General features: G+C 57.3%; 4 protein-coding genes across 7 annotated transcripts; 3 read left to right on the forward strand and 1 right to left on the reverse strand.

Annotated features, from left to right (window-relative positions):
- The first annotated feature begins 8,294 nt into the window (after positions 1–8,294).
- JPH4 (junctophilin 4) lies at positions 8,295–16,013 on the forward strand. Its single transcript, XM_075531437.1, has 5 exons — positions 8,295–8,673; positions 9,327–10,098; positions 12,887–13,005; positions 13,353–13,885; positions 14,798–16,013. The coding sequence occupies exons 1-5, from the start codon at positions 8,295–8,297 to the stop codon at positions 14,879–14,881; spliced, it is 1,887 nt and encodes a 628-aa protein (XP_075387552.1). The 3' UTR covers positions 14,882–16,013.
- A 660-nt stretch (positions 16,014–16,673) lies between these two features.
- Positions 16,674–27,628, forward strand: AP1G2 (adaptor related protein complex 1 subunit gamma 2). 3 transcript variants are annotated; one of them, XM_075531092.1, is made up of 22 exons: positions 16,674–16,731; positions 17,138–17,342; positions 17,744–17,868; positions 17,977–18,118; positions 18,224–18,320; positions 18,473–18,549; positions 18,658–18,753; positions 19,195–19,275; positions 19,546–19,644; positions 19,811–19,866; positions 19,959–20,072; positions 20,192–20,332; positions 20,415–20,469; positions 20,560–20,682; positions 21,206–21,295; positions 21,375–21,502; positions 21,754–21,858; positions 22,418–22,526; positions 22,621–22,756; positions 23,295–23,458; positions 23,639–23,737; positions 25,183–27,628. In XM_075531092.1, the coding sequence occupies exons 2-22, from the start codon at positions 17,139–17,141 to the stop codon at positions 25,222–25,224; spliced, it is 2,283 nt and encodes a 760-aa protein (XP_075387207.1). In that variant the 5' UTR covers positions 16,674–16,731; position 17,138; the 3' UTR covers positions 25,225–27,628. The 3 variants fall into 3 exon arrangements, with proteins under 3 accessions (XP_075387207.1, XP_075387205.1, XP_075387208.1); XM_075531090.1 differs by lacking the exon at positions 25,183–27,628 and adding an exon at positions 23,857–25,168; XM_075531093.1 differs by lacking the exons at positions 17,744–17,868; positions 17,977–18,118; positions 25,183–27,628 and adding an exon at positions 23,857–25,169.
- On the reverse strand, positions 24,732–27,249 carry THTPA (thiamine triphosphatase). Of its 2 annotated transcripts, XM_075531094.1 has the most exons (3): positions 27,167–27,249; positions 26,223–26,848; positions 24,732–24,965 (listed from the first exon to the last, which is right to left on the reverse strand). In XM_075531094.1, the coding sequence occupies exons 2-3, from the start codon at positions 26,764–26,766 to the stop codon at positions 24,832–24,834; spliced, it is 678 nt and encodes a 225-aa protein (XP_075387209.1). In that variant the 5' UTR covers positions 26,767–26,848; positions 27,167–27,249; the 3' UTR covers positions 24,732–24,831. The 2 variants fall into 2 exon arrangements, with proteins under 2 accessions (XP_075387209.1, XP_075387210.1); XM_075531095.1 differs by lacking the exon at positions 27,167–27,249 and having other exon boundaries at positions 26,223–27,092.
- A 17,005-nt stretch (positions 27,629–44,633) lies between the features above and the next one.
- Positions 44,634–56,737, forward strand: ZFHX2 (zinc finger homeobox 2). The gene is made up of 10 exons (XM_075531340.1): positions 44,634–46,647; positions 46,801–47,318; positions 47,471–47,714; positions 48,778–48,855; positions 49,106–49,155; positions 50,625–50,825; positions 51,347–51,476; positions 51,652–53,640; positions 53,719–55,173; positions 55,369–56,737. The coding sequence occupies exons 1-10, from the start codon at positions 44,634–44,636 to the stop codon at positions 56,346–56,348; spliced, it is 7,659 nt and encodes a 2,552-aa protein (XP_075387455.1). The 3' UTR covers positions 56,349–56,737.
- The last annotated feature ends 10,936 nt before the right edge of the window (positions 56,738–67,673 follow it).

Raw genomic sequence — 67,673 nt, forward strand, 5'->3', positions numbered from 1 at the left:
CACCACTGAAAGAGGGGGCCCGGCCTTGCTCAGCCTTCTTTCCCTGATCCTCTGTTTCCCGGGCCATCATTTCAAGCTTATATATAACACGTGCACGTCGGTGGGAAGTGGGATACCGCAGTGTACCCAAATCCAGTGTAGCTCTGTTGGTTGCCCGGGTACTTAGAGTACTGCGCATCTACCTCCCCTTCTTTGTGGATGATCCAGAAGGTCCCAACCCCTTGACCAAATGCCTAAGACCACTCCTATTTCCCACACCAAGCTGCTCCCATCACAGCCAAACAGGAAGCAAATGGGCTGATAAGGGGAAGCAGGAGGGGTCCCAGAAGATTCTAGGGAGCATGGATTCCCCTTTCAAGTTCACACACACACACACACACACACACACACGCCACTATTGCTCCACTCTTTAGGTAGAAGAGGGAAAACAATTCATCTAGTTGTTCCATTTGAACAATTTCATGGAGCTCACGGACCCTATGGCTCCCTCTTGGATCCCTTCATCCATGGGTCTAAGGTTACAACTCCCTGCTCCACAGCGACCCCAGTCCCACAGACACGTCGAAAAGGAACTGCAGCCCTGCTCCAGCCATGTCTGCCAAGCCCTTCTCCTGAGACGCAGGACAAATTGGGGGTGGTCAGGCAGGAAAGGACAGCCACTCCAAGCCTTCTGGCATTACGCTGTGAAGAGCAGAGGGAGGCTGTAAGTCCAGCCAGCAGTGGCCAGGCAGAGGACACGCAGGCTGGCTGCTGGCCCTGCTTTGCCGCTCAACCCTGGGGATCTGTAGCCCCATCCTGACCCCTGGTGGCTGCCCATGGGATGAGGCGGGCGCTCGTCCATGCTCCTGGCTGCCCTGGTGGACAGGGGAAACCAGGGGCACGGCTGGAAAGATGTCCCTCAGCCCTCAGGCCCTGCCTGCTGCCCCAGGATATGCCAGGGTATTTCCTGGGATTCTTGCAGGAGGGTTTGCCCTAATGAGGACATTCGTGCTGCAGACTATAAGGCCGGCAATCAATCAGACAAACATATGTAACGATAACATTTCTCACCTGTCCAACTGGCAAAAGGTCTGTATCTGTGGGCACGAGATGGCTATAGTTCAATCCTGAATGCAGTGAGACTGGCCTCTCTCTCAGGCCCAGTTGGTAGGAGTGTAAATTCGTACAGCCTTTCTGGGGGTGATTCTGACAAAGATAACAAACCCAAAATCTTTTTTTAAAAATGAAAAGAAAAGAAAGCTCCTATCCAACCCAGCAATTCTACTTGTAGAATCCCATTTCAAGAAGAGCTTTGTCTCTAGTAACATGACACCTGAAATCTGAACAAATGGGGGCAGGGAAAGACCAGCCAAGAGTGACCGTTGCTGAATCTGGGTGACGGGGACTTATGGGTTCTCTGTTCTATTTCATCTCCTTTGGTATATGTTGGAAATGTTCCATGATAAACATTTTTAAAGACACCATCTGAGATGCAAAGCTGTTAATTTTTAATATTAAAAAAATGTAAGCAACATAAAAATGCTATGGTTCAACAAATTATGGTGCATCCGAACAATGGAATATTATGCAGTCATTAAAAATTCACGGATGTTTTAATGACACAAAAAGTGCTTACAATGTAACACTAAGTGAATAATGAATGAGTCGGATACAACAATGCAGATGCAGCACTTACCACATCATGATAAATAAAAGGACAAATAAAACTATATGAAAATATACTATGCTATCCTCCCACCCCCCACCCCAGAAGAATTCACTTCAGAGGACAGCACTGAAGCTACAGCTCAAGGAGAGGGACTTGTCTGATCAGAGCCAATGAGGGGGGAAGGGGGAAAAAAAGAGTGAAGCACATCCTGGCTCACCAAACCCTGAGGACAATGTTCCTGCTCAGACAACAATACACAGAGACAACCACAGGGCTGGACTCCCCATGGGACACAGCATTCCTCGCTGACCCACAGCACCAGGGGGCACAACACTAGAGACACAGGGCCGGAACTATGCCCTCCCTGAGCCCACTACACTGAAGACAGCCACTGGGAGAGTGCAGCAGAGCAGGGGGAGGGGGGCGTGGAGGAGGGGGTAGCATAGCAATGAAGTCCCCAGTAATAGATGTGGGGCCAAGGCATGGCACCCCATCAGACTCGTAAAGGAAAACACTCGTAAAGGACAACAAATAAACCTTGAACTATTTATAGGGGGTTTTTTTTGTTGTTATTGTTGTAGTTGTAGCTATTGCTTTATTTTCTATTGTTGCTTCATTATAGTCGGTCTTATGATGGTGCATATTGTCACTGCATGTCTACCTGGAAGGGATAGGTGGGATAAACAAGCCAGAAGAGAGATCAATGGGATGACAGTTCCGGGGAGACATAGGAGAGGGGGAGTCAGGAGAAAGGAAGTGGGTGTTAACAAACCCAGGGACAAGGGAACAACAAGTGATCCAAAATCAGTGGCAAGGATGTCTGGCAGGACTGGATCAAGGACAATGTAACCGAGAGGAATTTCTGAAACCCAAATGAAGGCTGAACATGATAGTGGGATGAGAGGAAAGTACAAAGAAATAGAGGAAAGCACTAGGAGGCAAAGGGCATTTATAGAGGTCTAAATACAGACATATATAGATGTAAATATATTTATATATGATGAGAGGGAAATAGATCTATGTACATATATGTATAGGTTTAGTATTAAGGAAAAGGACAGTGGGCCCCTGTCAGGGGAAGCCAGCCCCTAACACACCATTATGGGTCCGGTAGGCACAATTGTACAGCGATAAGTAAAGATCATAGTAAAGCTATAGAGAGCGTGAGAGATAGAAGTAATGAAATAAATGGAATCAGTCACGATTCATGGTAGCATGCTCACCTCAGCCCCGCTAGATGGTCCACGTGGAGGGAGAGAGAGGAAGCTCTAATCTAGCCCAGGCCTTTTATATTATCTGGGGACGTGCAAGCCCCCTAATTACAGGTGAGGACATACGTCACTGGAAGGGGCTGTCCTATGGGTGATACAGTAAATGAGAGGGGGTGGTCTAGGGACATACACGCAATAAGAAGGGGAGGGATTGGGGACATACATGCAACAGGGAGAGGAGGGATTGGGGTTATACATGTGACGAGATGGGCAGATCCTAGGTTTAGGATGGCGGCTTAACTTTGACCTATTCCCTAGATCTCCATAGGAACCATTATCAATAGGGTGTAAACCCCACCTACTGGAACCAAACAGATGTCTGCAGGCATCCATTGTCTTTTACAGCAGGGAGTGGGGCCCACTGCAGTCTGACAACTGGGAGGATGGCTGTGAGCCTCCCCTCCCCCCTCCCCCCCCCCCCCCCCGTAGGCCCCTACTCATGTACTCCCTCAACACAAGAACACTTTGTTCTAACAATTCGGCAGTCTGAGATGCTCACCTTCCTGGTATGATCGCTGAAGACAAACGGGTGCACAAGCAAATGTGGTGAAGAAAGTTGATGATGCCTGGCTATCAAAAGATATAGCATCTGGGATACTATAGACTTGAAGATGAACAGGCGGCCATCTAGCTAGGAAACAACAAAGCCCACATGGAAGAAGCACACCAGGCTGTGAAATCATGAGGTGTCGAAGAGATCAGGTATCAGGCATCAAAGACCAAAAATATCATAGCAATGTGAATGAGGAGGACTGTGGAGTGGGGACCCAGGGCCCATCTGTGGGCAATTGGACATCCTCTTGCAGAAGGGCCTTGGGGAGGAGACAAGTCAGTCAGGGTGCAGTGTAGCAATGATGAAACATACAATTCCTCTAGTTCTTGAATGCTTCCCCCCGACCCCAATCATGATCCCAATTCTACCTTACAAATCCGGCTGGACCGGATGATGTACACTGGTACAGGTGGGAACTGGAAGCACAGGGAATCCAGGACAGATGAACCCCGCAGGACCAGTGGTGAGAGTGTTGATACCGGGAGGGTGGAAGGAAGGTAAGGGAGAAAGGGGGAACAGGCTACAAGGATCTACATATAACCTCCTACCTGGGGGATGGACAGCGGAGAAGTGAATGAAGGGAGACATCAGACAGTGTAAGATATAACATGATAATGATCTATAAATTATCAAGGGTTCATGGGGGAGGGGGAGCGGAGAGGGAGGGGGGAAATGAGGAGCTGATACCAGGGGCTCAAGTAGAAAGAAAATGTTTTGAGAATGATGAAAGAAACAATTGCACAAAAGTGCTTGACACAATGAATGTATGTGTGGATTTTGATAAGAGTTGTATAAGCCCCCGATAAAATGGTTTAATTATTAATATATATATATATATACTTGGATGTTTGTGGTCCATTGAGACTGTGGACGTTGGTATTCTTATTCTTGATATTGGGCTCTATGTTCTGAATCATCGTGTTATATATTTCTAAGCAAACCAAAAAATAAATCCCATGGCACTTGTGAAAGTATTCTAATTCAATTATGTTCAAATCCAGGGGCTCCCTCATACTAGCTATGCAACACTAAGCGACTTAGCTAACTTCTGGGTCTCTGCGTCCTCACCTAGAAAGCTGGTAATGCTAACCTAGTTTCCAAATCACCACGTTCGGGATATTTATTATGAATATAGGCACTGTGCCAAGTGAGGTTTTCTTCCCCCTCCTATATGTCATCATACGTCTTACCCACACATGATCGTCTTCATCTGGATGGGTTCTGTGGCTCAGAAGCGTTTGTAAGGTGCTCAGGTGTGCCAGCCAGCATGTGGTAGGATCAGAATGCGACCGTACCTAAGTCTGTCCATCTTTGAAAGCCCAGCTGGCCGCTCCTCCCGGGGCCACGCAGGGGAGCGTTTTGCCATGAGGGTTGAATGAGGTAATGTGGACAAGGTGCCAAGCACAGGGCCTGGCACGGAACTGTCCTGAGGCACTGTAGTCAAACAATGAGCTAGTGCACACTCTGGAAAAGTGTCCTACCATGATGGAGCTCTTGACTCCTGTACCGTGTTACAGTCTCTGAAACCCACAGGAGCAATTCTACTACATCCTGTAGGGCCCCTAGCTGGAATAAACTTGATAGCAGTGATTTTGGTTTTTGAGTCCTGATAGGGGCAGATTAGGAAAGAGATGGACCACTGGCAGTACCTACCTACATGTTCCAGGGAAGTTCCTCCTTTGGACGCCACACCTTCATATGCAGCTCAGAGCTCAGAGCAACCTCACCTCCAGGAAGCCCTCGTCCCTCACTGGACACTTTCCTTATCAGTCGATCTCTCTGAAGAACGAGACACAGGTCTCTCCAGAACCATCGACTGATGTTTTTTATCTTGCTTTCCTTCCTTCGCCAACAAAAGGGGGTCCATGGGGCTGAGAGGATGAGGCAGGGTCGATGCCACTGTGACTGCCCCGGGACTGCCTTCTGGATTCTTCCGTAGAAACCAGCCTGAGGCAAGCTCCAGCTCTATCCTCCAGTTCTACACCCAAAGGTGGGGGCACTAGCCATGCATAATTGTGTGTCCAGTTGTCCAGCTACTAGACAGTAAGCTCCATGAGGGTAGGAATTGTGGACCCGGTAATTAATGGACCTGGTACTTTCTAAACCATTAAAATGTTTGATGAATGGGAAAGTGGGTAGAAGGATAGGTGGATGGATAAATGAACTCTCCACCAACAGCCATGTCCTGGTGGGCCCACGAGTGTCTCCTGTAGCTTCCCTGTCCTGTTCGGGGCCCTGAGAAGATGCTGTCTGGGCTTTGGAGGTTTCCAGTTTACTCGTTTCTCCAACTCTGTTTCTACCTTTCCGAAAACAGAATGGGAGGGAGAGGCCTGTTGATTCCAAACGCTGCACTCTACTTTACCCAAGTGCTCGGAATGGAATCCCCGGTTTAAGGGAGGTTCCCCCAGGACATGAAATCCTGGGGAAAGCGGCCAGCTTCAAAATATCTGAAATCTTGTCTTCGACACCACCCATCTTTGACACTTCTGCAAGGTGTGACTGCTGGTGAATGACTTTCCCTCTGGGTGTCAGTTGTCTCCCCTGTTAAGTCAGGGACACACTGGCCCCATCCCCAAACTCTCCTGCCAAAGCATGGAACTAGAGCCACAGTCCCAGCAACCTGCCGGGAGAGACCTGCCCAGGCCAAGGATATGCTGTCCCTCCTGTGGGTGGCTAGAGAAGAGCGGTGGACTGTAGGGCATCCACCCAAACATATCTGTGTATCTTTTCCTCTGTGTTTTCAAAAGAGAAGGGAAGGTCTCCCCAAGCCTTCTGGGACCTTCAAGGCACTCCCAAGCATGGTCCTCTGTTCCCCACTCCAAAACATCCCAACCATAGAAACAATCAGGGAGACACGCTGGGGGTGGGTCAGGAGGACGAGGGGGGGGGGGGAGTATTGGTGGGCCCGGCTTCCTCAGACAGTCAAGTAGGTGAGCCTCTTGGTCTAACTCCAGCAGCTTTCTTAGCTAGGGCAGCACACTCAATAGGCACGGCACAAGGCTTTCTGGCCACGGTCCAAGCTGCCGGCAGGGCTAGCTTCTCTCCTTTCTTCCCAAGGACCCACAAACACCACTGTCGGTGCTCCAGCCTCTATCTGGGCTCTACCTGCCTGATTTCTATACCCGCCCCTGCCCTTCCTAGGGCAGGGCTTTCCCCTACCTCTCTGCCTCCACCTCTCTTCTTCCCCCCTCCTTCTTGTCCTCCTCCCTCCTCCTAGCCCTCCTTCCCCAGGCCCAGAATGGGTCTCCCTCCCTCCCTCCTTCCCTCCCTCTCCCGCGGCATCTCCCTGCTCCTTAGCTCTCACCCCTGCACCTCTTTCTTTATATTCCTCTCGCCCTCTCCCGGCCCGCATCTCTCCTCCCCCTCCTGGTTTTGGCCCACCTGCCTCCCCATCTTCAGCTCAGTCTCCTCCCCCTGGCTCCTCTCCCCTCCACTGGCTTCACCCTACTCCCTGCCCCCACCCCAGGGTTCCTTGCCACGGCGGGGGGGGGGGGTCTCCATGCATCCCTGTCTCTCCTATCAGCTTCCCTCTCCCCCGAAAGGTTAGCGCGCACCCATCCTTTGCAGTCTGGGCATCCCCCGCCACCACCCCCGCCACTGTCTCTTCTTCATGTATCTCCTCCTCACCCCGCCCTCTCCTCTCCTCTCTCTGCCCCTTTAAATCTGCCTAGCCCGGCCTCCCCCGTGATGCTGGGATGGAGCAAACATTGATTTGTGCTGGGATGGCATCGGAATCTTGATTTTTCTTCTTCTCCCAACCATAAGAAGAAAAAAATATATAATAAAACACCCCCTCTTGATAGCCCCCTCCCCCTTCCCACCCAGCTTCCAGCTCGTCCTTCCCCACCTCCAGCCCAGGCAGATTTTCCCCCTACACTATTCTCATCTCCCCCAGCCCTGCCACTACCTCGCTCCCCACCCCCAGCGAGCTCTTGGAGCTGGAAAGAGAGGGGACTCTCCCGCGGCTCGCCCACCTTCGCTCTCGGGTTGGAGCAGTCTCTCCGGAAGGGGAGGGGGCTTGGCTTGTCCAGGGCGAAGTGGGAGTGGAGGTAGCCATGGACGCTACGCCTGGGAGGCAGCTGGAACCCCAGCCCACATGGTGAGTGGCCTGCCCCCTCCCTTCCTCCAGTCTGCCCGTCCCGGCCTCGCCTTTTCCCTGCAGAGCCTCCCCCATCCTCATCTTTTCCCCCACCAAACCCCCTGCCCACCTTGCTCCAATCTCCCCCTCTACATTCTCAGCGCCCCCCCCTCTGCCCCCGCCCCTCCCCACCCTGTTCTCCCAGAGAAGTCAAGCACCTGGGCAGAGAGGTTCTGGCAGCCTGGGAATAGAGAGGCCTCCCACCCTGCTCACCCGCCTCTCAGGACCACCCCTCACCCCCCAAACTGCCATTCACGCGCGGCGCTCGATACTCTGGGGTTCTGGGTTGGAGAAATGGGACTCCCGCTTAGGGTTGGGCCCCAGTGCTGGGAGGGGCCCTCTACAAGGTGGAAGGGTGGGGGAGCCCCTAGTACCCCATTTGTCTGCTAGATGCTGCCAGAGGTGGGGTGGGGGGTGGGGAGGGCCCTGCTGCCCCAGCCACCAGGCCGGGAGCGGCGGCAAAGAGGAGGGGCCTAGCTCGACATTTCCCCCACCCCCTTTCTCCGCAGCCACTCAGGATGAGGGTCCGGCCCTGCCTGCCCGCGCTGGGGCTCCCCCGCCCGGCCCCGGTCTAACTGCCCCCGCCCCCAGGCCTCGCCCGGCTCCCAGGCCCCTAGCCGGCACCCAGGCCCCAGGATGCGCTGAGCCGCCGCTGGGGGGGCTGAGGCCGCGCCAACTACATGCATGTCCCCCGGGGGCAAGTTCGACTTTGACGACGGGGGCTGCTACGTGGGGGGCTGGGAGGCGGGGCGGGCCCATGGCTACGGCGTGTGCACAGGGCCCGGCGCCCAGGGCGAGTACAGTGGCTGCTGGGCGCACGGCTTCGAATCCCTGGGCGTCTTCACGGGGCCCGGCGGACACAGCTACCAGGGCCACTGGCAGCAGGGCAAGCGCGAAGGGCTGGGCGTGGAGCGCAAGAGCCGCTGGACGTACCGCGGCGAGTGGCTGGGCGGGCTGAAGGGGCGCAGCGGCGTGTGGGAGAGCGCGTCGGGCCTGCGCTACGCCGGGCTCTGGAAGGACGGCTTCCAGGACGGCTATGGCACCGAGACCTACTCCGACGGAGGTTCGAGCCCGGCCCGCGGTCTGGCTGCACGCCCGCGGGTGCCTGCGGGCTGGCCTGGCGCGCGGGTACCTTCGCATCCAGGCACCCCGCGCCCATGTCCGGCCCCCACCCCACGCACGCTTTTATTTGTCTGTCCCCAGGCTGCCTGCCCCACCCCTTTGCTGCCTGCCTGCTCCCCTACCCCGCACCTCCACTCTACCTGTCACCCTCATGCATAGTCCTGCTTGTCTGTCGCCTATCCCAAACACCTCTGGTTGATGTCCCTCTCCTGTCCCCTCACTCTTTCAGTAAGCCAGTCTCTCTCTCTCTCTCTCTCTCTCTCTCTCTCTCTCTCTCTCTCTCTCTCTCTCTCTCTCTCTCTCTCTCTCTCTCTCTCTTACTGTTGGCTCATCCATCTACCTATTCCAAGACTCTCCTGCCCACCTGCCCTGCCCTGCTCCCTGCCTACCTATCCACCTTGCCAAAAGCCAGGACCTCCTGTTGCCTGCCTGCCTCCCTGCCTGGCCACCCAGCTCAGCCTACAACAAGCTTCTAGCCGCCTCCCTGACCTCCCTTGCCAACGGGCCTACCTCTGGTTGTCAGGGGTGCTTGGGGCCTGGGGCGCAAGTAAGGGTGGGTGCTGACCCTTTCTCCCGCCTCCATCCTGCCCGCAGGCACCTACCAAGGCCAATGGCAGTCCGGGAAGCGCCACGGCTACGGGGTGCGCCAGAGCGTGCCCTACCACCAGGCAGCACTGCTGCGCTCGCCCCGCCGCACCTCCCTGGACTCGGGCCACAGCGACCCCCCGACGCCGCCCCCGCCCCTGCCCCTGCCGGGCGACGAGGGAGGCAGCCCGGCCTCGGGCTCCCGGGGCGGCTTCGTGCTGGCTGGGCCCGGGGACGCCGACGGCACGGCCTCCCGAAAGCGCACCCCGGCGGCCGGTGGCTTCTTCCGTCGCTCTTTGCTGCTCAGCGGGCTCCGGGCTGGCGGGCGCCGTAGCTCCCTGGGCAGCAAGCGGGGCTCCCTGCGCAGCGAGGTGAGCAGCGAGGTGGGCAGCACGGGACCCCCGGGCTCCGAGGCCAGCGGGCCCCCGGCCCCCGCGCCGCCCGCCCTCATCGAGGGCTCGGCCACTGAAGTCTATGCCGGCGAGTGGCGCGCCGACCGGCGCAGTGGCTACGGCGTGAGCCAGCGCTCCAACGGGCTGCGGTACGAGGGCGAGTGGCTGGGCAACCGACGGCACGGCTATGGGCGCACCACCCGGCCCGACGGCTCCCGCGAGGAGGGCAAGTACAAGCGCAACCGACTGGTGCACGGGGGGCGTGTCCGCAGCCTCCTGCCCCTGGCCCTCCGGCGGGGCAAAGTCAAGGAGAAGGTGGACAGGGCTGTCGAGGGGGCCCGTCGAGCCGTGAGTGCTGCCCGCCAGCGCCAGGAAATCGCCGCTGCCAGGTGGGTGTGTCAAGGGCTGAAGCTGGGCTGAGGGGGGGGGGTGGGGTGGGGGTGTCTGGGGATGGAAAAGGCCCGGGGTCTGAGGCCTGGGCCTGCTGGAGAAGAGCCGCTGCCCCCGCCCAGAAAGCTGTGGCCTTGGGGATATGGAGTGTTTCCATCTGAGGCTACAGGTGGTTGTGACTGCCGGCAGCTTTGCAGGGAGCACTGTGAGAGGGTTTCATTTCCAAGGAATCCTTTGGTGTGCATGGGAGTGGCAGTAGGCCCATAAGCCTCTGCGGGCACTGCTGGTGTGTCCCATGATTCCTCCTCTTCTTGCCAGGCTGGGAGCAGCATCCACCCAGGGTGGAGACAGGCACTGGCCCTTTCTAGTCGCTTCCCAGCCTGCCCACTGGTCTGATACCCTTTCAGCTGTGGGGGTCTGGCAGAGCTGACCTACCCACCTGAGATGATAGGGCCTCCCAGCTTTGTCTCACCCCCTTCCCTGTCCCCAGTGGGTAAAATTTCTGGAAATTTGTAAATGATATTCTCTTCCTGGGAATCTGATTACATTCCCCTGTACCAGGAGCCTGGCTGTGAGGAACAGAGCTGCCTCATAGAAGTACAGTCCCATGCCATGTCAAATCTTCCAGTCGCTGCGTCTGAGAACAACTTAGAAATAAGTGGGAGGTTCATAGTTTACTTAAGCCAACCAAGCCAAAATGTCATTTCAACAGAGAGTCAATAGAAGATTATGAAGGAGCTATCTTATCATCTCCCTTCCCACCCCCACCGCCCCACCCCCTTTTTCTAAATCAGTCTGAAACCTGGTGTGTTTTACACTCACAGCCTTCAGTCTCCAGTCAGACAAGCCACATTCCAGGATCTCCCTGTGTGGCTCATGCCTATTGAGTTAGCGCAGATCTAATGGAAGCTAAAATGTCATTTGTAAATGAGATTCACAGACGCCTGGCTTATGCGATCACACATTTGAATTTTTGCAAATTGGAGTTTTTAAAAGGGAGCACCTTTCTTTTGAGGGATTTTTGTCTTTACATTTGGAACTGATGTCTAAACACAGTTCGGTTGTTTGTGTAGCGGGTGGTTTCAGTTAGATCGACTAGCAGGTGATGGTGTGTGTGTATTTGTAGTGTGTATCTGTAGTGTGTGTGTATCTGTAGTGTGTATCTGTAGTTCTACCGGAAGTATGGGTGGTTAGCATTCAGTTTCTTAAGCCAGGGAAGGAGGAGGGCAGAGCACGAGGGAACACTTTAGGTTCCATAGGGAGGGGGAATGGGAGGGGGATGTTCCAGAAAAACTGATCTCAGTAGCTAGAGGATCAGGCAGTGGGAGGAGGCTGGTTGGTTTCCCCAGCAACAAGCCTAACAATCCTGATTGGCTGCTGGCTGCCATGGAAACAGCAGAGCATCAGCAGCAGCAGGTGCCTCTACCAGGTAGCCTGCGCCTGCCTGGCCTGATGCCTGATCATAGACGGAATCGCACCTTGTTCACCGGTACCCTCTTTGCCCAAGAACACAGCCTCTTGTCAGCAAGAGAGTTTCATGGCTGCCAACAGAAGGCAGCACAACCCAAGACTCTATCCTCATGCCCAGCCCCAGTCTCTCCTAGGCTTCGAGCTTCTTGATCCACCAGCTTTGAAGGGAATTGGCTAAGGATGTCTCCCCAAGAGGGGGCCCCTAAGGCTTCCTTGGACTTCGCCCCTCTCCTGCTTCCCCAGTACCCAGACCTGCATTCCCAGGCCAGACCAGACAGGCTGGGACCACAGGGAGCTAAGAACCTTAGTCCACCTAAGCCCATGGCAAGTAGACTGAGAGCCTCTGTCAGTGCTGCTTTGTGAGCCACCTTCAGTCAGCGTGACCATGAGTGTGATGATAACAAGGCATCTGCAATGAGGAACCAGAGGGTCAAAGGGGAGATCTGGCAGCAGTGGAAGGAGCATTAACAGTGCTTCCATCTTACCCATGTCCCAGTAGCAGGGCAGGATGGGATGGGAACTGGGGAGGGCTGACTGAGGTAAGCTCCAGGGCTGAGAAGGCAAGCATCTTGGCTGGAGGGCCTGTGGGGGGGGGGGGATATGGTAATAGCAACAAGTAGGGACCTGTCCTTTCTCCAGTTCAGAAAGAAGTGAGGTTGAGGCCCAGGGCAGTGACCTGGTGGGCCTGGGGAGAAAAAAGTGTAATAACCGAAGAGATCAGAGAAAGCAAGGTGTACAATTCTCCTGTCCGGAGATCAGCCCTGGAAGAGATAGGGCTGAATGGTAAGAGTGGACGGCAATGACAGCAGAAAGGCGCTGCAGGGAAGGTGGCCCAGAACAAGAGGTGCAAAGGAGGGGTGCCACAGCCAGGAGGACAGGACCACAAGATCCAGAAAACACCCTGGCCCACCGCGAAGTGTACAGTCCAAAGAGGAGCGAGTGGACAAGGGGGGCGCAACAGCGAGGAAGACAGCAGGCCTACCTCGGACGCAGCAGGCAGCTGTAGCTGCAGAGAGATATGCCCAATGTCGCGGGACCAGGGGTGGAAGAATAGAGCTGAGGGCAGTTGTTTGGGGAAAAGGGGAGGTGTTACTAGAGACCTGGATGGCAGAGGGGTGTGAGGAGCAGGAGGGTGTGATGGTATGAGGCTCAGCCCAGAGCCTGGCAGGGAAACTGAAGAGAGGCTGGGCTCTGTGGGCTGTGGGACAGGGCCAGGACTTCTGAGGGAGGCTGAGACCAGAGGAGGGGTGCCTTGGCACAGGGGGCTAGAGCACCCAAGCTCAGGAAGGCCTGCATCCCCATCCCTCGGACCCACAGGGCAGCAGACGCCCTCCTAAAGGCAGTGGCTGCCAGCAGCATCGCCGAGAAGGCCGTGGAGGCAGCTCGAATGGCCAAACTGATCGCCCAGGACCTGCAGCCCGTGTTGGAAGTCCCAGGTGAGGTGTGGGCCGCCTGGAGGTGGGAACCCATGAGCCCACACACACATGCGGAGGAGGAGGGCAGGCTCAGGCCCTGGAGGGGAGGTTGGGGCTTGGGGGAGGCGCAAAATCTGAGGAACCCTGACCATGGAGACAAGGGCTAGGCCCAGGAGCATGGGAAGATTGGGAAGTGGGACCGAGCATCTGTGAGAAAAGGTTGGTCTTAAGGATGAGGGTGGGACCCTGGGGCTGGCAGTGAGGATTCCAAAGGCCCTGGGAGGGACCCGGGTCAGGGGAATAAAACTGTAACCTTGCCCGTCCAAGGCCCATCAGGGCCCTCTGATTCTGAGCCATCCCTGCCCCAGGCCGCAGACCCAGGCAGGATTCAGAAGGCTCCGACACAGAACGCTTGGATGAGGACAGCCCTGGGGTATATGAGAATGGACTGACTCCTTCAGAGGGCTCCCCTGAACTGCCCAGCAGTCCTGCCTCAGTCCGCCAGCCCTGGCGGCCCCCTGCCTGCCGGAACCCACTGCCTCCTGGAGGGGATAGGGGCCCCTTCTCCAGCCCCAAAGCTTGGCCTGAGGAGTGGGGGGGGCCTGGTGAGCAGGCCGAAGAACTAGCCGGCTATGAGGCTGAGGATGAGGCTGGGATGCAGGGACCGGGGCGGAGAGACGGTGCCCCGCTCCTCAGAGGCGGCAGCGACAGCTCAGGAAGTCTTCAAGAGGAAGAGGGGGAAGATGAAGAGCCCTTGGCCCAGCCCAGGGCCCCAGGAGGCCCTGGGCCTGGACCCATGGCCACTGCAACCCTGAGGGCCATGTCCTCCAGGGGTCCCGAGGCCGGGCACCCCACAGAAGAGCTCGAGGATCCCGCTGCAACCGAGAGGCCCGCCCAGCCGGTGAGACACCCTCTGCCCTCCCTCTGTGCCCTATGGGTCTCGGGCCCTGTGCCACTCACAGCCTTTCCAGACCGGTCTGACTCACACCCCGACCCCACGGGCTCTGAGACTTGGACCCTCTATCATGGACCCTCTATCACCTCAGGCACAGAGAGCTAAACAGAGCTCCTTCGAAGCTGGCTGAACCCCTAGATCCCTCAAGGTTCACCCGCTCAGTTGACAGCTGGGGGGACTGAGGCCGCAGCACAGACAGCAGCTTGCCCAGGATGACAGACAACTAACCAGGGTGGAGCCAGAACACCTTGCCACCTTGCCACCGCTCCTTCCCTGCCATTTCCAGTCCCATTCCCTCCTCCACTCCCACCACTCCTCCGCATTCTCTCTCTTTAGTGTCCAGAAATTTAAGGGAAAAAAAAAAAGGGATTGTTCCCTCCCTCCCTCCTTCCCTCCAGGGAAGAAGAGAAACTAGGAAAGAAGGCAGAAACCCAGGAGGGGCGGGGTTTCCCCAGAACCCTCCACTCTGATTGGACTCTGGGTCATCTGTGGTTTCCTAGCAACCACATCCTCACCCCTTCATCCCTCTCTCCCTCACTGCAGTAACAGCTGCTGCTGCCAAAGTCTGCTACTAGGGCCAGGCAGCTCCTGCTTGAGCCATTGTGAGGAGATGGCTGGCGGGATGGGGAGAGGAGAAAGAAAGGAGAGCGGTCCCTACCTTGTGGGTGCCAGAGGGATGGTGGGCCCCAGCTGGGAGAAGAGGGGTGTTCTGCGATCCAAAACAAAGGGTTGAAGGGCCTCCTCCTGCTGGGGGGGGACAAGGAGCAGAGAGGGGCTGTGGTTCTCTCCAGGCAGGAAGGGGGACTTCTGGCCAGGCCTGGTCCTCAAACACTGAGCCTGTCTTCTTCATCTCTCTAGGGAACTGCCAACCTCCTGGTGGTGGGGGCGGTGGCCCTCCTGGACCTCAGCCTGGCATTCCTGTTCTCCCAGCTCCTTACCTGAGGCCACGGCCTGGCCCACTGCTGGCCTTGGTTGCTGCCTCTTCGCCCTGGACCTGCCTTTTCCTCTTTTCCTCTTCCTGGTTTGTTGTTGTTTTGTTTTTTTCTCCCCGCTCCTGTACGATGCCCTTTGTTTCTGTCTCTCTCGCGGCTTTCCCTCTGTCCTCCTCTCAGATGCCTCCTTTATCCGGGATCTGTCCACTGTCCTGTCTGCTCTCCCTGCTCCCTCCCCCACCGCACCCCTCCTCTTTCTCTAGATTGTTTACATATGAAGGGCTTTCTCTCTCAGAGGTGCTCTCCTCTCTGAGACACACAAACCAAGTCAGACCATTGCCCCATGCCCTCCCCCATACACACCTTTTCTTTAGACCTCAATGTCACTGAGGAGGGTGGTGGTGATTGGAGCAGCCCCCCCTTCCGGGACTGACTGGAAAGGAAGCAGAAAGTAGAGGGTGCTAGGCAAGGCACTGGCTGGGGCTGCTGTCATGCCCTGACCTGAGAGGCCAGGCGTCCCTCTGAGGCCGAGTGAACACGGGAGAAGGTCGGCCTCCTCCACCTGCCTCTTGCCATGGAGGAGAGGATCCCCCTCCGAGCACTAACCTGGGGGGTGGCCTAACTGTCATCCCTGAGGGAGACAGGGGAGGTGAAAGGTAGAAGACTCCCTAATGCGCCCCCTCGTTTCCCCTCAACAGCCCCCTCCGGCGTCATGCCGAGAGCAAGTGTAACGGAACAGAAACTACCCAGTGCAGCCCTCTGTAACTTTGCCACTGACACCCCCCGCCTCCCCATTCTGTCTCCCCTCTAAAAGTTTGGTTGGTCTGGACTCACTTGTGGCCTTTGATTAAATTCCTAAGGGACCCGAAGAAGGCATTTCTACTGCAAAGGGTTAGGGGCATTGATACAAGAGCCACCCGCCCCAGCTCTGTCCCTGGCAGGTGGTGGTGGTGGTGGTGGCGGGGAGGCACTTCTGGGAGATGCGACCCGACAACAGGAACACACATAGCAGCAAACACTGTGACAAGTGTAGTCATCTCGAAATGGGTGCTGTCCCTTCCCCCAACACATCGGAATCTTGCGGGATGGTAAGACAACAGAAGGTGGGGACTCAGAAGAAGCTGACTCCTTGCACACCTTCCAGGCAGGAGTCCAACCGAGGTTGAGAGGTGGGTGGGGAACCCGGTGTGAGGTTCAGTCTGATCTCTGGTACCAGCTTTCCCCCTGGGCACAGGAAGCCCTAGAAAGAGGGGCAGTAGGGCACCCCCCGGGCCTCTTTCCTTCCTCCCCTGCATGAGGCAGAGGCAAGCTGCCTGCCAACCCCTCCCTCCAGGAATGGCCTTGCCTGGGAATGCCCACCACATACACCATCTTCTTTTGTTCTAGTCAAACTGTTCCTTCCTTGGCCTGCCTTCCTCCCTCCTCCCCTCTCAACCTTTACTTCTGATTTCTATTTCATGGAATTTGGGATTGAAGTTAAATTACAACAGTGCCGCCAACACCAAGTCTTGCAGGAAAAAAAAAATCAAAGAAATTTAACAAAAAAAATATATTAATAAAAAAGTTCAAAAAAGAGGGGGACTGTCATCTCCTTTGGGGTGCAATGGCGTCAAACCCAAGCTTAAGCTCTGGGTAGGTGCCCTCTTGAAAAACCCCAACTTCTCAACTGTGGATGAAGCTACTCCCTGGAAACTCCTAAGCCGGAGTTTCAGGTCCCGGGACTCTTGGAAAGAGCCACAGGGCGGGGCCGCGCGCTGCGGGGCGGGGAAAGGGGCGTGTCCCCAGAAAGCCACGCCCCTCGCTCGGCGGAGTACCAGGAAGCACAGGGGGCCCCGCGAGCGGAGTGCAGACGGGAGCCAGGTGAGGCTGGAGTCGGGGGCAGGCCCCTGGGGTGGGAACGGGAGGAGGAATGCCGCGGAGGAAAAAGCGCAGGGCGCGGAAAGGGAAGACGGGCCAGAGATCGCCATGGGAAACCAGGTGTGCGTTTCCAGAAAGGAGCCAAGGGAGCAGGGCTCTGGTGCTTGCTCCGGAGGAATGGGGCCGGGAGCGGGGCGGGGTGATGTTTACGACTGGCGCATGCGTAGGGACGAGTGACCCCCGGCGGCGAGGGCGGAATCTTAGACCCAGACTGGGAAAGGTAAAGGAGCCCTTGGCTGTAGGCTTGCCGTCAGGGCGACACAGGCCCTCTTGGTCTTGGCACGGGGCAAAAAGACTGGCACACCTGGCTAGACAATGCCCAAGCCTTCTCCGGGCCCTGCCCCCCCAGGATGGTGATGCCTTCGCTGAAGCTTCAGGACCTCATCGAGGAGATCCGCGGGGCCAAGACGCAGGCCCAGGAGCGGGAGGTCATCCAGAAGGAGTGCGCCCACATCCGCGCCTCCTTTCGGGATGGGGACCCCCTGCTCCGGCAGCGCCAACTGGCCAAGCTGCTCTACGTCCACATGCTGGGCTACCCCGCCCACTTTGGACAGGTACTGAGCCCGGACACCTCTTTCCGAATTGGACCAGGAAGGCTAGTGGGGCGGGATCTCAGACCGCCTCACGACCTGAACCTCGACGTCACTCTACAACACCTCACACCTCTCCTGACGCAGCCCCCACTGGTGGCCTGCTGGCTTGGAACCTTCATGCCCGGGGCCAGCCTCATCCAGGGCATCTTGCCCTCGCGTCGCCCATCCCAGGACTCCTGGCTTCCTGAAGCCTCCCACTAACGCCTCGCCTGTCTGCTAAGCCCCTCCTCTTAATGAAAGGCACGGGGCTGTGGGCGGGGGGGGGGGGGGTTGGGGGGGACGGTGATAGTTACTGCGAACCACAATTTAATCTGGTAGAAGGAGGAGCGTGCAAGAGTGTCTGGTGTCCCCCTTCCCTGTAGATGGAGTGCCTGAAACTGATCGCCTCCCCCAGATTCTCAGACAAGAGGGTGGGCTACCTGGGGGCCATGCTTCTGCTGGATGAGAGGCAGGATGCCCACCTGCTCATTACCAACAGCATCAAGAAGTGAGAGGGCCATGGGAGGGCAGGGCTGGGGGTTCTGGGAAGCACTTGCTTGGGAAAGTAGAGATAGGGGCCGCCCCTCGGTTGTGAGAAAGACTCCCCTCCCCACAGTGACTTGAGCCAGGGGGTTCAGCCAGTTCAGGCTCTGGCCCTGTGCACACTGAGCACTGTGGGCTCAGCCGAGATGTGCCGGGACCTGGCCTCAGAGGTGGAGAAACTACTCCTGGAGCCCAGCTCCTACGTACGCAAGAAGGTGAGGTGGCAGGGCTGTGTGGAAACCAGCCGGTTTGCCAAGTGGCAGGGGTTTGCCTTGGAGTCTGGTGGGCCTGCCCTGCCTTGAGCTCCACGACCTCTGCAGGCTGTGCTGACTGCGGTGCATATGATTCGGAAGGTCCCTGAGCTCTCCAACATCTTCCTCCCACCCTGTGCCCAACTACTTCGTGAGCGCCACCATGGTAAGGCAACCAATGTCCCCATCCCCTGCCTCAGGCCCGAAGGAGTGGAAACAAGAGACAGGAATATCAGCTCGCGGGAGGGTAGTGGACACACACATGCAGTAGGCTGTCCCTTGCCCTTGGCCCATCTTTGGCTTCCCACCCTGACCCAGGCATTCTCCTGGGCACCATCACGCTGATCACAGAGCTCTGCGAAAGAAGCCCTGCTTCCCTCAAGCACTTCCGAAAGGTGGGCTGGTGGAGGAGCAGGCCCTGGGCCAGGGAAGAGGGGCAGTGGGGGAAGGACGGGGCTGGAGGCTGAGAAAACTGGCCAGACAAGGCCATGCCTTCTGTCCAGGTGGTACCCCAGCTGGTGCAGATCCTCCGCACTCTGGTGACATCAGGGTGCTCCACCGAACACAGCATCTCTGGAGTCAGCGACCCCTTCCTGCAGGTGGGCTGACCTTAGGTGCTATGTGCCCAGAACAGAGCGGGCAGTGAGGCCAGGGCTGGTGGCTCCTGCCCAGTGGACACTTTGGTTTGGTCAGCGGCTTGGGTAGGAAGGGGGCAAGATGTGATTGCCCATACCATCTTGGGACCCATGTGTGAGGTCAGGGGAATGATAGGGTCTAGCCTGCCCCCCAAACCTAGTATGGCTCCAAAGCCATAAAAAAAAGCCTGTCTGTAAACCCCGGGGCCTCCTATACATCGGAACCTTCCCAGGACCCCTGGGGCATGTGGTGGTGAGAGGGAGGGGTGGGCGGGGAGGCGCCGGGGCACCAGCCAGCCAGCCTCTCAACCAACATGCCCTCCTCTATGTTGGATTTTTCTCCTCAGCCCCCCGACTTCTTACCCCCTGAGCCTCTCCACCTCTCAACCTTTAACTCAACTTCAGGTCCAGATACTTCGTCTGCTTCGGATTCTGGGCCAGAACCACGAGGAAAGCAGTGAGGCCATGAATGACTTGCTGGCCCAGGTGGGTTGCTCTGTGGTCGCATCCACCCTGGGGTGTCCAGGGTGTCCACCCCGAGGGGCTGTCTTATCATTTCTCTGGTCCTCTTGAGCCAACTCCAGAAGGGACACAACTTGCCCTGCTCAGCACTCTAGCCCCAGGCCCATCCTGGCCTTAGTCCAGAGTGGGGGCATGGGAGGCTTGGTTGGATGGCTGAGGGATGGGCAGACAGCATCACGGTGGAGAACACGGCAGGGCCCCTTGCAGATGCATCTCCTCCTCTGACCCACCCAGGTGGCCACCAACACAGACACCAGCCGGAACGCAGGCAGTGCAGTCCTGTTTGAGACCGTGCTCACCATCATGGACATCCGCTCTGCGCCTGGCCTGCGGGTAGCCTGGGCCTCTCCACTACTGCCACCGCTGCCCCTAGGCAGCCAGGCCCCGTCCACTGTCCACTGCCTCCTCCCTCTTCCCACCCTCGCATGCCAGGTGACCCCTGCTCCTGAACGAGCCAGCTTGCACCTTCCCTGACGGCCCCAACTTCTGCCTCCTGTAGGTCCTCGCTGTCAACATTCTTGGCCGATTCCTACTCAACAGCGACAAGAACATTAGGTAATTCCTCCTCCCCGTGCCCCCCTAGGTGCCAAGGGTAGGGAGTGTGGATTGGTGGCCAGGGATGTGAGAGGGTCTTCCCCACGTGCCAGGTATGTGGCCCTGACGTCGCTGCTGCGGCTGGTGCAGTCTGACCATAGCGCTGTGCAGCGGCACCGGCCCACTGTGGTGGAGTGTCTGCAGGAACCTGATTACTCCCTTAGCAGGTGAGCGGGGCCCCTGGCACATATCCGCCAACACCTGCCCCACCACCACCATCCCGGCGGGCCACCCCCATTAAGTCGCTGGGCAACAGTGGGTCGAGCCCTCTCGTTTCTTCTGCCAGGCGGGCGCTAGAATTGAGCCTGGCCCTGGTGAACAGCTCCAACGTGCGAGCCATGACCCAGGAGCTGCAGAGCTTTCTGGAAGCCTGTCCCCCTGACCTGCGGGCCGACTGTGCATCGGGCATCCTGTTGGCTGCTGAGAGGTGAGGTGCCAGGGGCCCAGGAGGCAGAGGGATGGAACCGGGAGAGGGTCCAGGCCAGGACTGACAACCTGCCCGTGCCCAGGTTTGCCCCCACCAAGCGGTGGCACATAGACACGATCCTGCGCGTGCTGACAACGGTGAGGCAGGGGTTGGCCTGGGGGAGCTGGGTGGCAGTGGGTGGCTTATCCTCACAGCACTGGCTTGGCTGGGCTTGCTCCCCAACTCAGGCAGGCACCCACGTGCGGGATGACGCCGTAGCCAACTTGACCCAACTGATTGGTGGAGCCCAGGAGCTGCACGCCTATTCTGTGCGCCGCCTCTACAGTGCCCTGGCAGAAGACATCTCCCAGGTGGGGAGCCCAGGCCCGTCCAGTCGCTCGTCAGCTCCCTACTCCTGGTGATACTTTGACCCCGCAGTCACAGCTCCCTCCTCAGTGGAAGAGGGCCATCTTCAGTTGGCAGGCCGCTTCGGGCGGCCTGGGGATCAGCTGCATGCATGTTGTAAGCGCTGGCGTCTAGTACCTTAAATGCTGAGATGGGCAGCTGCCAGCCACTATCTGCAGTCCATTTGCCCTTCTGAAGTGAGTTATTGCGGAAGCCGGCCACTCCTTCAAGGGAGGAACCCCAGAAACCCTTTCGCTGCAGCGGAAGGCCTCACAAGGCGTGTGCCAAACTCGGCCGCCAGAGGGCAGTGGGCACCCACTTGCCAGGACAGACCCTGGTTACAGAACTGGACCAACAGCTGTGTGCCCGGCCCTTCCTTTCCCCGCCCCTTCCCACCTCTGCACTGCCCACGAGGGGAAGGGGGAGATGGTCTGCAGGTAGTGGGGGGGCCTCAAACACCGGTCTGACTCTGTTTCTCATCCCGGGCAGCAACCGCTGGTCCAGGTGGCTTCCTGGTGCATTGGGGAGTACGGGGACCTCCTGCTGGAGGGGAGCTGCGAGGAGACGGAGCCTCTCCAGGTGAGGCCCCCTGCATGGGGGTGCGCTGAGGAGGGCAGGGCTGGCCCTTGGGGTCACTGCCAGTGTCCACTTGTGAAAGGTGGAAGAGGAGGAGGTGTTGGCACTGCTGGAGAGGGTGCTGCAGTCCCACCTGTCCCTGCCAGCCACCCGGGGCTATGCCCTCACCGCCCTCATGAAGCTCAGCACCCGGTTTCATGGGGACAACAAGTAAGTTAGGGCCCAGACTCTCCCACAGGGCCCCCAGGAAGTCCTCCCGAAAGATGGCCTACTCTCCACGCCCCCACCCCACCCTGAGACTCTCAGCTACCTCCTTGCCCCGCAGGTGGCTCTCTCCCTTCCGTCCCGGGGTGGAAGGGCAGGGCAGAGCTGATGCTCACGGGGCGCGTGCGTGCGTGCGTGCGCACACACACACATACACACACACACACACACACACACACGGTGCACGTCCTGCCCAGCCGCATCCGCCAGGTGGTGTCCATCTACGGGAGCTGCCTGGACCTGGAACTGCAGCAGCGTGCTGTGGAGTACAACGCTCTCTTCCGGAAGTACGACCACATGAGGTTCGCTTGACCCTGAACTCTGAACCGTAACTGAAACCCTAAACCGATCCTAAACCCCAAACCTTAAATCCTAAACCCTAATCTGAATCATGAAACCAAACTCTGAACCCATGACCCCAAACCCCATAACCCTATCCGGTATCCTATAACCTAAACCCTAAACAGAATCCTGAACCCTAAACCCATAACCCTACCCTGTACCCCAAACTCTGAACCCATACCTAAACCCTAACCCTGAACCCTAAATTATAATCCTACCTGAATCCTATAACCTAAATCCTAATCTGAACCATGAAACCAAACCCTGACTCCTGAACCCCAAACACTGAACCCTTATCCATACCGTGAACCCCAAACCCAAACCTCTGCCCCACCACACAAACCTCTGAATGTCAGTGACCCTGTGCCGTCAGGGGAAATCCAGGGAGTATCTGTCCCCTGCTATGTGCTCAGGGCTTGCCATTTTCTTATATCCCTCCTCCCAGAAGCCTCTTGTGGAAGGCCGGGCATCTACCGGGAGGGGATTCTGTGGGGACACCCTTGCATTCCATCCCCTCAGGGCTGCCATCCTGGAGAAGATGCCCCTGGCAGAGCGGAGTGGCCCTCAAGCTGAAGAGCAGGCCGAGGAGGAAGGCCGAGGAGCCTCCCCTGCCCCCACAGAGCCCAAGGTGAGGCTCTGGACACCGCGGTGCTCTTGAGCAGTGTGCTCAGTCCCATATCCAGCCTTCACCCTGTGCCCCACTCCGCCCCCACCTCCCCCAGACCTCAGAGCTCTTGAATCTGCTCGATCTGCTGGATGACAGTTCTGGGGGTGCCCAGCATCCTGCCCCGCTATGTCCCTCCCTGGGAGATGCTGTAGGATGCCTCCCTGCCATGCCCGGGGCTCCTCCACCACTGGGTAAGTGCACAGAGGGGAAAGGGGACGTCTCAGAAGGTTGGACCTGAGAGAAGGTGGGGTGGGAACGTGCCAGAGCCTGACACGCATGTGCCTCCTTCGCCTTTCCCCTTCCCAGAAGGCAGAGGGGTGATTCGGTCACACCCACCCCCTCCTGGACGCCCTTCTGTGCCTGCCCTTGACCTGCAGGGCCCTGCTCCCTCATGCCACACACCCGCTATGCATTTGTGGCAATTCATGTCCCTTTTGCATGGGATGGTCCTCTCCGGTACATCACGTGACCGGCTTAGTCACATCTCCAGGTCTCGGCTGAAATGTCTGATACCCTCTCCAACCACCGTTCCCCTCACCCCCCAACTGCCACCGTTTTGTTTCCTGCCCAGGAGCCATGGCCGTGGGTGCCCATCTGGCTGGCTGTCTTGTGCCAGCTCTCCTGCTGGGCTGTAAGCTCTCCTAGGCCAGGGCCCTCGTGCTCCCGCCCGCTGCCACTCCACAGGTGCTCCGCTGAGAGTTGCTCAGTGGCTGCCTCTCCCTCCTCTAGCCCCCATCCTAGACCTCAGAGTGTTCGAGCGCCAGGGGCTGCAGCTGACTCTGTCTTTCGAGCGACCCTCTGGCGTCCCTGCCCTGCTTTTAATCACAGCCACTGCCACCAACTCCTCGGGGAGTGACGTCACCCACTTCGTCTGCCAGGCTGCTGTGCCCAAGGTTGGTATTAGGGGGCAGAGGTGGCCCAGGCATTGGCGGGGAGAGAGGTCATGAAACGGGGAGAGGTGTGAGATGGAGGAGAGGAAGGGGAGGGATCTGAACTGTGCTCAGAGGACTGGGTTGGACTGGCAGTCCAGAGGTGGTCGGAACTCAGCAAGCTGCCCAAACCTCCCTCTCCAGAGTTTCCAGCTGCAGCTACAGGCCCCTAGTGGGGACACACTTCCAGCTCAGGGCGGCCTTCCCATCACCCAGCTCCTCAGAGTCCTCAATCCTAACAAGGTGAGCTCCCCGAGGGCTGCAACACCCACCCACCCCCACCCCGCAACCACCATTGGACTAAGACCCAGGGCAGGAAGGCACCCTGGGGCTAACCCTGGCCTCTGCTCACCTATTCCTAGGCTCCCTTGCGGCTAAAACTTCGCCTCACCTACAACCACTTTGGGCAGTCGGTACAGGAGGTCTTTGAGGTGAACAACTTGCCCGTGGAGACCTGGCAGTAACAAGCCCAGCCTCTGGGCCTCCACGCGGGGCGCCAAGGTCCCCAGGGTGCTCCAGCTGCTTGGAGCCTGTGCCTGAGGGCTACCAGCAGATGGCGCTGTGGCCCGTGCTTCCCACCGCAAGCCCGCAGGGTCTGCCCCTCCCCCACCCATCATAAAAGCCCAATTAAGGGGGGGGGGACACAGAGAGCCATACTGGGGTCTATTTGAGATTTAAAACGCCTACGCCTACCATAAAGGGAAGAAGTGTTCGCACACAGGAACTTCTGTATCTTCCTGCGCCTTCAAAACCTGATCAACCAAGGAAGGTTGATCTTTCCACCCCTCTGCGGCCTGGGCGGTGGGTTGCCCCAGACTGCCAGGGGAAGCCTCCACAGGGCACCATTGCAAAACCAAACCAGAATTTCTCGCTTTGCAGCAGCAGCTCCCACCTTGTTCCCCTGGAGCTACTGCTATTCCCCACCCCCCACCCCCGGTGGGGAAGCCCCAGCTGCCGCCCTCCTCTCTAACTCAGCTGTAAGCCCGGTTAGGAGCCTCTGGCAGAATCAATGGCATCGACCAAGGGAGGGGGGTAGCAAGGGATTTTCCTGTGCTTAACTACTGATCACGGCTAAGTGGAAATCCTATAAACACGAGCGGAAATCAATGGAGGCTGCTTAGCGGCCAGGGGAGAGGGGCGGTCGACAGATTGCATCTGACGGATGAGGGAGAAGAGGCAGCCAGGGAGGATTCAGGGCAGGGGAACTCAAGGTAAGCAAAGGAGTCAGCAGGGCCAATGAGAGTCAGAAGTCCCTTGTTGGAAGAGAAGCCAGGCTAAGCGGCCCCATGAGCCCAGGCAAGAACCCCCGAACTCTTGTTCTCTGGCCAGTGACACTCCTAGTCTGGCTGTTGACTTCCCGGGGACCTCTCTCTGGCACTTTTCTCTTTCAGGAGGAGTTGGTAGTGCTGGGGCCGGAAACGCTGCAGGTAGACGATCAGCTTGGCGGGTGGTTTCTCCAGGGCCTGCACACCTACAGATGGGAGCACAATGAGGACAGAGCCAGAGAGAGCCAAAGGCTCAGCCTGCTCTCTGCCCACCCAGCCAGGCCCAGGGGTTTCAGAGGCACCCACCGACTGCTTGTCTGACCAAAGCCATTAGGGGCCAGTTGAGAGGTCTGGCTGGCTAGCCAAGCCTGAGTACAAACACAACACACACAGGCTGTGAGTGTTGGTGGTTTCTGTCCCCAGGTCAAGATTACAGCCCATCTAAGGCAGGCCAACACTCGTTAGCTGAGTAATGAAGCGCGTGCAGAGATGCCCAGAGAGAGAGCACAGGAGGAGAAAGAAGACCAGAAGCTTTAGCCTCGGGGCCGGGTCCACATAGTCTACCCTCCATCTGCTGTGAGGGGGCCTGCTGCCCAAAGTCAGTGGTCAGCAGCAGCTGGCAACATGCCTGACATACATCAGCAGGACCGGTGTCTGCTGAGAAGGCGACAGCTGTTGAAGGCCCTACCCTGGAAAGGGTACTACCCTGCACTTGGGAGGATGAGCGATCTACAAAGGAGCAGAGCCTAGGAAACAGAAACAAAAACGCCACCAGCCTACCAACACACTTGCGTCTCCTGCAGAGCCAGCAGGACAAACTAAGTGACAATCTAGATGGTTGTGAGAATGAGAGGAGGGGGAGGAAGGGATAAAAACCCCCCAACTCCTAACTGGCTGCCGTTGAGTCGATTCTGGCCTCCCTCCGCCCCACACCCAACCCGGTGGGTTTTCAAGACTATAAATCTTTAGGAAGCAGAAAGCCTCATCTTTCTCCTGAGGATTGGCTGGTGGTGTTGAACTGCTGACCTTGCTGTGTTGGCAGCCCAAAGCGTAACCCATCACTCCAGCAGGGTTCCCAGAAATTGATAACAACTTTTAAAAAAAAACAGTGATATCCAGTCTATCCTGACTCCTAGCGACCTTATGGGGCAGGGTAGAACTGCCCCTCTGAGTTTCTGAGACCATCACTCCGACAGAGGCTGGAAATGGACTGGCATCTGACGTATGGAATGGAAACAGATGTACAGTGGTTGCATCAGAAGATGAGAACTAGGTGCAGGGCAATACCTGGAGCAAGAGTACAGGAGCTGTGGAAGGATTAAGTCCAGCTGGAGAGCTACTATAAAAGCAGAGGAAGCCAGGTTTGGCAGATTGACTGGGTCCACCACAGCTCCTCCCCTATGGCATAGTCCAGTGAGGGATCTGGGGGGCAGAGGAAGGGCAGAGGAGCCTGTTTCCCTCACCAAGCAGGCTGCTCAGGCTGTGGATCTTTTCCAGGGCCTGTGGTACTTCGGCTTCCTCGTGCACCAGGGCCTCCACTTCACCCACGGCATAGCCAAAGTCCGCTGTGTCCAGGTCCACCCTGAGTGGGGACTCCTGCTCAGCCCCCAAAAGCACCAGCTTCCAGGAGCTCCGTGTAGTCACAAAACTAGCTACTTGCTGCAGTCCCAGGGGGCCTAGCATGGCAGCCACACCTCCAGTCCCCAGACCCTTGGTCCCCAGCACCTCACAGAGCTGGGCCACGATTGCAGGCCCCTCTGTGAGTTCCCTGTACTCAGTGTGGGCCCCCGAGACACCTGCTGTCCCAAGAAACTTGAGTTCCCACCCACTACCCTCTCGGTGGCGCAGCCAGTGGTCAGCCCTCATGAGGCCCAGCTCGGGGGTGTCATAGTAGCTGTCTCGGAAGGTGATCTGGTGCTCCAGGATGCCCCCCAACTCCTGCAGCCGTTCCTCGGTGCCAGGTCCTGGGGCGAACTTGCGCTCCACCTCAATCGAGCCAGGGGCCATGTTAACTGCAAGCTATCAGTGAGCAAACTGCAGGGGCGCAACGTCGGTGCGGATCTCAACCGGGAGACAGCTCATCACGGTCCTGGGAAACGTGCCAGTCAAGAAACAACAAAGTCACATTGTTCACGGGTAGAAGTCGCTCCTGGGGCTGTTGCCCGTCTCCCCTGCCGCCCGTGAAGGGTGGCCCAGCCTAATATAGGTAAGGCTGCCCAATATGTGACAGAACGCCGGCTCAATCCTCCCACTGATAATGTGTCCGGCCCCAAACTCTCCCAGGAAAGGCCGGCCCTGTGGCAGGCGGCTTCCTTCCCACACGCCCCCCGTACCTGGGTGCCCCGGTGCCCCCCAGGAGGACCACGCCCTTGCCCGCGCTGCCCCGCGCGCCGAGCCTGGCTCTCACCTGAAAGCCCGGTCTCCTTCTCGCGGGACCCGGGGCGAGGGGAGGGCGCGCGCGCCGCGCCGCGCCGCGAAGGATGCCGGGAGCGGGTCCCGGCGCCGGCCCTGCGGCCCTGCCCAAGCGGCCATGTTAGGCCCGAGATGCGAGGGCAGAACGCTGCCCGAGAGGCCGGCTCGGGGTGGGGAGGTGTGCCCCCGCCGGCAGTGGGCCAGGGAGCGAGGCCGGCACCTCGGGGCTCGGCTGCCCATTCCAGACCCTTCCCGGTTCCCGAGGGTCGGCCCGGGTCGTAGGCCTCAGGCTGAGCCTGGGCGGCCTGCGGCCTCGGTGCATGATGGGAGATGTAGTTCGAAAGAGAAACTGCCCTCGCTCTCGCCCCACCCCGTCGCTATGGTGACAAGAAGCTGCAGTTGGTCCCCGCAGGGCTCTGCCTTAAATTGAGCTGACGCTGTAGGTGGGCCGTTGGGAAGGGGATGGGTATGAACCGGGCAGGGGGTGGAGGTGGGTGGGACTAGGTCACAGAGGCCAAAGTACCAACATTCACTGGAGATGTTTGACCACGGTGGGCCTCCATGTTCTTCAGGCCATGGGTAATGGCCTGGAAAGGGGATTACTAAAGCCAGGTAGGTGCACTGCACAGGGCTACTAACTACAAGGTCCGCAGTTCCAACTCACAAGCCACTCCTCAGGAGAAAGACAAGTATTTCTACTCCCTGAAAGAGTTACTCTCTGAAACCCACAGGGGCAGTTCTACTTGGCCTATACTGCAGAGTCACTATGAGGCAGGGATTGATTTGATGGCAGGGAGCGGGTTTGTTTACTTATTTTTAACCTAACGTTTCTTCTTTGTCAGTTTTGTTGCCCCAAGAAGACCTGATATATTTTGTGAGTTAAAAGCCATTGGGGCGTGGGGGAGGAAGAGCTGATCCCAAGGGCTCAATGGAAAGTAAATGTCTAGAAAAGAACGAGGGAATGAAAATGTGTACGTATATGTCGGATACAACTGATGTATGGTTTGTAACAAGAGTTGTAAAAGCCTCCAATAAAATGATTTTTAAATTTTTTTTTAATAAAAGAAAACCAGAGCATTGATGACCATCAAAAACAAAAATCAATGGCGCAGACATAACAGCTCGTAGACCGGGGATGAAACAAGACTCCAGACCAGGTGCCCCATTAGTTCAGTCCCAGCTCCTCTACGGGGATGTTAGGTTTGGCCGAGCTGCTCCACCTCCCTACACCTGCGTTTCATGAAGGAAACGGGCTGCCTCACGGTTCAGAGTGAAAATCGAATGGCAAACGAAAGCACAGTAGATTCAAGTGTTAGTGTCCTCCTTGTCCCCCGCCCACCCCTGCGAGCTTTGGGGTTTTCCGTTCCTTCTTAACTAAGAGAAGATGGCACCGGCAGCTGATGTGCCAGCTCCAGGTGACAGTCTGGAGCAGATCACATAGGTTTAAATCCTGGAGCTGTTACTGAACCTGTGACCTTGGACCAGTTAACTTGTTTGCGCCTTGGTTTCCTCAACTTTAACACGGGGTTCACAAACATAGTCTCTCTTAGGATTGTGAGCGTCGGGGAAAGTTCGTGTGTGCAAAATGGCCTGGAATCGTGGCTGTGCACGCAATCAATCTTAGCAGGTTCGTTATTTAGCACATGGTCCAGCTGGCGAACGGAAGACGGAGAAGAAGGAACCAGCCCCGGTGACTGCGATGGCGGGGAGGGGACAGACGGTCCAGGAATCCATCGCTGCAGAGGAGAAGGTTCTAGTTCCCAATCCGGAGGGAGGGGGGAATAATGAGGAGGAAAGAAGAAAAGCAGTGCGGGGAAGCTAGCGGAAGGCAGGGCTTACTCTGGAGAGGACTGAAACCAAGCGAATGTACAGTTAGAGGAAGAGGCAGGAGTTTAAAGGCGCCTGCCGGCTGGCAGGCCCGGACTCCGGCGTGGTGCCAGAGCAGGCGCGGGGGACCGCCCACGGATGCTGCCCCACCGAGCCCCGGGCCCGGCCCCGCCCCCTCCGCCCCCTGCCGGCCGGCGGGGCGGGCGAACTACATGTCCCGGCATGCACCGCGGCGGGCGGGCCGCTGCACCTGCTCAGTGGGGCCGCCCCGGGCGCCTGGGTATTGATTATTCCATTGTGTGGGACGCCTCGGCTCCAGCCAGTGAATGAGGCGGAGGAGTGAGGGCGAGGAGGAGGAGGGCGCGGAGGAGGAGGAGGAGGAGGGCGAGGAGGAGGAGGAGGAGGAGGCAGGGAGCGAGTGCCCAGGGTGAATCAATGGAAACCCCCTCACGAAGCCGGGAAAACACTTCAGCCGCAGCCAAATAGCATTGATTATTTTCCTTCACTTCCCTCACCGCCGCGAAATTATTTATTTATTTTCCCCATCGCCGTCCCCGACGCCCCGGAGCGAGCGCTGGAGGGAGGGAGGAGGAGGGGAAAAATAAGGAATCAACACATCGGCGAAGTCCCTTCCAAGAGCCGCCCCCTCCCCTCCCCGCCTCGCGCTGCTCGGCGGCCGCGGTTCGACTCCCGTCCCTGCTTCCAGCTGAGGTGTAAGTGCATCGATTTCCGATGCTGCTGGGTTGTGTGTGTGGTTTTTTTCTCTCCTCTCCCGCTCTCTCTCCTCTCCTCTCCTTGCTCTTCGGAAGCCCGAGACCGAGGGGAGAGGAGGCGCTCGGAGACTGCCGCTGGCGGAGACGGAGCGGGGCTGGGGGAGGGGGCCCGGACGGACGGACCGACTGACCGAACGCCCGAGGAGGAGGAGGAGGAGGAGGAGGGGCAGGGCTGCGGGCGGGCGGGCGGAGATGGAGGGCAGAGAGGGGTGGAGGGAGAGACTGGGAAGGGACCGGCTTCCAAGCTGGCCCAGGAGCCAGCCGGCCGGCAGAGGGGACGAAAGCCTGGACGGGCGGCGCGGAGCTGTGCGGGGAACTGGGGTCCCAGAGGGAAGGGGAGGCCGGGTGAGTGCGGGGGTGCTTGGAGCTGTCAGCCGGAAGGGAGCTGGGTCTCGGTGGTCCCCGCCAGCCGAGGGAGGAAGCTTGGAGCCGCCGCGGGTGGGCTGATGGATGGGCGCTCGTGCTGGGGCGGGGGTGCATTGGGACGGGGTGGGCGTGGGCAGGGGGGTGTGCAGAGACCCTCAGTTTTAGCCTTCAGTTGAGTTGTGTTAGGAGGGGGACGGTTTGAGTAGGTGAGGAGATGCCACAGCCCCTTTCAAGGTGAAGCACGTCTGTCGGTGGAGACCCCCAACTAGATCCATTCTTCCCCTTCTTGGTGGGGGGGGTACCCACTGGCCTTTCGGAGCACTCCCCACGCCTGTAGTCCCGCCGAGCTCTGCCCATGTGGCTGGCCCTGCCGCTGAGTTTTCCAGGCTTCACCCATCCATCCCCGCCCGGGTCTGTCTCCGCATGACCCTTCCCATCCAAGCGAACCTCTCCCTGTGTGTCCCAGTCACTGTGTGTCCTGCCTTAGCCATTCAGGACTGGCCCTTTCCTTCGGCGTCTTGTGTGGGTTTCTCCGACCTCTTCGGGCTACTTTGGAGTGTGCTTGTCAGTCCTGAAGGTGGTCCCCTGGCCAGGGAGCAAGGAAGAGTAGGGTGACCGAGCAGATGTGTCTCCCCAAGGACTCCAGTATCGTGCTCTCAGCACCCACCTTCACCCCGGAACTTCCTAGCATTGTTAACTGCCCCTTTCACCATGTGTGGGTCTGGTCTCCCCCATTGGGACTTTGCCTTCTAGCCCCTACCCTCTCCTCTAAGAGCTTCCCACCACAAATCTCTTCCTCCTTGGCAGAAATGTTTCTCCCTTCCCCCACGTATCATTGCATATTTCATTTCCTCATTTTGCACCTCTCTCTCTCTCTCTCTCTCTCTCTCTCTCTCTCTCTCTCTGACTTCCTTGCTTATTCTTCACCTTTGTCCCCATAATCTACCCACTTCTTGCCTTTTCTCTTTTTGGTCACCCCAGGTTCCTTTTATCTCCTATTCTCTGACCCAGCATCTCTGGTCCCAAAGAGCACAGGGCCATGGATGGTGGGGAGGGTGTGATTTGTGAGGGCATATAAACAGGCCAAGAGATCAATTTAATGAGCTTCCAGGGGCATATCACCCCCTCATCAGGAAGTGCTATTATGTCAGTTAACTGTCAAGTTTGATTTTGCAAAGGGCCCTTCTGACTCTGAGCTCCACGCTGCTGCCTGGCTGCCCTCCTCTTCTGGTTCATTCTAGAGGGCGGTGACTTTCTCTGCACTTTGTGGTCCATCTTCCTGGGCCTATCATCTCACTCAGCTGCTGGGAGCGTATTTATCTTCTGCATGATTTAGTAGGCAGTTGTTACTCCTGTGATGGATGCTACCTTCAGCAAGGGGCCAGGCCCATGCGGCCTAACGGACAGTGAAGGGGTGCTAAAGGGTTGGAGAGTCTGCTGTGGTGCGGAGCCCACCATTGTCTTTCTAAGCCTGGAGGAGCTGGGGACAGTGAAAGGAGGAGGTAGCTATGGGCAGAAGATGGACGCTTTCAAAGGTGAACAGATTAGAGAAAGGAAGGGGAGGCCGGGCGCAGTACACACATGGGGTAGAGACACGCATGACGTGAGGACTGTGCAGAGGAAGGGAAGGCAGTCTTTGCGGAGTGGGCGCAGAGAGGGAACTGAGGGGTGGGTGGTTAATGTCAAATTGGAAACGAGTTCACAGCTCTACAGAGGGAGGCAAGCGCTGGAGTCTTAGAGGGGTCCACAGATAAAGCCGTCTGCGCGGAGGGGAAGGAAGGGATGAGGAAGATGAGAGGGGGAGTGTGGTACAAAGAAGGTGTATGGCTGGCTGGAGGAGGAGTGCCGAAGCACATCAGAGCTGCCCGGAGCGTGGGGGGGGGGGGGTAGCAGAGAGCCTGAGGTATCAAAGGGAACAAATGCCTCTGTCTGTGTGAGCAGGACACAGCGTGATGTGGTGACGGAAGCAAAGAGAGAATTGCAGGAGGGGTGATTTGGGAGGAGGGAGAAAAAAGACATAGCAAAAACACCCCCCCCCGGTGATGCCCCCAAAAGAAAACGTCGCCAAGTGAGAAGGGGTGAGGGAAGAGGACCCCACTGCGTTGCCACCACGAAAGCCTTGGCACGTCACGCCCAAGCCCAGAGACACGGGATGGAAAAAGAAGTAGGATTCCTATTCCTTTGACTGACAGGAACTTGAATCTTCCCAGCCCCCTGAGAACCAAAGACCTCAAGCCTCTGATGTCATAAATTGCTGGTGTTGCCTTGGCAACCTGACAGGGTTCCTCCCTCCGTGATGTCAGAGGCAGCTGGCATTACCTTGCGACCCATACAGGAACAACTTGCTACTTTACCGCGGAACTGTGTCTCCCGAACAGGGCCTGGGTCGGATCCAGTCTGTACCATCCCCGGCTCTGGTAGTTTGCCCTAGTCTCCGCGGGGCTCTAGCCCTGAACAAGGTCCTCTGGTTCATGGAGGCTTAAGGTTCATGGGAGCCTGTCAGAAGCAAGACGCGGGATCAGAGGGGCCAGGACCTGAAGGACCATGAACAGGATGGTAGGACCGAAAGGCTGGCAGGGAGAGCAATGAGTGGCGGGCAGTTAGCCGGATATGGAAGGAGCCGGGCTTTGTTAGCAAGAGGCAGTTAGTTCCTGAAGGTGTAAGGGGAACCTGGCGTTTGGTTTAGGGGTGGTGGCTGAGTCTGGAAATGTAGACTCAAGGCGATCAGAGCTGTCTGAGAGTATACACGTGCAGGGGCAGGGAACGGACAGGCTCTGGAAGGCTAGAGGACACTGAAATGTGGATGTCAGGGAAGGAGAATGTTGGGAGACCCTGGGTTAGTCCTTATAGCTTTAGAAACAGGGACCAGCTCTGGTTGCTTTTGGTAGTTTGCCAGAGCCTCCCATGCCTAATAACTACCTGATAACCAATGTTGACTGAAGAGCTAAGGAAAGGGGTCTCCATCTTCCTTCCCTCCCAGCACCTGGGCCCAATGCTACATAAATGGACCATCAGACAGGCTAGTGGGCCGTTAACCCTGATATGGAGTGACCTGTGGCGGAGGGGAGAGAGACTGTGGACTAATAGCACACTTGGAGGCTGCCAGGACAGCCTCTGGGGGCTGATTTGGAGATGTCTTTGAGGAGAGAAAGGGAGGAAACCGTGAATGAGCAGTCCCAGGAGCCCTGGGGGAAGATGCAGAGGAGGGTGAAGACAGGAGGCAGTTTCCAGAAAAGGGTCCGGCATTGTTTCCCAAGAGAGGCAGTAGATTTAAATTGGAAGCAGTGTCCACACCCAGTTCCCTGTCTCGTGAGCAGTGTTCAGTCAGCCCCCAGCACGTAAACGCGGTTTATCAATCAGTACCAGGCTCATCCTACACATTCTGTCCCAGCCCAGGGAATTACAAATCAGCATTGACTGGGTGGACCCAAAGGCCGAGGGAGGCCCCGGCGACTGCTTCCCAGACCTGGATGTGAGAGGAGCCCTGTGAGGGATGGACTTGCTGTCTGACAGCCCTTGTTGAATGAGCCCGGAGGGGCCTGGGTGACAGGGAGCTGGAGATGCAGACCACACCACAGTTCTCCGAATAGACTATGCTGACAGAGGTGAAAGACTCAAAAAATCAGGGAGGATAAGCAGCCCCATGCTGAAGAACCCAAGCTACCCTGAATGGGTTGAAAAATCCAGGAAAAGAGAGCCCTGAGCCCTGGAAGAGAGTCCGGCTGTGCTGAGAGAAGCCAGGGCAGCTGGAGAAGGTGCTGATGGGAGGGGCTGAAGGAGGCCCGTGGCTGCTGCTTGCACTGTCAGCCGCCGCCGTGGACTGGGCAGCTCATATTTTGCAGCCGGCGACAGGCTGTCGACACGGCGGTCTTTTACCTCACCGTTAGAAACTCATTTCATTGATTTTTCCATCTTTCTTCCCTGGCTTCTCACACTAAGCCCAACCACCCACCACCCACCTCCCCAGAGCCCCTTGCCTCTCTGGGGAAAACCTGGGAACAGCCCTCCCTGTCCTCTGGTCCCGGCTGGGGAAGCAGGGGTGAAAGGATTAGAGGTGCTTGCCTGTGCCTTGAGGTACCCGCCGCTGACGTGCAGCGCCCCACCCCCACCCAGGAACTAGGCCAGAGAGTAGGGCCACTCCATGCCAGACCAAGCTTTTCTCCTGGCACAGGGGAGCAGGCATACACCTGGCGAGGACACCTTCTCCAGTTGTCAGCGAGGCAGCTCTGGGCTCACATCTTTTTCCCACGTCTGTTTTTGACTGCCTGGAGGGGATCGGTTGAGAAACCGGAGCCCTCTGTCTGGGCAGGAATATGGGATCTAACTAGTGCGGTGTGGAATTCCCCATGTGGATGGGGTGTTGAGGGGCACCCCCTGTAGTGGCACCCACAGCGCCTGTAGCATCAGGACATAACTGGCATGGGGTGTAGGAGTGCTCTCTGTGGGGAGGCATGTGTGTCTGCTGTGTAGCAGGTTGACTGGCATGCAGATGGGTCAGGTTGGGTGTGGGCAAGAGAATTTCACTTCGTGTGTGCCTATTTCCCAGGTGCAGCCTCCAGTCACAGCCAACTACCCTCCGCCTCTCCCTTTGGGGCTGAGAATGGGCTGAAGGTCAAGGATCAATTGTTAGTCATTTGGCTTTTCTGTGAAGGAGGGCAGAGGGTAGACCTGGAGTGTTAGCATGCTTCCCGGAGGAACTGATGGGGTCAACATCGCTTCCACCCTCAGATCTCTAGTTCCTGGCTCTGTCCGGGACCATTCCACCCCCACTCTCAGGCCCTCGGCCTCTGGCCTCCTTGTTCTCTGGTGCTGGTGAAGCTGTTTCTCTCGGGTCCCAGATGTTTCAGGGGTCAGAATCTTGATTTGCCTGCTTCCCTGTGCCCTCCGGCTTAATCACAGCTGTCTTCCAGTCTCTGTCCAGCCTCTGTGCCCGCCGGGGGGCTTGGGCCACAAATGCCTTGTTCCCTCTTGTCTCCGAAACCTGGAGACAAATCCTAGTGCTTAAGAAAGGAAAGTACCAAGTAGAGAGAAAATATTTTGAGAATGATGCGACAAATGCACAAATGTGCTTGGCACAGTGGATGGATATGGGTGGGTTGTGATAAGGGCTGTACAAGTCCCCCCCCCCCATGATTCTTTTTTAAAAGGCGAGTGCTTGAGGTTAGGAAAAGTAGCCCAAAGGAAGTCAAGAAAGGTTCAGCGTAGATTGGTGAGGAGGAGGAGGGAGAAGAGACCGACTGAGTTTGACAGTGATTGAGGGAGTCAAAGGTAAAAACAGATAATAAACATGTGGCCTCTGGATAGGAGAGAGGCCACGATGTAAAGGAAAGACTCAAAGAGGGCAGTGGGCTCCGAGAAATAGGAAAGAAAAGGAGAGAAAACGGAGCCTGACCCCCTGCAGGGAAATGGAAGCCAGCTGAGGAGGGAGTGGGGGCGTCAGCCAGCACGGCTGTGTAAGAGGCTTGGCAGAAACGCCAGGCTGTGTGGTCTCAGCCACCTTGTCAGTCCTGAGTTCAAGCAGCGCTGGCTCTGACCCTTGTGGGAGGAACTGAAGTGGCAAATTAACGACGACAATGAAGTCACTGCTCCTTGTTTGTCTTTGCTGGTTTCCCCTTGAGAGTTGTCCTTTGGCCAGACGGGGCCATGTGGGGGAGGGGGCAGCAGCAGTGCGGGCGGCGGAGGGAGGGTGAGGGCAAGATGATGGAAACAGAGACGTGGCCAACGACGGACTGGGGAAAGCACGGGGGGAGGGTGGGGTGCAGGCCAAAGGGATCAGGAAGCCAGGAATGGAGGAGAGGGGCGAGAAGGGAGATGTGAAAAGGCAGCGGAAGAAGAGTGAGGAGGGAAAAGAACAATGGGGAGCAGTAGGGGAAGGAGGAGAGGTGGGATGGAGAAATGGCGAGGCTGAAGGCAAAGAGTGTGGCCAGGATGAAAAAGCTGCAGCTGGCGGGGCCGGTGGGCGGGGCCTCATCTCCATCTCTAATGGCTGTGAAATGAGGTTAGCTCCATTAGAGGCAGTGAGAGTGTAAGGAGATCACACTCATTAGGGATGGGCCATCCCAGTAATTACCACCACCCCAAACACGCCTGGGCCACCCGGACCACGGCACACACACAGCTGCACAGGGCACGCCGCTGCTGAGCGGGAAGGCCTGGCCCACACAGGTATAAGCAAAGGCGCCTAGGAAACCCAGCCAGAGGTGCAAGAGTCCGCACTTTGTCAGGCTCTCAATCTCTCCTTTCTTTCTTTCTCTCTCTCTCTCTCTCTCTCTCTCTCTCTCTCTCTCTCTCTCTCTCTCTCTCTCTCTCACACACACACACACACACACACTAAAAGGAATAAACATATACTGCACTCCAGGAAATCAGGCACACGAGTGAAGAAAGAACATTTCTATTTATTGATAGCGCACAAGTGCAAATCTCAGAAATGCCCATCTCCATCGAAACAACTCTAGCAGCAGTCTTCTCTGGTCTTCATGCTGGAGATGAATAACCAAGGACTCATCTCACGCATCAGGGGTCACTGACATCATACGGGCTAGAACGCGAGTTGGATTGGAGGTCTTTCTTTCCGGATACACTTGTGTAGACTTTCAATCGTAAGGAACATATTCCAATACCATCCCTTCCCACCTGGGTTCCCCTGCATGTGCCCACTCTCTCTCTCCCCCACTGCCGTGACCGTGACAGTAGAACTGCCCTCTACGACCTTCAAGGCCCATCGCCATGATCGCCGTCCCAAGAAGCTGCTGAAAGGTTCGAACTGCTGACCTTGAGCACTTCATCACTGTGCCACCAGGGCACGGTAGTATACCTGTGTACACACACAGGAGAATGCCAAGTGAATGGCGTCCCCTGGCATTCCACAAAGCAGTGCCCTGCTCTAGCCCATCTCATTTCTACTAGTCTCGCAGCATCTAGAAGCTCAAAGTGGAGTGTGACAGCACACACTACCCAGTGAGGGCGGAGCAGTATAAACTGAAAGATGCCTGAAAAGCCCAGCTTACAAATTAACCCAAAACACATGCTGGAGTCAGTCTACCTGAGTTCCAATCTTGATGACGTTTCTCTTAGTGAGAGACCTTAAATATCTCTTAACTCGTCTAAATCTGTTTCTATGTCTGTGGAAAGGTATTGAATGGCAGTATCCATTGCCATCAGATTGTAGTGGTGGATTTGGTGATGGGGATGCTTGAGATGGCTCGGCACAAGGCCTGGCACTCACTAGAGCTGATACAGAATCAAATAACCAGAAAAAATGTATATATAATCACTTATACTAGTATCCTTCCAAGTGATTATAGAATCGCATGCAGTTCCTTCCGTGCTGCAGGAAGTTAAAGGTCTAGCGGCGTCCTCCCATTTCAGGGTCAGATAGAATCCTGAATCTGAGCTCTCCTATAGAAGAGTCCAGAGCTGGTCTCCTGTGGGCGTCTAAGCCCGCTCCAGCTGTATAGAATGGGAGTGCCTCTTTAGGATGTCCAGTGCACCTGAAAGGTGCTTCCATTCCTGACCACAGGTCCCAGAAGCATCCACAGGACATCTCCACACTACTGCCCTAACACACGTGGCAGTGGAAGCCTGCTCCCACCAGTAGGGGACACCCGGTAGTGCACCTTTACAGATCCCTGCAGAGGGGAATATATAAAAACACACTGCATGTGGCTTCAGTCCACAGCCTTCCCCTGCCCCAGCTTCTTCAGTTCAGTGTCCCCTAAGCTTAGAATTCCTGTAAAGTGTAAGAAGACACAGCCTTCTCACTGTGCCCATCACTGAGGGGTAACCAACATGCCCCGTCTGGTGCCTGAGCCAGGAGGCCATGATGAGATTAAATGTTTGCCCGATCTACCTTCTCGTCCCTCTCCTCAGGCCAGGCCTCCCCCGCCCCCTCCACACACACACTCTTCCCTTCTTTCCTTTGTCTTGGATGCTTTTTTGTGAACATTTTAGTATGCTTTAGGTGAAAGTTTACATAACAAATTCATCTTCCAGTCAGTTCTTCACACACAGATTGCTCCATGAGGTGGGCTGCGCTGTATCAGCGTGCCCCCCTTTTCCTCCAGCACTCCCCCTTCCCATTACTCTGGCTACCTCACTTCTCCATTCCTTGCCCTTTGGGTCTGGGAGAGCTCATAGTTGTAAGAGGCACATTCTTCCAGGGTGTGGCTCTTTATTTCATAGACCTATTAACCAGCTGAAAGGTGGTCTCTGTGTCTTCAGTGTTAGGAACTTGTCTAGGACAGCAGTCTTGGGGGGTTCCTCTAGTCTCAGACTAGTAAGTTTGGCCTGGGGGTGGGGGACTGTTGTTTCTTACCTCTTCTAATCAGGATATTCTAGTGTAGACTGCTCTGAGCGGTAGGTGGTGGTAGATTCTGGGTACCATCTAGTGCTAGCAAGACTCTGGTGAGAGGTGCATGTGGACCATTGGTACTAGTTACTCCTTCAGTCTGGTTTTCTCCCTTCTCCTTTAGATTACTGCACTGCTCACAAGTTTTGAAGACCCCTGACTTGGATGTCGGTGGACCATTGTATTTATTAACTGTTTTGCCAGTTGACCCAGTAGTCCCCTGAGACTGTGGTCCTTAGCCTTTGAATCTAGTTGTTCGGTCCCGATAGCTAGTTTCTTTCTCCTGTGAGACTCTCTTTCCTCCGACTGCCTGTCTGTCTTAATAGAGACGCTCTCTCTTTGGTCAACACTTACCTTGCATAACATGAGCACCCCTAGATTGCAGGAGAGGGGGAACAAGGGCTAAAATGGGTATTCTTGATTGGTTGTGTGTAGGAGGTAAGATTTAAAGACAGTGGAGAAAATGATCGTCCTAAAGGCAGAGAGAGGCCACAGAGGTTTCCATATAGGTATTAGCTGTTTCTGTACACATTCCAGGTGTGGGCCTGGGCCAAGCTTCCACTCTGAAGTTGGGAGAATGAGGATTCTGTAAGCCCAGTAATGTAAGGGCCACGTGAGATGACCTGCCGCCAAAAGGACAGAGCTGTAGGAGGCATCCTGGTCAAGGCAGGGCGGAAGGAAAGTTGTCAGCCACCTGCAAACCCCGAGCTGGCCTCCAGGGAAGGAGACAACAGATGAGGCGGCTCAAGTAGCTGACTCCCAGGTTAGGCAGGTAGGAGTATGGAGCCAGGATTGAACCCGAGTCCTCATGAATCCAAAATCCATATTCTTCCACTGCTGTAAAAATGCAGTGTTCATCAAGTTAACATTCATTTGCTGTTTATACCAAACAATCCCCCCTTGTGCAGGGGCATACACACACCATCTTTCCTAGTTCCCCCTCCTTTCCTCCATGACTGTTTCTCTGCTGTTAGAATTATGGTCAGTATAGATAGGTGAGGTGTGGTGTTCCGGTGGTAGAAGTGTCTCGTTCCACAGGGAGCCCCAGCTGGACTTCCAGCCCATGCATCTCCTGCCCAGACACAGCCCCTCTGCCAGTCAGTGGAGGCTCGTGTGAGCCGGTTTTGGCAAAGCTTCCAGACGAATACAAACTAGGAAGAAGGGCTTGGCGACTTCTTTCTGAAAACCAGTCAGTGAACTCCATAGGGTTCACAACGGGGCTAATTCCATTGTGTATGAGGTTACCCTGGGGCAGCTGATACCATGTATGTCTGTAAAACAAGAGGTGCCTTGTCAACATATTGCTGCCTCTTCTTCAAAGCAACAGGCTGAGACATCCCCGGGAGAAAACCCGGAGCAGAATTGGTGTGGGAGAGAGTGCATTAGGCCAGCATTTCAGAGAGCAAGTAAGAACCGGCTCCCAGTAAGGGAGAGGGGATAGATTTAGCAATTACAGACCGGAAGGGCAAAAAGGCTCTGGTGTGGAAGTCCTTGTATGCAAACTTTAAGCAAATATGATGATGTCCTCTGGGAGCCTTTACTAGAAAGCTTAGGCTGTGTTGGTGGGTTTGGGGAAAGTGATATTGAGGGGCTTGGGGGGTTTGTTTTATGGAGGGGAAGCTGCCAGAAGGAGGTTTATCTGCCCCCAGCTGGCCTGCCCTTGATGTTGTTCCCTCTGTAACCACTAGGGAGCAGTCGTTTCTTTTCTTGGCCACCAGAGGGGGCGGACTGTGCCTGCGGGGAGCCCAGGTGTACCTACAACCACCGCCCACCGTTCCCCACCACCACCACTTAGCCGCCAGCCTGCCTTCTAAACTGAGAGGACCCAGACCCTGGCTCAGCCTCCTGAGCAGAACCACCCCTTTCTCTCTTCAGTTCTTCCTTTGCCTTCGTGCCACTAGCTCTTGTAACTCTGGCCCTTCAAGCCTCTGTGATGTTCTGCCATGCCTGGTCTCAGAGATGGTCTTTGCCGCTTCCCCCGTTTCTGTGACTTCACATCAGAGCTCTTCCCTCCAGCCCCATCCTCTCTGTAGCTTCCTGGGTTCTAGTGCTTGTCCTGGTGCCTCCCTGGTTCCTTTTTGTTCTAAGCACTTTGTCTCTGCCCCTTGAACAGGGAGTGTGTCCAGCTCTTTGCAGGTGCCTTTCTGCCTGGTGAAGGAGCCCAGGTAGCACTGCTGGGTAAGCGCTGAAATACTTACAAGGTCGGTAGTTCAACCTCACCAGCTGCCCCACGAGGCTGTCTGCTCCCATAGAGATCCACAGCCCTGGGCCCGAAGTGAAGGCACTGTATGTTGAAGTAGACTCAGTGGCGGTGGGGGGTGAGGGTGGGGGTCTTCTGCCTATACCACAGAGCCCTGATAGCACAGTGGCTAAGCACTCAGCTGCTATCCAAGCTTGGCAATTCAAACGCCCAGTCTCTCTGCTGACCGAGACCGATGAAACCGTCTGCTCCCGTACAATGTACAGCCCAGCTTGATGGGACTTCTGGAGCAGCTCCACCCTGCCCTGTCGGTCACGCGAAGGTGGAATCAACTCCATTGCAGGGGGGTTGGAGATTTGGTGTGCCCTGTCTTCCTCCCATGGAAGAATGCTTGTAGCTCGGGGATTGCAGCCAGATCTTTGTTTGTGGGCCACAGCTCCCTAGCTGAGCCAAGTGGGACTTCCAGCCTCCTCTCCTCACCTGGAGAGCCAGAGACCCAGGTCTAGAAGAGGCCAGGACCCCACACCGCTCCAAATCCACTCTGCCCCCTCCGCCCCTTGGGGGAGACGGCGTTGAGAAGGGGGTGGAATGGAGAGGCAGCCCGGGCTGTGCAGACAGGGCCGTCTTGGAGCGGGAATTCATCTGGGGATGAGCGCACCCTCAGAGCCTCCCTCCCTCCCTCCCTTGGCTCCAGGCCTCCCTCCTCCCATCCCCCTCCGTGGCAGCAGCCATGTAATTTAAAGCTCTCTCTGTCGCCTCTAATGTGATCCTCTCGTTTTATTGACTCTCTCTGCCGTCTGTGGCGCCCCTTCACATCAATCTCCTCTCTAATCACACCGCCGCCACCGCCTCCTCCACTCCCCTGACCCCTCTCCTCTCCACAGGCCCCCAAGCCTTGCCTCCACCCCCTCTTTCCGTTTGCCCCCCACCCCTTCACCTGCCCTGCCTTCCTCTTCTTTCCTACCTTCCTTCAGATGCAGAAGTGCCAGGGCCTCTAAACAGTGGCCTTTCCCTTGAGAAAGGCCCGGGAGTAAAGGCAGAGTGGCGCTGATCCGAGGGCAGGGATTGCGGGGTGGGGGTGGGGAGGGGACTTCAGTCCCTGGCCCCTGCTTCTGCGTCCTCTCCAAAAAGGAACGTGGAGTTCGTGGTAGGAAGGCCAACGAAAAGGACCACATTCAGAGCGGGACTATTGGGGCCGGGGTAGTGGGGGGCGGGGGAAGGAATTGTCTCAGCTTAAGGTTTGCAATAAATAGAGAAGCACCCAGAAGAAGGGGGGGGGAGAGGGGAATTGGTGACAGTGGGTGGGGGTGGGGAGGGAGGCACTGAGGCAGAGAGAAATTTGCAATTGAAATTCTTCCCAGAAGTGGAGGAGGGGTAGGTTGGGAGATGGGGGAGAGATTTGCAATTTACACAACTGCCCACCTACCCTGGGCTACCCAACTGGGTCTCACCCACAAGCCAGCCCAAAGCCAGGATCCTTTGGTTTCTAGCTGGGAGTCAGCTGCCCGCCTCCTGTCCTGGGAAGTAGACCCTGTGGTGAGAGTCTGTCTGGGAGGTTGTGCAGGATTTGAGGTTAGGAAAAGGTCTACCTATCCTTCCTCTGAAGTTTGATCTCACATAGGTTGGTGGAAGGCGGGGGTTGGGGGGTGGGCTCCATCACTGGGAATACCTGTGTATAGCCCTGCTGGGGCCTCGTCCTAACCAGAGCTGGGGCAGTGGGGCCCAAGGGTGGTGGTGGTGGTGGTGGTGGTGTGTGTGTGTGTGTGTGTGTGTGTGTGTGTGTGTGTGTGTGTGTGACAGTGGCATGTTAGGTCTTCCAGTGTGTGCTGCCATCCTCCCTCGGTCCTCCAGGAGTAGCCTCCCCTCCAATCTAATGCCTTCATGTCCCCATGGGGGTTTCTCCCCCAAGTCCCATTCCTTTCCCAGGTGTCCATTGGCATTTTCATTCGCATGCTAATCCAGCCACCAGGTGGGCTCTTAATACGGCTCTGACTTCAAGCCTGGCTAGCTCCCCAGGGGTGGAGAGTGAGGGCGGTGTGGTGCTGGACAGCTTGGGGCCTGCTGGCTGGGCGGGTCCAGACCTACGACCTTTCCCAAATCAAGGAACCTGGAGGTGAGGCTGAGGGGTGCCCCAAGGAAGGAGAGGCCTGACTTCTCCCCACTCTGCCCCGCTTCTCTGAAGCGCTTTGGCCAAGACGGTAAAGGGCCAGTCACTTGAGGTGCCCTGGTGTAAAGAACTAGAGAGACGATAGGTGGGCCCCTTGGAACGCGGGCAGGAGCATGGGGCTCAGCTGGTGAGGTGGAGGACCAGAATCAAGAGGGGAAGGCTGGGGGCAGCATGGGTAGCCCAGGAATCCCAGTGGCTAGTCCTGTGGAGGCTCGTATTGCCTGTCCTGGGTCTGAGGGACAATCCCCAGCCAATCCACTTCTAGCTCCACCCTGTGGGCTCTGTGGTCCCTGCACTGCATCTTATTCAACCTCTCTGGTTCTCCGTCTATCAAATGCAGATGCTGTAAGATCAAATGAGACCATCGACATAAACCACTTAGCCCATCTTACACCTGAGCTGCGCTTCCTAAAGATGATGCTCTAGAATGCCTGAAATTTGCTTCCAAACCATACATAATTGAGCTAGTAATATTAGTAGTTACTAGTATTACTAACAATAATCAGTGAAGCTTTTAGCAATACTGTCCTCTTATTGTTTTCATCTGTTTGGGGAAGAGGAGGCTAGTCACACAGGAGCTGTTGTCTGTCACCTAGCCCGGGAAGCCCCCACCTAGCCCACATTGCTGGTGACGAGCTGGATCTAGAAGGTATCCGAGAGCAGCGCGGAGTCTCGGTGTGCCAGTCAGAATGAGTTGTGGCCGGAAGACCTTGACTTGGGGGAGTTGCCTCTCCCCGCCAGGAGACCTAGGGTCTTGAGGTGTGGCCGTTGAGCGCGTGGCAGTGCTCAGTGCCGGAGCAGTACATCGAGCCCACTGCGTCTTACCTTCCACCAGCCGTTTGGCTCTCAGGGGAGAGGAAAGGAGTGGAGCAGCAGCGATCTGAATGACCAGGAGCCACGCTTGCAGAGATCTAGGGGGGCGGGGGAAGCCAGCTTGGTCAAAGCCTGAGATGGGGGTTGGAGGACATGAGAGGCCCATGGGCTGGGGAGTAGCAGGTGCACTCAGGTGGGCAGGTGTGGGGCAGTGGGCCCCCTGTAGCTCACGGGAAGGAGTTAGGATTGTGTTCCTAATGCAGTGAGTGAGACATCACTGATGGGTCTCTAGCATGACCTAGTGCCATTGACACTTCCAAAAGCTGATTCTCTATGATGCCTGAAATTTGCTCCAAACCCTATAGGGAAGGTGGGGGAGGACAAAGAGAAACAAGACCGGCCAAGGGTGGGGACTGGCTGCAGCTGGTGGATGGAGACAGATGCATTCCGTTACTCTGATCTGCTCTGTATGGGTTTGGCAATTTTGAGACTTAATTAAAAGAGCATCCTGTCTGCGGGGCAGAAGGGGACTAGATTGTCGTTTGGAACGTGTTGCATTACTTCAGGGAAGAGACCATCATGGTTTGGATCGGGGGTTACTTGTAGAGCTGCAGAGAAGTGGGGTGAACACATATTGTAGGCATTGTTATGGAATTCGATATGGGGTGAGGGCAAAAGAAAAAGTACCCTGGTGTTTTAGCTAAGAAAGGAGGACCAGGTCCCGGGGAGAAAGCGATCTGACTTGGGACACGTTAAGCGAGACACTAAATGAGGCTGTCAAGTGGATGAGTGGGAATCGGAGCTTGGGGAGAGGGGAAGGGGTGGGTGGAAACACGGGCTCCAGTGTCCAGACAGCTTAAGGGCCTGATGGCGTCTCCCCTGTAGGCTCACCTGGCTCTCCCCTTGTCTCCCTGCAGGGTGCTGCCTGTCACGCTGAAATGAACCTTCAGTGCTCCTCCGTCTACCATGGCCACCCTTAGCTCACCCTCAGCTGTGGGTACCACCCTTTCCCCTGGGCACGATGCCCTGGGCAGCTCCTTCACCCACACCCCCTCGGAGCCTGTCACCAAAGAGCCCCCTGCTGCCCCCTCCACCTCTGAGAGCATGAGGCCCTCGGAGCCAGGGGGGCAGCCCCTGGAGTCGGGCTGTGGCCCCGTCCCACCAAAGGAGACTGGGGACCCCCAACAGGAGCCTGGCTGTGGTGTCTTCCCACCAAAGGATCTCGGGGCAGAAGACAAGAAGGAGGAGGAGGGAGAAGGGCTCCCTCCTGTGGACCTAAGCAACCACCTCTTCTTCACAGCCGATGGGGAGGCCTACCTGGTGGCCAAGCTGGCCCAGGCCGGTATCAGCGACCCCCTTTCACCAAAGGGCTTTCCCTGGGGCAAGGCAGGCACCAAGGCAGAGCCCAGCCTGCCCCTCCTCACCCACCTCACTGCCCTTCACGTCCAGCATGGCTTTGACCCAATCCAAGGCTTTAGCTCTTCTGACCAAATCCTGTCCCATGATACCTCAGCGCCGCCTCCGGCTGCCTGTGAGGGCAGGGATGGAGCCTTCTGGAGCTACCAGCTGGCTCCAAACCCGCCCGGAGATCCCAAAGATGGCCTCGTGAGAAGCAAGGGGGCGGGTGGCAGGGCCCCCTTCTGGCTCTGCCTGCTGTGCCGCCTGGGCTTCAGCAGGCCCCAGGCCTTTGTGGGCCATGCTCAGTCACACGGGGCAACACTCACTCCCGCGCAGCACCAGGGCCTGCCCACTTGCCCAGCCCTGCTCCGAGTGGGGGGCGAGGGCAGCATGGCCCTCATAAGCTTTCTGGAACCAAACCCCCCTACCTGCCCACTGCTAGAGACCCCCCTGGACAGGGGTGGCACCGTGAACCTGGAGGCAGATGTAGCCCAGACCAAGGACAGCTCCCTGGGGGCAGAAGCCCAGGCCCGTGTCCTGCTCCCAAAGGAAGTCATGGCCCTCAGCCCCCACTCTCCACCCACAGCCCCAATTACCTGGGGCCCCAGCCCAACCCAAGCCAAAGAATTGCCAACGGCGGCAGGTGAGGTGGGGCCAGACTGGTTCCCTGAGGGGCAAGAAGAGGATGGAGGACTCTGCCCACCACTCAACCAAAGCTCACCCATCTCCAAGGAGGGCCCCACCCTCCCCACCCCTGCGGGCTCGCCTGAAGACCCCAGTGACCCACCACAGCCCTACCGCCTGGCGGACGACTACAGCCCAGCGCCTGCAGCCTTCCAGGGCCTCAGCCTGTCCAGCCACATGTCCCTGCTCCACTCCCGCAACTCCTGCAAGACACTCAAGTGTCCCAAGTGCAACTGGCACTATAAGTACCAGCAGACCCTGGACGTGCACATGCGGGAGAAGCACCCCGAGAGCAACAGTCACTGCAGCTACTGCAGCGCGGGGGGGGCCCATCCCCGCCTGGCCCGGGGCGAGAGCTACAACTGCGGCTACAAGCCCTACCGCTGCGACGTCTGCAACTACTCTACCACCACCAAGGGCAACCTCAGCATCCACATGCAGTCCGACAAGCACCTGGCCAACCTGCAGGGCTTCCAGGCCGGGCCCGGGGGCCAGGGAAGTCCCCCCGAGGCCGCGCTCCCCGCTTCCGCGGGGGACAAAGAGCCCAAGGCCAAATCTTCCTGGCAGTGCAAGGTGTGCAGCTACGAGACCAGCATTTCCCGCAACCTCCGCATCCACATGACCTCGGAGAAGCACATGCAGAACGTCCTGCTGCTGCACCAGGGTCTGCCGCTGGGCCTGCCGCCCGGGCTCGTGGGCCCAGGCCCCCCTGCCCCACCGGGGCCCGCCCCCACCAGCCCTCCTGAGCTCTTCCAATACTTCGGGCAGCAGGCCCTGGGGCAGCCTCAGGCTCCCCTGCCAGGCCCCGGGCTGAGGCCGGAGAAGCCCCTGGAGGCCCAGCTGCTGCTCAACGGCTTCCACCACCTTGGAGCACCTGCCCGCAGGTTCCCCACGCCCGGTAAGCCACCCTGCGCCCTGCTTTCCCCTGCACCCCCAGGGTGTCTGTCGTCCGTTTCCTACTCTTCCAACGGCCCACCGCCCACCTTCCCAGAGCAAGCCCACCCTGCCCCATTTCTCCCTCAGGTCACCAGTCTCTCTCTCTGCCCCTCAGCCCCTGGCAGCCTCTCCCCAGACGCCCACCTGCCTCCCAGTCAGCTCCTGGGCTCCTCGCCTGACGGCCTGCCCACCTCGCCAGCGCCAGCCGAGAGCCCGAGCCTGAAGGCGTTCCGCTGCCTGGTATGCCAGGCCTTCAGCACCGACAGCCTTGAGCTGCTGTTCTACCACTGCAGCGTGGGCCGCAGCCTCCCGGAGGCCGAGTGGAAGGAGGTGGCTGGGGACACCCACCGCTGCAAACTCTGCTGCTATGGCACCCAGCTCAAGGCCAACTTCCAGCTCCACCTCAAGACAGACAAGCACGCCCAGAAGTACCAGCTGGCGGCCCACATGCGGGAGGGGGGCGGGGCCGTGGGCACCCCCTCGCCGCTGGCCCTGGGAGACGGAGCGCCCTACAGCTCCATCTCCCCACTGCACCTGCGCTGCAACATCTGCGACTTCGAGTCCAACAGCAAGGAGAAGATGCAGCTGCATGCACGGGGGGCAGCCCACGAAGAAAACAGCCAGATCTATAAGGTGGGGGGTGGGGAGCAGTGAGGTGTGCCCCAGGAGGTGGGTGGGGCAGGCGGAGGGGGGGTGCTAGTCAGCCCCCTTGGGGAAGACAAAGGTGCCTGCCCGTGGTCTGCGGTGCCCCTCTGGACCGGCGCCCCTCTCTCCCCTGCTTCTAGTTTCTGCTGGAGATTGAGGGCACAGAAGCAGGGCCCGAGCTGGGGCTCTATCACTGCCTGCTGTGTGCCTGGGAGACCCCCTCCCGCTGGGCTGTGCTGCAGCACCTGCGGGCCCCCGCTCACCGAGATGCCCAGGCCCAGAGGCGGCTTCAGCTGCTACAGAATGGGCCACCGGCCCCTGAAGACGGGCTCTCTGGGCTTCAGAACATCCTGAGCTTCAGCCACAGGCAGCTTCCGGCGACTGGTGAGGAAGGGGAAGGGGTCACGGGAAAGGTGGGGCTGGACCAGTGCGGGCTGTCGAGAAAGGCTGTGTGGCATCAGTATGGAGGAAGAGGGCACTGGATTTCAGGGACTGTGGGGCTGCCGATCGGGGAGGGCTGCCCAGTAGTAGGACCAGGGCCCTTGCTGAGTGGATGGCAGGGAGCCGGGAGGCAGGGAGAAAGGAGTGGGCTGTGGAGGCGTGGGCAGGTGAGAGCTGGTCAACAGGAAGGAGAAAGAGAGACACCGTTTCATGCAGGCCAGGGCAAGGTAGAAGGCGCTGGGAGCTGCAGGCGTGTGTCCAAAGGCAGCAGTGATGGGGAGAGGCCCCAACGCACTTCCCAGGCCTTTCCTCTCCTGGGGGGTCTCCAGCCCTCAAGCTGGGCGTAGGGTTCCCCTTAGGCAGCTGAGGTTGTGCCAGCAGAGGCTAAGAACAGCCAGCCAGGTGGCCACTGATCCAGAGGGCAGGGGAAGGGGTTTTGTCGAGGCCAGGGGTAGGCCAGGGTGCCAGCACTAGCAGAGGAAGGAGGAGCAGGCGGCATTGACGGGTGCTAATTGAATTGCCAATATGCTGGCTGGAGTTAAGTGCCGGAGGGGCCCAGATCAATAGCTAACGATCCTGGCGCAGGGCTGAATAGAGTTAAGGAACTTTAACACTTTAATTAGGCTGCCACCGAAAATAAATTCCTACACATCTGTCAATTCTTAGGAGGGGTAATCTCCTCTCCTAGCCAGTCCTGCAGCCGCCTGCTCCCACCCTGGGCTTCCTTTACTCAGCACTCCACCCACTCCAGCTCTGGGGCCTCGTCTCCACACATGTGGGTCTCCACTCACCTAAGAGTCTCCTAGTCCTACCCGCTCTAGCACTGCCATGCCTCACCTCCTGTCTGTGTGCTGCTTCTTGGGGTCTTAACACCCTCCCCTGCCTGGAGCTTTCCATCTCTCTGTCCTGATCTCCTCACTGACCGGCTGCTTAGCCCCTTCCCTTTGTCCTATGCCCCTTTCCCTACTGCTTTACCCTCTGACTCTCCACCTCCACCCCTCCACAGGGAAGGCTTCTGTCACCCCCTTAGCTGAGCCACCCACCGCTGAGAAAGACACCCAGAACAAGACAGAGCAACAATTGGGTGAGTTTCTCCCCTGGCCCATCTCCCTTTGTCTCGTACTGTACCCACCCCTATTCCCACCCACCTCCTAACCATTGTACCTTCTGTGACATAATAGGACCCTGCCCAATTCCATGTGCCCAGCCAGTGCTCCAGAGCCCAGCCCTGACCCTGCGAGCTCTGTGCCACGATCAGGGCCCCGGGAGGGCTGGGGGACGGAAGAGGAAACGCTGTCCCTGAGTCTCCTGATCTCCTCTCCTTTTCCCCTCAGCTTCTGAAGAGGCAGAGAACAAGGCAGAGAAGGGTGCCAACCAGACCACGGTCAGAACTGGGACAACTGGGCAGGGCTGGGGGGTCTGCCTTTAGAGATGCTCATGTTCATAGACAGACACTCTACCCAGCGCAGCGCTGGGCACGTTTCAGGTGGAAACGCAGGCTTCATATGTCAGGAGGCCACCTTCAAGCGTGAGTGCCCTAGGATCTGCTTCCTCGGCAGAGCACTGCCCAGTGGCTCACAGAGAAGATGGCACGGAAGGATGGGAGGAGTGTGAGGGGAAGGAGACGACAGACAGTGGGTCAAGAGTAAGACAGCTTGAAGGGAGACAGAGGAGAGAAAAGGAAAGTGAAGGCTGCTGTGTGGCTCTCTTTCCCCCAGAAGTGCAAGGACAAATGAGCCACTGGCCAAGTGGCTCTGAGCCTGGCTGGAATGGCCGGCCCCCTCCTCCCTCCTTCTGTGGGGAGTTCCAGGAGATAAAGGCGCCGAGCCCAGTGCCTCACCTAGAGAGCAAGCCCCACAAATCTAACGGCTAGGTCTCCGGCCTCAGACCTGGAACCATGATTCCAGATTCTGGCTTTGAGCTGGTGTCCTGTGGACAGATGCAGCTCTGAAAGGTCTCTGTCATCACAGCGTGCCCTGGGCCTGCCTCTGATTTCACTGGATTCTCTCAACAGACCAAGCCTGTATGCCTGTGCCAGGGTTAGTCCCTAACACACACACACACACACACACACACACCACCACCACCCCCTCACCCCCCCAGGACAGCCTTAGGGAGACACTCAGGCCTAAACCAATGGCACAAGATGTAGGAATGCCATGGTCACCTGCCTTACTGTGGTGGCAACAGCTGGGTAGCCAGGGCAGAACCTCCCGCCCGGTGTGAAGGTGTGGGGCAAAGGGAGGGAGAGGGCAGAGCAGTGTCCGCGTGCAGGCCCCTGGGGGAGCTGGGGCCCTGGTTTGCATTTTCCAAACGCCCTGTCAATGGACAGAGCGAGCTGCTGAGGCTCGGCGAGAGAGAGAGGGCTTCTGGGTAGGCAGGTGGGGCCTCTTCGGGAGCCCGTGTCAGGCAAGGGACTTTGCCAGGCCGAGGGGCAGGGACAAGGAAGCTCTGGGTCCAGAAAGTAGCCCGAGGAGGCAGAACCATTGTCTGGTGAGACATGGGCACAATGGGGGTGGGTAAGAAGGAAAACAGGTCAGGCTGGCGGCAGACACACAACAGACTGGTAGAGCAGCAGAGACAAGGAGAGGAAGGCCAAGGAACAGGTCGAGGATGGAATCGATGGAGAAGGAAAGTGAGCAGCAGGCTAGGGATGCCCCCCCCCCAAAAAAAAAGGGTTGCCTTCAGGACATGCGCATGACGGCTGGATCTGCTCTGATACCATCCTGTGGGACTTGACCTTCCTAAGCTGGGGTGAGGGGATAGTGGTACTTTCAAGAAGCTAAAGGGGAGTGTGCGGTGGTGGGTCCCATCCTCTCTGATACCTCGTCCCCTGGCCTTCTGTGCCCCCAGGTCTACTGCTGTCCGTATTGCAGTTTCATGAGCCCAGAGTCAGAGCAGGTCAGGGCTCATACACTCTCCCAGCATGCAGTGCAGCCCAAGTACAGATGCCCACTGTGCCAGGAGCAGCTAGTGGGCCGGCCCGCCCTGCACTTCCACCTGAGCCACCTTCACAACGTAGTGCCCGAGTGTGTTGAGAAGCTGCTGCTTGTGGTGAGTACTGGCTGGAGGAGGCCCATACACTGAGGCGCCTTCACAGCTGGGGGAAGGGGCCGGGGTGGCCAGTCAAGTGGGTGTCCTGGGGGCCAGGGGGACGGCATGTTGATCCAGAAAGCAGCACTTCACGGAGTGGAAGGTGGAGGGAAGCTCAGAAACCCTCTTGTCCAGTTGTGTCGACTCACAGGGAAACGAAGCATTTCTTCTGTTTCCAGTAAGTCCTGAGAAGACTTGTTCAGCAGAGGGCCAGACCTGGGAACCACCCTCTGCCTGGGATCTTGAGGGCCAGGGGCTCAAGAAAGGACGGCATTTGTTCTGGGGAAGGGAGCCCGATAACAGAGGGCACGTCTGCAGGGAGAAGCAGAAATTGGAGGGAGGTTTGTTGGCAAGAAGGCAGGGTACTGGAAAGTGCTGGTCCCCAGCAAGGTACAGAGAGACACCCAGCCCAAGGGGTCAGGAACAGCCAGACGGAGGGTGAGGGATGGTGGCATGGAGTCACTGGTATTTCTCCCAAACAGGCCACAACGGTAGAGATGACCTTTATGACCAAAGTGCTGCCTGCGTCCAGTCCATGCCCTGTGCAGGAAGGCCCAGACCCCCCAGTTCCCGAGCCGGAGCCCACACCTGGCAGAGAGCAGGCGTCATCAGGTAAGGAGGGGCCAGCACCCTTCATCGGACAGGATAGAGAACTGAGCTCTGCGACCTAAGGAGGTGTGAAGGTCCTCAAGGCAAGGGCTGGTGGCCCCGGATAATGGGGTGGGGGCGGAGGAGGTAGTCCAAATAGAAAGCTCCCTTATCATTGTACCCCTTTCTTCCCCAGAAGGCCCTAGCCTGACCCCAGATGCCAGCCCAGATCCTCCTCCTGAGCCTCCTCTGCCCTCAGCCGAGGCCCTGGACAAGCCCATGGAAAGCCCTGACCAACCCCCTTCTCCAGCCCCATCACCAGTCCACCGGCTTGATGCCCAAGCTGAAGAAATGGCCCCTCCATCCATCGTGGCCGAAGACGAAGGGTCAGCTGGGGAAACCCGCCCTGCAGAGCCAGTTCCAGCTGACTCTCGCCACCCTCTGACCTATCGGAAGACCACCAACTTCGCCCTGGACAAGTTCCTGGACCCTGCCCGGCCGTATAAGTGCACGGTGTGCAAGGAGTCCTTCACCCAGAAGAACATCCTCCTGGTGCATTACAATTCTGTCTCCCACCTTCACAAGATGAAGAAGGCTGCCATCGACCCTGCTGCCCCCGCCCGGGGAGAAGGGGGGGCCCCCACCACCACCACCGTGGCCACCGACAAACCCTTTAAATGCACAGTCTGCCGAGTCTCCTACAACCAGAGCTCCACGCTGGAGATCCACATGCGCTCAGTCCTGCATCAGACTCGCTCCAGGGGCACCAAGACGGATGCCAAGGCTGAGGGGCCAGAACGCAGCCAAGACGAGCCCAAGGAGGGCGAGGCCGAGGGGGAGGTGGGCGCTGAGAAGAAAGGGCCCGACACCAGTGGCTTCATGTCTGGGCTGCCCTTCCTGTCCCCGCCACCCCCGCCCTTAGACCTCCCCCGGTTCCCAGCCCCACTCTTCTCCCCTCCAGTCCTGCCCCCCTTCCCACTCGTCCCTGAGTCACTGCTTAAGCTCCAGCAGCAGCAGCAGCTCCTCCTGCCCTTCTACCTGCATGACCTCAAGGTGGCCCCCATGCTGTCCCTGCCGGCTGCCACGCCTCCACCGCCGCCTCCACCCGCTAAGGCTGAGCTGGCAGAGCAGGAGTGGGAGCGGCCCCCCGTGACCATGACCGAAGAGGGGAATGAGGCAGGACCCTCCTCACCACCCCACCCAACACCCAGTGAGGCAGCCCGTACTGCCGCCAAAGCTCTTCTAGAAAACTTTGGCTTTGAGCTGGTGATCCAGTACAATGAAGGGAAACAGGCTGCGCCTCCACCCCCAACCCCACCCCCTCCCGAAGCCCTGGGGGGTGGGGACAAGCTGGCCTGCGGGGCCTGCGGGAAACTCTTCTCCAACATGCTGATCCTCAAGACCCACGAGGAGCACGTCCACCGCCGCTTTCTGCCCTTTGAGGCCCTGAGCCGCTATGCTGCTCAATTTCGGAAGAGCTACGACAGCCTCTATCCGCCCCCTGCAGAGCCCCCCAAAGCTGATGGGCCTCTGGACTCACCTGCTCCCCAACTGGGCCCACCCTTCTTGGTCCCAGAGCCTGAGGCAGGGGCGGCTCGCCCCACGGAGGAGCGAAGCCGGGCAGGAGGACACTGGCCCCCGGAGGAGGACGAGAGCTCCAGAGGGCACTTTCCCCCCTTGGCGCCTGCTGGCCGCCGCTTCTCCAGAACCAAGTTCACCGAGTTCCAGACCCAGGCCCTGCAGTCCTTCTTTGAGACCAGTGCCTACCCCAAAGACGGGGAGGTGGAGAGGCTGGCGAGTCTCCTGGGTCTAGCTAGCCGCGTGGTGGTAGTGTGGTTCCAGAATGCTCGCCAGAAAGCCCGGAAAAATGCCAGCGAGGGAGGGCCCGTGCCAGCTGGAGGAGGAGCCGGGGCAGGCTCTGGCTGCAAGCGCTGCCACGCAGCCTTCTCCTGTGTCTTTGAGCTGGTGCAACACCTGGAGAAATGCTACGATGACCAGCCCACGGAAGAGGAGGCAGAGAGAGGGGAAGAGGAGGAAGAGGAGATGGAAGAAGCAGCAGCAGAGGAGGAACAGGGCCTGGAACCCCCAGCAGGGCCTGAGGGTTCCTCACCAGAACCTCCAGACAGGGAGGAGCTGAGCCAAGCAGAGGGAGCACAGCCAGAAGGCAGAGAGGCTGAAAAGAAGGCTTCTTCCTCCCCAGCCCAAGCTCCAGCCCCACCCCCAGCTCCAGCCCCAGCTCCAGCCCCAGCCCCAGCCCCAGCCCCAGCTCCAGCTCCAACCCCAACCTACACCTGTGACCAGTGTCCCACGTCTTTCCCCAGCCAGGACCTCCTGGCCAGTCACCGAAGGCTACATTTCCTGCCTTCTGTGCAGCCCAGTGCTCCCCCGCACCTCTTAGATCTGCCCTTGCTGGTGTTTGGGGAACGGAATCCCCTGGTGGCAAGCACTCCGCCAGTGGCAGGGCCACCCCTCAAACGAAAGCACGAGGATGGCAGCCTGTCCCCTACAGGCAGTGAGGTCGGGGGTGGAGGGGAGGGAGAGCCCCCCAGGGACAAGCGTCTTCGCACCACCATTCTGCCAGAGCAGCTGGAGATCCTGTACCGCTGGTACATGCAGGACTCCAACCCAACGCGCAAGATGCTCGACTGCATCTCAGAGGAGGTGGGGCTCAAAAAGCGAGTGGTGCAGGTCTGGTTCCAGAATACCAGGGCCCGGGAAAGAAAGGGCCAGTTTCGAAGCACCCCTGGGGGGGTGCCCAGCCAATCAGTCAAACCCTCTGTCCCACCCACTCCGGCACCCTTCCCCAAGTTCAATCTCTTATTGGGCAAGATAGATGAAGGGGTGGGGAGGGAGGCCACCAAGAGGGAGGTGCCTGCTTTCCCCTACTCCCCAGCCACCTCTGCTGCTGGGGCTCTGCCTTTCCTGCCACCAGGGAAGGAGGCCACGACCCCAGCTCCAGAACCACCTCTACCACTGCCCCCTGGGCCTCCCCCCAGTGAAGATGAGGGCCCAGAGGAACTGCTGAAAGCTTCCCCGGAGAGTGGGGCTTGCAGCCCATCTGCAGGGGATCTGAGCGATTCATCTGCTTCTAGCCTGGCTGAGCCCGAGTCCCCTGGAGCTGGAGGCATCGGTGGGGGAGCAGGGGGTGGGCTTGGGGTTCCAGATGGAATGGGGCAGCGGCGCTACAGGACCCAGATGAGCAGCTTGCAGCTGAAGATCATGAAGGCTTGCTACGAAGCCTACCGCACACCCACCATGCAAGAGTGCGAGGTGTTGGGGGAGGAAATCGGGCTGCCCAAGAGAGTCATCCAGGTCTGGTTCCAGAATGCTCGCGCCAAGGAGAAGAAGGCCAAACTGCAGGGGGCAACAGTCGGGGGCTCTGGAGGCAGCAGTGAGGGCCCCTTGGGAGCTCAGCGCACCGACTGCCCCTACTGTGATGTCAAATACGACTTCTATGTCTCCTGCCGCGGCCATCTCTTTTCCCGGCAGCACCTGGCCAAACTTAAGGAGGCAGTCCGAGCACAGCTGAAGAGCGAAAGCAAGTGCTACGACTTGGCCCCTGCACCTGAGGCACCCCCAGCAACCAAGGCCCCGACAACCACCACACCTGCTGCTTTGCCCCTCGGCACTGCCCCAGCCCTGCCACGCCTGGGCCCCGTCCTCTTGTCCGGCCCAGCTCTGACCCAGTCCCCACTGGGCAGCTTGGCTCCTTTCAATTCAGGTAAGCCGGGAGGTCGGGAGGAGCTGGCCTTCAGGGGCATGCCCTCCTCATGATTTTCCATCTGCAGTCTCCTCCAGTGGTGGTGGGGAAGGGGGGCCGGGGTGGGGAGTATGTGTATGCAGGTGGCCATCAGCAGAAAGAATGAGGGGGCAGGAGAGGGCTAACCCTTCATCGCACGTCTTTTCCCTTTCCTAGGCCCTTCCGCCGCCTCGGGCCTCCTGGGCCTCGCCACTTCAGTCCTGCCTGCCACCACAGTGGCCCAGACTACTGGCACGGGCCGCCCACCCTTACCTCAGAGACCTGTGCCTGACCAGACCAACACCTCCACAGCAGGCACCACTGACCCCGCCCCAGGCCCTCCGGCTGAGCCCTCAGGAGACAAGGTCTCTGGTGAGCCAAAGCCAGTCACAGCCCCCCACTCCTCCACTGATGCCCTCAAGAACCTCAAAGCATTGAAGGCCACTGTCCCAGCTCTGCTGGGGGGCCAATTCCTGCCCTTCCCACTGCCTCCTGCAGGGGGAGCAGCACCACCAGCTGTCTTTGGCCCCCACTTACAGGGGGCCTACTTCCAGCAGCTCTATGGCATGAAGAAGGGGCTATTTCCCATGAACCCCGTGATACCTCAGACCCTCATTGGGCTGCTCCCCAATGCCCTCCTCCAGCCACCCCCCCAGGCACCTGAGCCCACCGCCACAGCGCCTCCAAAGCCACTGGAACCGCCAGCCCCTGGGGAGGGGGAGCCTGGGGAGGCCGATGAGCTGCTGGCAGGCAGCACGGGCATCTCCACTGTGGATGTGACCCACCGCTACCTGTGCCGCCAGTGCAAGATGGCATTTGACGGGGAGGCCCCAGCCACTGCCCACCAGAGGTCCTTCTGCTTCTTCGGGCGGGGCTCTGGGGGCTCCGTACCCCCTCCGCTGCGGGTGCCCATCTGCACCTACCACTGCCTGGCGTGTGAGGTGCTGCTGAGTGGGCGTGAAGCCCTGGCCTCCCACCTGCGCTCCTCAGCCCACAGGCGCAAGGCGGCCCCTCCCCCTGGGGGCCCACCCATCACCGTCACCAATGCCGCCGCGGCCGCCTCGGCTGCTGTGGTTTTTGCCAAAGAGGAAGCAAGATTACCTCACCCGGACTCCAACCCCCAAACGACTACTACCTCTACACTTCTAGCTTTATAAACAGACCAGCCAAGATGCGGGCGAGGGCAGGGCCTCACGGAGCCCTCTCTCAACCAAGGGGTGTTTGGTGGGAGCTCAGATCCCTCACCCCAACCCTAGGCCCCGCCCACCACCTGGGAATCTGATTCCTGTCCTCAGTGGGCTTCACACACCCCACCTCCAGCAGAGTCCTGCCTCCTCCCTATCCCGACACATGCTCGAATCCTATCCCCAGATCCCTGCAGCTGTAGCCCTGGGCCCCTCTTGTCACGTCTGCCCTGCCCACCCTGCCACGATCTGCCATGGGCTCCACCGCCCTGCGTCCTGTCTCCTCCGACTCCCCGCAACCCTACATCTCCAAGGCGCGCACGCGTGAGCGCACACACACCCGCTACCCCGTGTTCTACCGAGTAACACCAAAAAATAAAAGGTAAAAGAGAACCCGAGACAAAGAAGGGGGCCGGAAAGGAAACCCTGCAGTCCCCGGCCCCGTCCTTCGTCTGGATCACCAAATGCCCAGCTGACTCCAAGCTGGGCGCCTGGGATGGGCAGGGGCCCCTCAGAACTCTAACCAAACGAGGCTGGCAGGGGGAGACGTGCTCCCAGCTCACCCTCCTCCAGCACCCGGCCGCCCTGCCTGGGAGCCCTGCAGCCTGGACGCCAGGGGAAGCGGCCGCAGCCTGGAACCCTTCTGCCAACCCCACCCTGCACCCTGGGAACTGCAGTAACTTATTCTCAAAGGCTTTAAACACAGAGATCCTCTCAGCAGCCGTGGGCCGCCTCTTGTCCCAGCCCTGCCAAGTCGGGGCTCCAGCCTCGGGACTGGCGCTGCCCACCAACGGCAAATCCAAAGTTCTTTAAAAAAAAAAAAAAAACTTAAAACACACACACACACACACAACCAAAAAGAAAAAACGGAGAGAGCGCACCCATGTGCACAAGACGGAGAGATGGCGAGACCAGGGGAATGAACTGAAGAAAAGCATAAACTTGGAAAAATACAGAAAAAAACAACCTCCCATCAAATAAGTGTTTTTTTTCCCCCCTGTTTTGTGTAACACCCTCTCTCCCCATTTTAAGGGTTTCTTTAAGCCATTTCACTTTTTGGAAGATCAAATGCCTTTAGCTCCTCCCCTTGGGTCTGGTGATTGGTCCTCGTGGGCGGTGGGCAGTGGCCCTGCCCTGGCCAGGCACCATCCAGGCAGACTGGTACTGAAGGGCACTGAGACTGGGGAGAGACCCACCCCCGCTCCTGAGATTGAATGTCTAGCAGGGCAGGTAGCATCCTGTCTGTCCCAGCGTGACTTAAACTCCCCATCACCAAAAACATCTTGGCAGCCCCAGAGGGAACGAGTGGCTGGGGCAGCTTGGTTTCTGAATCTTGGGGTTGCTTCCTTTGTGCCCCCCACCTCATTTCCTCTCTCACTGTTTTCCCAGGCCCCCACCATTACTTCCCTTCCTCGTGGCCCCATTCACATTTCTGCTACTTCCTGTTGGATCCTTCTTCCCTACTTGCTTTTCCTTCCTCATCTAGTTCCCTATATCCCTGACAAATCCAGACTAGCTCCTCCACTACACAGCAGGGCAGGAGCAGTCTATCCACCGGGCTCTTAGGGAGGAGAGGTGGCATTGGCTGAGGGCCCTGTGGGAGGGGAGATGACTGAAGCACCAGTGAGGCCTGAACAGGGTGTTGACCCCAGGGAAACCAACTGAAGCCAAAGCATCCCCCACTCAAAATTATTCAAAGATGTAATTTTAGCAACCCCGAGTCCCAGCTAAAGTGGCGTGGGACAGAGAAGCAGGTGTTTTCCTGGAGCAAAGGAAAGCCCGCAGAAATGTCCCGTCTCCTCCTGGTCATTGCTTTTGTACATCTATGCCTAACCCCCCACCCTCATTCTAAGGGGTCCACCTTCCATCCTCTCTCCCCTCCACACTCCAACTATTAAGTTTAATACTCACAAATTCAGGCAGGCAGCCCTGGGACTGGGGTTTTCCAGTTTGTCAGTCACTCTGCTCCGTGAACAACCTGGAACCCCAAATAGTGACTAATATTGTAACAGTGGCTTGTGGGCACAAGAGGGGTGGGGGGCGGTCAGCTCGGCCCTTAGTTTCCGTCCACTTTGTGAATCTCGCTTCCAGTCCCACTCACCGCACAGAACGACAACCACAGCAAAGCAGAGGTGGGCTGGAAGGCCGGTTACAAGTGTGGGCAGCAGGAGGGAAACCAAACCTACCCCCTGAACCTCTGATGCCACTTCTTCCTGCCTCTCAAGCTTTCTCTTGTTTTCCACCCCCACCTCCTTGGAATTCTGTGTATAAAACTATTTTCTTAGCAGCATGTATACAAAGAAAGAAGCTTTTTCACTCTGTGCTTTCTGAGAATGTGACTTTGTAAAAGGTTGAAAACAAAAAAAGTTTAGACCAACCAAAACAAGAGGAAGTGTTTTAAAGACAACTTTCTGGAAAATACTTGGCACGGGATGCTTATTTTAGGGATAAGTTGGCTTTAGTTTGAACTATGCTTATTTTCACCAAAGGTTAATGTAGCCAGACATTCCTCCCTCACACCCAGATCCCTGGCCTGGCGAGACCAGGCACATTCACAGTGGGAGGCAGGCACAGAGTCCTCAGTGGTACATACCTGGGGACCTGTGACTTCAGGTGTCTGCTGCTCTAGATATTTATCAGCATGCTTCCCGAGGGAGCTTCATCTCATGTCCTCAGTGGCTGGACGCCTTCCTTCCCCAGCCCCTCCTTCGGACCAGACATCCCAGCAGCAGAGAGAGGCACTGTGAGCTATTCTGGTGGGCACAAGGCTCAATTGGCACAGCCCTGAGCAGAATGCCATGTCCCCAGGATTCAATAGTGTTGCTTCTCCTGGAAATTAGTAATGAACACAATTCAAGAATGTAGCACATCAACAACTTTATAGCAGCTTCTCCCACAGCTTTCAAGTGAGCCTGAATTGAAGACTCATAAGATGGTCTTTTATGACTTGGGGCAAAGCCGTAGGGTTTCCATGGGTCTCCAGATTCTAGCTCACCCTACTTACAGTCAGGATCATGAGAGGCCTGCAAGGAGTTATAAGTAGATGGGCTGTCCTTAAGCCAGAGTCATTGTGAGGATGGATCAAGATGCCTAATCCTCAACTAAGAGCAAAAATTAAAGTCTGCCGGGAGAATGAGAGAAAATCTGAAGTCTTTGTGGTTACACAGGGCAGCGTCTGCAACAGGACCAGAAAGAGCCATTCCAGATAAGAGACCACCCACCCACCGGCTTGCTTCCTCTTATTGGTTCCTTACTCACTCTCAAAACTTTCAGCCCTAATCAGATTCCCCAAACTATCACTGTTGGTTTCTACGGTTTTAAGTCATCATTCATTCATTCACTCCTGTGTGGACATGCACACCGGGAAGACAGCTCTCTGGATATGTAATGGTGCCCACCAGGACAGGCAAGTGCTCACTGAGAAGCAGTAGCAGAACTAAGCAGAGGTCCCGACAGAAATGGAACCTACAAATGCCAGCAAGGACGGGGCCCACGGGCATGCCGACAGGGGAGGCATGTTCCCAGAACCTTCTCCTTCCTAGACTCCTTTAAAAAGGAATATGCTCCAATACGTAATCAGTATCCTTACATAAGAGTAGGTAGGGAAAGCCTGCTTATAAACAGAAATCCAGAGGAAAATGGAATCCGTATCAGGAAACGTGGCTAACTGTGGGACACCAACCCAGGGGAAAGAGGTCTTAATTTCTGTGTGATCCGCGGCTCAGGAGGAAACTTTGAGGAAACAGGATATCATCCTAAAACAGCAAGCTGGGACTTGTGTGAGAGGAAGGGCCAGGTGCTGGAGGGAGCATGTCTACGCTGTGGTGAGAAATGCAAACCACTTGCAAGCCAGGAGACTGTCCTTTCTAGAGGACTGAGTTACTGAGAAAGGGCATTTCCATACCAAAGGAGCTCTTGCTAGAGTGAGACAGACAGACGGACCCCATAGCAGCGCTTCTCAACCCTTTCACCAGGGCCACCTAAGACCATTGGAAAACATATTTCCGATGGTCTTAGGAACCGAGACACAGCTCCTCTACCTGCTTCCGGGTGGGTCCGCCCACATGCAGATACGCCCACATACAAGTATCCTGCATGAAGACTGCTACCCATGCTTCAAGACAAATTTTCATTTATTTGTAATTAAAAAGAAATATTTCACAATATGTAATCATGTTTTTTGTGATGAATCACCATGCTTTCATTATGTTCAATCTGTAACAATGAAAATACATCCTGCCTATCAGATATTTACATGATGATTCATAACAGTAGCAAAATGACAGTTACGAAGTAGCAACCAAAATAATGTTATGGTTGGGGTCACCACCACATGAGGACCTGTATGAAAGGGGCGCGGCATGAGGAAGGCTGAGAACCGCTGCTCTCTAGGATTGTAGCTTGGCTCTGTTCTGAAAAGATCAGATGACAGAAAATCCTTAAAGGCAGAGACCATTTGTAGAAAGTCTGGGCCATGGCTCAAGTCTAGAGAAACATGGAAAGTGGTTCCTAGGGAAAGGGTCCCTTGGGAGAGACTCGATGAGAAAAAAAAACTGGGTGAAGGCCCACCCAGTCACCCCCCTCTCCACACAAAGGCTAGCTGATGTCATCAGTCCCCACCAAGAGTCTCAGCCTAGTGGTTCTTACAGTCCTCCGCCATGGCAAGGCATCTGGCTGAAAAGCTGGCAAGGAAGCAGCATGTTTGTAGATTCAAGAGAAAGCGTGTCTGATCCGAGGAGAGGAGGGGACTGGCGAGGCAGCCCCCAGGACTGACTCATGACTCTACCAAACGGTGCCCACGCCCATGCAGATGATGGCTGAAACACCAGAACAGTCATCAGCAGGGTCCTCCCTGCTACCCAGCCCTGCCCACATGCTCTCAGCTGGACCCACTCCTGGACACCCACAGCGGCACTTGCACAGGAGCGCCACCTGAAATTTGCTAAACATCAACAGCAGGCTCGGCTCTGCTGAGCCCTTCATCCACTGCCCAGGGTGTAGCTTGGCCTCTGGGAAGTGTGACCGGGCCCCTTCCGATGCCTCGCCACAAACCCCACAGAACTCTGACCGGACCAGAGAGAACAATCCTACTCTACGATGGACGATTCAGAGACACGCGGAGCCAGTCATCAGAAACGGAGTAAGGAGAAGAGTGAATTTTGAAAATGCTTCCAAAGGGATTCTCCCATGCTTACTGTTGCCAATAGCAATCATACTATCAAATCACACCTGCCTCATCTGGCCTAACAATACCTACTTTTTAACCAGCTACCCCCGCCCTGCCGATATATCCCACAACATATATCACATGCAGAGCAGAATCGAAAAATACAAGAGGGTATACACACACACACACACACATACACACAAAACAGAATTTCCTCCACCAAAGCTATGTATTTTTTTTAAACAAAACTGCGATTCCATTCTTGGAAACATTTTTCAAAGTCATCTGTTTGGATGGCTGACAGCACCTCCCTCATTTTTTTTCTTCACCTCTTCTACATCATCAAATCGCTGTCCTTTCATGTCCCTCATCATTCAGGGAAACAAAAAGAAGTCACATGGAGTGAGGTCAGGTGAGTAAGGTGCCTGCTGTTTTTGCCAAAAACTGGCACACTGAGATAGCTGTGTGAGCAGGTCATGGTGGCAAAACCAGTCCCCCCTTTGCCACAAATCAGGCCTTTTTTGTCACACACTGTTATGAAATATTTCAGAACTTCTAAAGAGAAAGTTTGATTAACACTCTGACCTGATGGAAAGACTCCAAAGGCACTATCCCCTTCACATTAAAAAAAAGAGCATCTTTTGGGGGGAAGGGTACCCCCTCGTAGATATGGTTGGGCCAGAAGAAGATACAAAACCATGGGGAATTCAGATTCGGTCAAGTGCCCTGCAAAGTTTGCTGCACGACCTTCTGCTCCGTAGTCACCTGGGTTTTGTTTAAAATGCACATCCCGGGCCCATACCTAAGACCAACTAAACTCCCCAAATGACTGTGTCCTCTGGAGTGTGAGCACTTCCGGCCCCACACACATTTATGAGCTGCCCAACACTGCTACCCCAGGGGTACCGCACAGTGGCCTATCATTACCACCTTCTTCATCCCCGATATCACCCCAACCGCCAAACTATTGGAAATCACGGTCTTTGACTTGTGTTGGCCATTCCTGAGCAGAGGAAGGATGTAAGCATGGTCGACTCACCCCCTTGGTCGAATGCCTCACTGCCCTTGCCTCTGCTGTGGAAACCACCTTGCTTCTTGTATAACTGCCACCCGCTTCCAGGGATGCCCAGGTCGGAAAGGTGCCGGCTCGGAGAAGCTCGGCCCGCCATGGACACGGGCTTCCCTGACCACCGGGCAGGGCCTCGCTCCCTTCTGAGCCACCAGCATATTCCACAGCCAATCTGGCTGCTCAGGAAACCAGGGCACACCAGCCTGCTAGACGGTCTTTCCAGGTACGGTTTTGTGGGGCTTCAGCGGCCCTGCCTCTGGAGATGCGGGGATGGCATTTATCACCACACCTGCTTGGGGCCTCCCTTCCCCCTCCCAGGCTCATGGCTGGTCCTCAGTCTCCCTCCCAGAGTGGATTCCAAAACTACAGCAAGCCTCCGTCTTCATCCAAGGTGGCCATTGGAGTCATTTCCTAAATATAAAGTCTCCTTGTGAAGTCTTTTCTGGAAGACAAATCCCATGTCCTGAGCCTCCAACACAGCAGTTCTCAACCTGTGGGTCGCGACCCTTTTGGGGGAGTTGAATGATCCTTTCACAGGGGCCGCCTGATTCATAACAGTAGGAAATTACATTTATGAAGTAGCAACGAAAATAATTTTATGGTTGGGGGGGGTCACCACAACATGAGGAACTGTATGAAAGGGCCGCGGCGTTAGGAAGGCTGAGAACTGCTGCTCTAACATCTGTCTACCTCTCTAGCCTCCGAGCGCCTCTCTGTCTTTCTAGGAACGTTATAGAACAGAGCTCATTTCAAATCATCGCCCAGCTGACTATACTATAAGGCACAAGGCGAGACGTAATGCACACCAGCATAAACCACCCACCAGCCCACAGCAAGGCCTAGGGGCTCTCCTGTCTCCTCCCTCCCTTCCTCCCTGCCCCCTCTCCTCTGGTACCATTCCTGGCACAACAGCCGGCTGGCTTTCTCTCCAGCCTCTCATTTTGCTCTCCTTGATGCCCAGAGGGGGCTAGAGCCTGGAGTCCTGGGTGTGGCTGGAGCCGGTGCCCCAGCCTTCCAATCTCCCTTTGCCCAGCTGATTAGCACTAGGAGTGTGATATCACCCACATTCCTTTTTGAGGGTCAGTGAGGGTAGGAGGGAGGTGGTGACAAGTTGGGGAGAGGGTAGGGTCGTGGTGATCTAGAAAGCTCTGACTCAGCTGCTAACTCAGCTGTCAGTGGTGGCCTCTCTTTGCCCCTTCCCGCCACCGAGCTCACCCTGCCCTGGCACCCTGCGAGCACGTTGCCCCGCTCTCTCAGTGCCTCGAAGCGGCGGTCATGAGCATGTTTGGCGGCCTTGAGTTTGCTGCAGTGCCAGGAGCCGAGACACCGTTCACATGCCAGTGCAGCATTGCCAAGCGTGGCGGCATCTAGTTGGTTGGGTGCCAAGCAGTAGGACCCAGGTGGTGGCAGAGATGAAAAGGGATGGGGTGACGGGAGGGGGAGAAAGACCCGGGTGGGGAGGGGGGGCAACTCAGACACCTCACTTGTCCAAGAATGAAGGGTTCAAGTGGGACCCACAGAAAGATGCCCTCCCCATTCCAGACCCCGGCCAGCAAGTCAGTCCTCCCTCCCTTCCCCCACCCGCCAGAATGCCAATATACAGACCGACAGAGCGGTGGGCCTTCTTCAGAGAGACCTGGCCCAGGGCCAGGCAGGACTGCCAGACGCCTCCATGCTTCCTCTTTGGGGTCTTGGTAATGGCGCGCTTCCTCCTTTGTGCCTCGCTTCTGTCTCTCTCCGTCTGTCTGTCCCTCCGTTCTCCAGTCTAAGGCGGCCAAGGGGCCAGGGACGAGGTCCTGGCAGAAAAAGTCTATTCACCCAAATAACACACTGACACCCCACCCCCCACCATCTCTCTCACTCCGGCAGAACATCCCCTCCACCAAGTTGGCAAGAGACACCAGTGCTTCTCTCTTTCCACACAATGCCAGAGCCGGTGCCAGGCTCCCTTGGCAGTGCCAATGCCTACCACCCCCACCCCCGGTCCCCTTGCTGTGCGCTGGCACAAGGCCAGATGATCCGCCCCAGCGGGGTCTTTCTGAGCAGCAGTGGCCCGGTTCCTGCCCCCTGGTTCTAACCCTCTCTCTTGGCACTTCCCTGGCTGCTGGCCCCACTGCTTTCCATGACCAGGCTGGACAAGAACTAACTATCTCAGAGTACACCCACTCCTCTGTGCTGAGCTTCCAGAGGAAGGGCTTCAGTCACTCGTGTTCCTGTCCCGTGGGTGCCCTCAGTCCCCACAGCCCCCGCCAGCGCGGGTCATGCCAATGGCTCCTGGTGTCATGCCAATGGCTCCTGTGTGCTGAGCCTTCCCCCAGAGCGCTGGGACTCCTGCCACCGCCCCCCCCCTTCATTCACCTCCTATCTCGGCGGGCACAAGGGTGGCAGCTGCAATGCCAATGCCTGTAAGCAGGCTGCATGAAGCAACTCATGCCCCCCTTGCCCCTCCCAGACCCCAGCCTCTCCCCTCCTTCCTCCATGCTACCCTCCTACCCTTCTGGTTGGACACTGGATTGGCAGCCGCAATGCCAACCCCCACCCCATGCCCAGGAGGCTCACTCACAGACAGCACCCGCGTGTGCGTACATGAACACGCGAGCACACACATCCACATACACACAGCCCCCCGAGTGCCAGGCAGCGGTGGCAGACACCCAGCAATGCACACTGGCTGGGACCCGAGGAGGCAGCTAGCTTCGGCACCTGATCCAACGGCCGTTTGGGATTGGGTGGGTAGGCGGCGGGCGGGCGGCGGGCGGAGGGGTGATGGAGGCAGGCGATGGCCCTGGGTTGGCAGCCGATGGAGCTGGGAGAATGGAGGAGCAGATGCTCTTTGCCCAGCCTCCCTCCCCTTCCCTCCCCCAGATCAGTGCCAAGCCGGGGGATGGGATGAGGGGGGTGGGGGAGGGTGGCATTTGGAGTAATGGCAGGCGGGGGAGCTGGGTCCGCCCAGGCTGGGCATTGCCGGCACTGGCTGCCGCCTCGCCACTCTGCCATCTGTCTCGCTTCTCCCCCACCCCCTTCCTCTCTTCTCTCCTTCATCCACGGCCAAGCTGGGAGAGGGAAGTAGGGTCCTCATCCCACCAGACCCCCCTCTCCGCCCGCAACTCACCACACCACACCACCACCAAGCCGTCTGCTCTCTCCTGTCTCAGCCACCTTCCTCACGCGCCTTCGCCCTCACACCCACACTGGTGCAAATCCAAATAGATACATATACGTATATGCACATGGATATGTGTGTGTCAAAGGAACTTAAATGAAAAACCATTTTCTTTGGGAATGCCCTGTCCTTCTGTGCCAGGGTCCTCGGTGCCAATATTGGCGGCAGGCAGCGGGAGGGGCGCTTGTCCTCAGCTGGTGCCCATGAATCCCATGCCAGGGAGGAGGGATGGCTGGGGGGGGATGGGGAGGGTATCGGGAGAGCTCTCCTCTCTGCGCCTGTGGTGGTTATTTCTTCTTATCTTCCACTTCCGGCGCAGATTCAAAGAGACCTGGTGTCTTCCCCACCCCCACCCCAGCACCCAGGGCCCCGTGCCCTTCTCGGCATTTTCTGTCTGATTCCTCGATCCCCTTTCCTGTGCGCGTGCGCGTGTGCGTGCGCGGGAGTGGGTTTTCAGCCATGGCGGTGGGCACGGTGCCAGCCACTGCACAGCCATCTGCGGTGCCTTCTGCAGCCTCGCTGTTTCTCCCTGCCACCTCCAGTTCCAACATCATGCACCCCGCTCCCTACCCCCAATCCCCAATCATTAATTAGCTACTGAATTAATTAAATCGTGAATGCTAATTAGTATTCCTACAGGGCACACTGCCAGGCTTGGGGGGCGGGGGGGGGGGCAGCGGGAAGAGAAGCGGGCGATTGGGCGGAGGAAGGAGAGCCCGCCTGCTTGGAACAGTGGGGTGAAGAAGGGCACCCGAAAGGGGAGGAAGAGGGATGGCAGGCAGGGAGGTGGGTATTAAAGCAGACTTGCACCCAACTGGGTGTAACCCAGCCTTTCCTGCCCAAATAAGCCACAGTCAACTCCTGTGTCCAGCAGAGCCCCGCCCAGCCCAGGGCGCAGAGTCCCTGAGCAGCCTGGGAAGCAGCGACTCCGTAGGTTCTGTCCCTGTGTCGTCCAGAACACCAACCCCAGGCCAGCCAACAGGGCCTCCACCAATGGGCCCGACGCACCCTCAGAGCAGTTCTTGGGCAGCCCGTTTGCTTCTCTGGGCACCTGTGACAGACACAGGGCTGAGAGGAGGCACCGAAGGGCTCTGCTGGGGACACAATAGCAGGCAGCAGAGCCTCGTGGCCAAGGTCAGAGGCCGCCAGCCTTGGAGTCCCCAAAGGGGAAAGCGGCCACTCCCTCCCCGGAAGGTCAGCAGTATGGGGAGGACTTAGACGGTGAGGGCGCGTGGGTGCTCTGTGCAACATTAATCTGAAGAGATACCTTTAAAACAAAGAGGACGGGTCCCGTGATCTGATGCGTTTGGGAGATACCCCATAATCCCAGTCTAAAGTGATCCATGATACCTACTGACCCGCTAAAGGTTCTAAGAAGTCCTGTTCAAAATTCAACATGGATAAAATTCTTAAATCTGATTGGGCCACGGAAGCCTGATTTTTAAACTTCAAATTTTAATGTTATCCCCACAGAAGCAGTGCTCTGCTTTGGGCTGCCGTAGGGGTGGTTCTGGACTGGAGGTTGGCAGCTGGATTAGCTGACCCCAGGTCACCTTGACAGTGACCTTCCACCTGCAAAGGGACAGCAAGGAGACCCAGATCTAGCAGACGTCACACAGGACGGTGCCGAATGAGAAGCCTTATCCCCACAGCACCAAAGACCAGGACTCCCAGAGCAGAACAACCCATTCTTAATCTGACAGCGGAAGTAACTGAGGCTCAGATGGGATTTGTTTAAACTCACAAAGCCAGGAAATGACAACACTGACATTTAGGACTAAGATCTCCCGACTTCTGATGGCTTGCATTGCTTTCTAGTGTGAGAACTCTGAAACACGGTCAGCCAGGGAGCTGCCAGTCCCGGGCACTCTGTGACCGAGCGGTTAGGTACGCATCCAT

This window comes from Tenrec ecaudatus, chromosome 14 (genome assembly GCF_050624435.1).
Source record: "Tenrec ecaudatus isolate mTenEca1 chromosome 14, mTenEca1.hap1, whole genome shotgun sequence".
In the NCBI taxonomy this organism is placed as follows: Eukaryota; Metazoa; Chordata; class Mammalia; order Afrosoricida; family Tenrecidae; genus Tenrec; species Tenrec ecaudatus.

Coding starts and splice junctions, on each gene's coding strand:
- ZFHX2 (XM_075531340.1), top strand. CDS start 44,634: ATGGCCACCCTTAGCTCACCCTCAGCTGTGGGTACCACCCTTTCCCCT. Junction 49,156..50,624: donor AGGGTGCCAACCAGACCACG/GTCAGAACTGGG, acceptor CTGTGCCCCCAG/GTCTACTGCTGTCCGTATTG. Junction 51,477..51,651: donor CAGAGAGCAGGCGTCATCAG/GTAAGGAGGGGC, acceptor CTTCCCCAGAAG/GCCCTAGCCTGACCCCAGAT.
- THTPA (XM_075531094.1), bottom strand. CDS start 26,766: ATGGCCCCTGGCTCGATTGAGGTGGAGCGCAAGTTCGCCCCAGGACCT. Junction 24,966..26,222: donor CAGCCTGAGCAGCCTGCTTG/GTGAGGGAAACA, acceptor TCCCATCTGTAG/GTGTGCAGGCCCTGGAGAAA.
- JPH4 (XM_075531437.1), top strand. CDS start 8,295: ATGTCCCCCGGGGGCAAGTTCGACTTTGACGACGGGGGCTGCTACGTG. Junction 10,099..12,886: donor CAGGAAATCGCCGCTGCCAG/GTGGGTGTGTCA, acceptor TCGGACCCACAG/GGCAGCAGACGCCCTCCTAA. Junction 13,886..14,797: donor CCGAGAGGCCCGCCCAGCCG/GTGAGACACCCT, acceptor TCATCTCTCTAG/GGAACTGCCAACCTCCTGGT.
- AP1G2 (XM_075531090.1), top strand. CDS start 17,139: ATGGTGATGCCTTCGCTGAAGCTTCAGGACCTCATCGAGGAGATCCGC. Junction 17,869..17,976: donor ATTACCAACAGCATCAAGAA/GTGAGAGGGCCA, acceptor CCCTCCCCACAG/TGACTTGAGCCAGGGGGTTC. Junction 19,645..19,810: donor GCTCTGCGCCTGGCCTGCGG/GTAGCCTGGGCC, acceptor TGCCTCCTGTAG/GTCCTCGCTGTCAACATTCT.